Here is a 70,310-nt window from a genome sequence, read left to right as displayed (position 1 = left end):
ATTGCTATCTTTTAATTGCCACTGATTGTAATTATATTGATTGACTTTAATTTTAATTCGTTTTACATATTTTTTTATTTGCAACGATAATCTTACTTAAATCGAATCGGGGAAACCAGTGTACTGCTCACTTATCATCCTAGTTTTATTTTATCGAACATTATTATTTAAATATATTTGATTTAACTGAAACATATTAATAATAATTGTAATCTTTCTAAAATATGTGATTGTGTTATATAAATATTATAAAGTTTAGCTTCAAATAATTAGCGTTATAACTAAATAGAACATAATAATTATCATGTGTAATTTGAATAAAATTAAATTCGTTAAGTGTATAATATATTTCTTTATGTACGAATAGCTGTAATTTCATTTTATTTTTACAAACAAATACAAAAGTAAATGCTAATCAAACTACTGTTGCTAAGTCAATAGCAACGTAGTCAAAAATTTCGTCACTAGTATTTATCATCATGACGTTTAAGTATACCGCAGGTTTCGCAAGGTGGGCATGGTCGTGCGTAGAAACATACGCGTTTATCTGGATCTAGATCAGACTTTTGTGGCGAAAGGTCAATAAACCCACGTTGTGAAACACGAACTAACTGTGAAATTGATCGGGATAGCGTATCGAAAGTGCATTACAAAAGAACCAAGTACTTAAACCATTAGGTATTGCGATATATTATGCATTATCTAGATTTTATAAATATAAGTATGCCTTGAATGTTACTTTGGATAAGACTTATGTAAGATTTCTTGCGCATTAACGGTTGTTCCTTTATCAAAAGGGCGAAGTTGAAACAATTTATATGAAAGTAGATTGTCTTGACCAATGCGTAAAAGTTATACTTTTATTTGAAAGCCTCAATATAGTTTAATTCCTTAATTTAGTAGTTTGACATATTCCGGTTCTCTCCTTATTCCAAATGCTATTATCGTACGAACTCCTATCGTGATGCTTAAAGCTTACTCGGAGAAATTGAGACAGAAAAATAAATTTGCTAAATATTAAAATAATATACAGGACGATTTTTTATGATGTTGTATATTCAATTATGGCCTTTTAAATTAGATAATAACAATATATAATCATATTCTAATCGAATTTCTTTATTCGCACACGCTAATTTACGAACATTCTGTATAGTAACAACAATTTACAAACATGGGCTCAATTTTATATGTAAATAATACGAAAACGTGTCGGTTTCATTCACAGCCTCTATGCTATTAAGATGATTCAATCGCATCCGTGATGTAATATTATGCAGTTGTTCCAAGATGCGCGGGCGCAGACGCGCTGTCTTTAGTGCCTCAATGGTCATTGGCATTAGTATAGAGGTTCAAGGTTAAAGCTCATCTTTATTTTGTTAACGGTATTACTATGATTGATAAAAATGAATTTTATGGATGTGGTATTCTTACTAATAATATAAATATAAAAGTGTTATTGTTCCTCTTTCTTAGGCAATTATGAAAGCAACCGACTGGCCGGATTTTTGTCATAAAGATATTTCATGAGCTTTATTATCATGCATGGTTTTCGAGATTAATAACTAGCACCAGATTCTTTGGTCATTTTTCAAAATTATTACTCATCATTTTGGTTTTTCATTAATATATAACAGCTTCCAGAGGGTTACGAGGGAGAGTATCAAGCAACACTACACCTCATAAATTAAATATGTATATCAGCTTAAATTTAATCGTTGCCTCTCCGTTTCTCTTTCAGGTCATTTACATAATTGCTGAAAAGGTCCGGTGATGTCAATACGCCCTGACTTGAACCACATTCTAACCTATATTCGTTTGGAAGTATGTCACCCCATTTCACATTGCTAATTTGTCTATCGTGCCATTATAATGCCAGTCGGTAATTTATATTTATTGCTTTTTGACTATAGTAAATTATAATTTAGTGTACCAAATGCTTAGGTAAGTAAAACCAGGTTTAATTTATAAAAGCATCAATACAATAAATACCCAATGGTATCCTATATTTATTTAATTTATATTTAATTCTTATCAATTCAATCACATCAAATTTCATAAAGTATTTAGCTTTCTTGTTGGTTATGGAAAACATTTGTCTTTAAAAGTACCAAAGTATTTTCTTGTAAATATTTTTACATATTATATCAAATCCTTCTGAACGATTTTAGCCGGATGGCCAATGTTTACGAAGACTTGCCAACTACCCAGAAGAAAATATATAAAATATGAGTGCAAACACAGGTACTGGCAATTGAAAGTTCGACACAATCGAATTTTCGGAGCATGTTAACGCAAAGCTGGATTTCAATGTCCTGTAACTTCTCCTTCATCGATCATGCTGGCGAAGACACGCCTGTGAGATCCCGTCCCATAATGTGTCGGTAACTTTAAAGACATGTCCGGATTAATTGCTGATTGAAAAACTGGTACCTTGAACTTTCTAATGTATTTTTTGTTGTTGAACAATTATAAATAAAATGTAACTAACGTAATCGTCAAGAAGACGCGTGATATCATTTGTTATTTTCATACAAATTGCCATATCAATTTTAAAATAATATATTCATAGATGAATGTTTTACGTTGAGTTTAATATCCATTATTTATTTACACGACTGTGTCTATCACGATACTTACGGTTCAAGGTGAATTTTACTCATGATTTTAATTTCATTTGAATATATTAAGCGGTCACTGACGTGGGTTGAGTTTTTTTACTTTTGCAAAGGATGAACAAAAGTGAGTATACAGATAATATTTATACAAAGTAATTTGAACCTCTTTATAAATAGCACTGAAAATATTTTCTTTTATTTTTAACCGTTGTATTAGAAGTATTCATATATTCCAAAGCGTACGTGGAAGATGTAATTATTTTATTTATTTCTTATTTCAATATATTTTAATTTTATTATTTTTTTTGTCGTTTCACTATCAATTTTTTTTCAAGTTAATATGAGGCTTTAGACTTTAACCTATTTACTTACTTGTATATAAATATCGGTTTACACATTTACATTCGCTTATAAACAACATGACATAGCTTAATTCATCACCATCCATCTTAATGTAAATCTATCGGACTGTCAAGTATATGAAAAGCTTAAAGTGTACCTACATTTACCGTTCGCAGGTAGATCGTTACGCAATTACCACAAAAGCGAAGCCTTGAAATAGTTGCGTGTGCATTGAATGATTACCAAAAACGCGTTTATTTCTCGTACAATAGATTCATTGAACACGTTTGTAAACCATCTATGTAAAACAAGCGTATAAGACATTGTGTTGCCCTTGTAAGAATAGTTTTCACACGATAAATATATTTATATGAAGATAAAAAAAAAGAAAAAACGGTTGCAATATAATTCACAGGAATATTACTCACATTGAAGTATAAAATGTATACTTATTATATCTTATATCGAGTGCATTTGATGGAGGAAAACACAAGTGACAAAGTACTTGTTCGATTTCTTTTAGCTGCCAGCTGTAGCATTGTGTCAAATTATATTTTTTGCGGTATTACAAAACTCAACACACCATCGCGAATAAGTGTGCACTCTTTATCAAAGGTCCAAGTGTTTCGATCCAATATTTGCGCCACTTTTTCGTTTCAGCAGTTTCTCTGTATTTTATTGAATTGACATCTCAAGTTATAATAATTTTAATTTTGTTTTTAAATTTCAGATGAAAGTTATAAAGTCTAAATAGAACAGGATCCAGTGAATCTCCTTGCTGTACGCCTACATTCGAAGTGATTATATAATTATCTAATTTTTATCATAGTTTATATGAGTCTTCTAACGGAAGACTGTGAAAACTAGGAAAATGATTTTTTAGGCCTTTTAACCCGCCTTCCATTGGCAAATTGAGGACAAGTTAAGACGTCCGTCCGGTATAACTATGTTGTAATTGTTTTAATTATGAATACATATATAACTTACATAATTATAATCCTTGTAAAGAACTAATAGTAAAACGAACATAGTCATGTTTAGTGTGTCACACTAAGGTAATATCCTTTTTACTCTCGTATAAATATTAATATTCTTTCCTTGTTTCCTTTTAAGTAATGCATGTATAAATAAAACTTAGACATATCGATAGTTAATTTATTTTAAAACAAGTACTTTATCAGTATTTTATCAGTTGCAGAATCTTTTTGTAGAAATACGTTATAATAAATGAGAATGTATTGAATTTGAATGATAAAATTAGCGAAAAAAAATACTCGCAAAATAACTATAATTATGGCTATTCTAAAGCGAAAAACCAGCCAAGTGCGCGACGGACTTACTCACTGAAGATTCCGTACCACTCCTAAGTATGTATTCTTTATTGTTACTTATATTTTACATTATATGTATAAAGTAAAAAAATAATAACGATTATGGTTATAAATTTGACTTTTTTGTCGCTGAAAAATACTTATAGGCATATTGACAGACATATCGACGGATGCGTAACCCTATAGACACGGAACCCCAAATAAAACGTCAAGAATTTAGCAAGAAGTAATGATAGAGAATTCAGATTACAATTAACTTTGAATACGTTGTAAAATATATAATTAATTTGAAAATTCTGTGCCAAGGTGACTCAAGTATAATCACGTTGTCTTTATAAAAAAGATGAATATATTTTATAAAAATCATTGCTACAATATAGCATTTGTTTTAAGACTACAATTATCATTTTGGTCAGTTTCTTTCTATTATAATATTTTTTATTGTGTCAGGAGTTTAGTTATATGCTTTGCTTGGTGGTAAGATTTTATGCAACCGTGTCTGGGTAGGTAGTACCCACTCATCTCATTGATATTTTGTACTGTTGTGTTCCGATCTTTTAGAAAGTGGAGATGTTAGGATTACATTTTTTTTACGGCGACAATATTTATGGGCGGTGGTGACCACTTACCATCAGGTGGCCTATTTTCATGTCCTACCTATGTCACAATTTTGTTTTTACTATATAATTGTTTCAAGAAATTAAGTTACATAAATACTAAATTTTATCTCTTTCGTCCTTAGTAGTATGTTTTAGTCAAATTAGTATGAATATTTAAAAAAAATAGATAAAAAAATTGTTAAGTATTTAGTGTAGATATAAGCGACTTGATGTAATTATTGTAATTTTTCAAATAAAGATTATTTTTATTAAAAACAAAGAAAAAATGTTGTCACTATATACAATTTATTTCAATTTTCTATGAACAGACAGACGCTTACATTTAGCGGGAAATACAACAAACAAATTAGGCTAATATTATACCTACAGGCAAAAGTAAGAGCTAGTCTGGGAGGTGGATAAGTACTAAAGACATTTACTGGAAAAAAAAATTATCTCGAAAAGAGATGAAAAGTGGATATATACATATAAGGTGTATGAATATTGGAATCAATTTCGTTGTTTTTTTTCATCTCATAGGTGGCAAACGAGCAGGAGGCTTACCTGAAAGTGACTACCATGGTCATCTGCAACACCGGGGGGCTTACAGGTGCGTTGCCGGCCTTAAGGATGTTAAACCAAACAATGATTTCTAAATAAATAGATGACGACGAACGATTACAATCAGAAAACTTATAAACAATTTGGTTCATTATATCTATCATCACGCTGTACCAAGGGTACGTTTATCTACGTTCATCTTGTTCCATAGACATGATCATATTAAATTATATCTATAATGACAATAGCCGGTGTTAATCCGTAGTCACCATGTTGCAACGCTTTCGTGCTTAAGGCCGCGCTGAAATGTTAACTGGTCAAGTTTGCTTGATGGATCATTACCAACTTGTGTAATACACAGATTATAGTATTCAACATTAAGTACCTAGATTTCCTCTTAATTGGAGCTCTGAGAACGGATTTTATAACGATTTGCAATTTCATTCTCTCGATAACGTAGTGCCGACCCTGTTCGTAATAAATTGTCCGAACACCGGAAACGAACAAAGAAATATATTTATTGCGTAATGAAAATTTCCTATAAAAACATCGATTTATTAAACATTTCAAATACATATTAAATTTATCTATTTTTTGTTTGAGATTTAAATATCTCAATAAGTGAAATTAATTTAAGGATCACTTATATGTACATTTTATTATAAATTTACTTCTCGAATCTAAATAATTAATATATCAAAGAAATTAACGGACTATAACACTCAAAATACTAATAAAATATTATTTAATGTAATATTTATAAAATTACACTATTTTTTTTTAAATAAATATTCTTTTGTTTAATAGAAATTCGCATAAGATCGCCCTTCTATCTGATTACCGGCTTTATCCCGAACGGGTCAGTAAATCGGTATCTTATTGAGGTAATGGGTGGAGCAAGAGACAGTTCGTTACAGCAAATATTTAAGAGCCCAGTTTCTAAATGTCACAAACCAACAGCGAAGTTATTATGAAATCATGGATACAGATTGTATATATATCTTTATGTAATTGAGACGTTGATATTTAAAATTTATTTCAAGAACATGTTAGCTATTTATAGATAAAAAACGTTAATTTAAATATTCTGAAATACTTAAATAATTTATGAACGTTGAGTTACTTTTTTCAGATTTTTTATGCGATATATTCGCTGATCCTGATCTGATTATTAAGTATATCTCAGTGACATATTTTATATTGTTCTACCCCTGATGGTGCAAAAGGGTGGAAAATTGTCCTTGCAAATTGTGTGATATACACACTTGATAGCGTGGCTGAATTTGTTCGTTCTATTTTTTAATCTCGACATAATTTATTTTTATTAAATTTGTCATGGTGGTTTTAAAATCAACCCTGCGATAACATGACAAAAAGATTGAGAAATGACATAATATGTAAGCACCGAATAAAAAAAAGTGACCTAAAATAATTAGAACACCTCAGAACTTTACTAAATCCAGTCTAAAAAGAGTCATTAGTATCGCTTCATAAAGAAAATATATTTATGGAAGTAGAAAAGTAGTTAAGGAACTCTTCCATTATTTATTAAGTTATTAAGTCAGTTAGAAAAAAATACATTAGAGATTGCTTTACCGATGATATATGTTACAAAACTAATGGTGAGATATTCAAATGACGTTTAATCAACGGATTTGGCTCAATGCCAATACTTAAATGTCAAAAGTTGGCGAGGCAGGTTTTTACGGTTTCCGTTTCCGTTAACAGAATCCTTGTTTTGATAGTAACAGGTAGGGCGCCATAAAATATTATATTTACCCATTTTATTTAGGTCGCCGATTCCTATAAGTTTTATGCCCTTTATTTATTGTTATACGAAATCCATGGCTATTTGTAGCATGTTGAATTGGTTGTTTTTCTATCGGGAAAGCAACCGTGAAACCTGAATCGTGCGCTGTGCAAATGTGTTACAAAAGATATACTGAGAGAGCTGGAATAAATAATATTAAATGAAGAGGAATAATATTTAATGGAATCGTGAATTATAGTGACTAAATAAAGTTTGGTAAATGAATTGCAAGTATTTATGTGTGTGTTAAAACAAAATGGCTTTGAATCTTGATATAAGAAATTAATATTTTTACAGACATTTATAAATTAAATTATTAATTGATTTTATGTGATACATAACTATTAGTAATAATATACTTCCGCCGTAAATATTAATATAAGTACATACATAATATTTATAATATTATGTGAAGGCTGATTCATTTTAATTATAAAAATTCTGTTGCGAATAATAATTTATTTCTTTACTTAAATGTAGAAAATATCTACTATATATTGACCAAGACGATATTATCTAAAACTACAAACGGAAATAGAAAAACCGTTGCAATTCAATTTTAACACCAAGAGTGTAATTATGTATATTTATATTAAATTCGCAAGAATAAATAGTTTAATAATACAGGAAAAATATCACCATGTATAATAAAATAATTGTCATCGATATCCAACAATGTAGACCCAAAATGTAGCCAGTTAAAAAAAAAGTCATTTCAGTAAAAACTCCTTCGTACATTATAAAAAAAAAGATTAATGATTGAATAACTAGATAATAAAACAAATGAATTAGAACACAAACTCGCTTAATACATGACGTAAATACGAAAACAGATATCTATAAACCTCACTAATTAACTGTATGGTTAGTACAAATATTTGTCATGACGGAATTTCAAACCGCGTCTCTATACCAGAACGCAGTCTCGTCACCGCACCGATATCAAAATGTATACAACATGGTATATATGATTTATGTTTGTACAAATGACTAAATATTTATATGTCCATATTTTAAACTGTGTCTAAGCAAGTTATGATATTTTGACCATAAGGCTAAGGCATTGTAGGTCACACGTGTTGTTAATATGCAACTGCATTGCCACTGGATATACCACGGACACCCACTCACTTACAGCGATTATATGCATAGTTTATACGAAAACTTTCCACGATATATATATTTAAATAGTTTTATTGATTATAATGAATCTTGTTAATATCGCTTGATATTTTGTTTAATTTTAATAAACGAACTGTTTTTAACTGATTTGTTTTTGTAAATCTATGTATATATTTATTATAATAAATAAAAATAATTATAATAAAGTCACCAGTAAATCTTCCGGCGCCTGCAAGTTGGAAGTATGTTTACTCCCTTGCGTCGCAAAGCACATAAAGCTATTTACCTGTGCCTGAACTCTTTCAGGTCCTGGGGGGTTTACCGTCCCATCGGATTTTGACAATAAGAGACAAGAGAGTGCACTTTTATTTGCGCACATAATTATAAACGACTGTCCGTCCGTCCGCGTCCGTCTGTTCTAAAGTATATGATAGGTCGCCGTAACCGAAATCGGTCAGGACGACATCATGACTTAAATTAATTTGTGTGGTATATGACTATACAAATTTATATAATATTTTTTTTACATATTCGCATATTATATTCTCATATAGTAGGAAGTGGTAACAGTAAATTAAAAGACTTTAAATTAATTTTATTATTGTTATTATTCAAGGTAAGAAAAAATTTTGAAGAATTAAATTTTATTTCATTCTTAAAACAAATGCTTATGTACGAGTATAGTAAGTTAACATAAAAATAAATTATTCGAGTAACAATTACGTTATAAAAAAATAACAAAATAAGTTAAGTAAATTAAAATCCTTAAAGAGCAAGAACATCATACGTGTACCTTTTTAAACGTACGCTTGGTCGGGCCACTTGGACACGCTATACCCGAAATCTTATACTTGTTGGTAGGAGTTTAGAAGTGTTGAGGTAAGGAGACGTATATCAGACATGACTTTACCCGTAAAAACTGTCTACTGATATATAGGATATATCGATTATTACATAGAGTGTTTATACAATTCCCGAAACGAATAAAAAGCGTATATACATTGGAGTTTATAAATTTGATAATGGCACCTTTGGAAAGCGGATGTCTAACTAATTCTCATTAATTCCCTTTTACTCTACCAAGTATAGCGTTCCTTCAATATTTCAATATCTGGCTCCACCACATTTTATACATAAAGGTACATCCCCTTATTATAGAATTATATTATTTGATTCCATGAGTAAAAAAATAAGAATCACAATAATTATTAATTACTTATTTTACTAATTGCTATTTCTAAAATAACATTATAGAAACATTTCAATGATACAAACCTTATTGTTTATTTGCTTTTGCAATTTAAACAGTAGCAAAATTCGTAAAGTACACCAAATAAAACATAACATTAGTTAATTAAATTATTAGATACACAATATTTGTACAATTAGGTAAATAGCAAATTTGTTTAGCGAATTAATACAACCGCCTAATGAAATAGCTTTAAATAAATTTTTGACATTGTGAATATTTAATTAAATATTATTGTGAAGCGGTCCTGTACTAACATCTGTACTTGTAAAGCCAAGAAAAAACATCAACATACGTGTTATGAGTGCTTATTAAAATGAAATCTTAAAGCTTTAAAAAATAAATCAATATTTTTTTTATATTATTTGGATAAAATATCTTGAATAGCACAAAGATTTCGTTAATAATAATAATCTTTAGGATACACTTTTGTGCTGGAAGGTAACATTCGATTCACGTCAACGCCTTTATTAAAATCCAAATCTGATCCACTTTCCATATTAGTAAATGTATAATCACCAACTGTCGTTTGTAGGTGGCGGTGGAGGTCTGGAAAATGAATTACTTAATGTTACACTACTTCTATGTAATATACGATAATTATATCATATATAGGGCACATTTGTCTCGTTGATCGTGCGGTTAGATAAAACGACTACATATCTTGAGGTCCAAAGTACAAACCTCGGCTTAAAAGCGCATTGGGATTTACGGCAAGAAAATTTTCAGTAGTATCCAGAAGATTTGGATGTTGGCTGAGTGGATACTCCAATCATGTTTTTCGAAGCATATTTATCTTTTACACAGATTCAAAGTAAATTAAAAAAACATTTTTGTTAACAAGTTACATTCTTAATAAGTTAGATGAAACTTTATAACGATATAGATTTATATATGTATATTTATGGGGTAATACAAACAAAATTAAAAATGGCAACGCAAAAGTGTGTGAAGATATAATTATATATAGTGAAATATAATATATATTTTAAGTGATCAATCAATGTTGAATAAAATTGTAATTGTGTTGAAAAAAAGTTAATTATTCAAGTAATGTTAAGGCAGAATCTTATTGAATAACCCAACGGTTTACCGCATGACACATATACGACATAATTTCTGACCGATGTGAATTTCCGACTTATTATGTAGTTGAGAAAAACGAATATATCACGGAGTCTACTACGTTTCACAGATCATATACGTAATAACTTACTGAATGGGTGGTGTATGATCTGTGGAAACATCCTTAACTATCTTATTCACCGTTTGAATTTTGATAAAATATCCCTGATAACATTCCGGCGCTAAACACCAGGAACCGCGAATATCATTTAAACCAGATTTAACCAGTTTTTTTTTTTACTTTTGCATTTGCACACATTAGTATTAATTGATTTATATATAACACATTAAATTGAATTGCAATCAGTACGATACTTGGAGAATAAGGGTAACTATTGACTTTATTGCCGTTCTTCTCGGTAGAATCTACATTCTTAACGGGTTATGACTTTCCATTCGATTTAATCCTATAACGTGACGATTCAAACGCTTATACAATCCTACTTGAATAAAGTATATAAAATGAATCTAGGTACTTAAAAATCATGCTCGTAAAATTTTAAGCATGTCTTTAAAATTTACTTTGTGGCAGGGCTTTTGAAAACCCGCCTGGGTAGCACGGATTCTACCACCGACCAATAATATTTAGTAATTGTTGTGATCCAGTTTGAAGGTCTAGTGTAACAAGCACAAGGGACATATTAAATATCTCAGTTCTCAAGGTTGGTGGCGCATTCCGATGTCATAAAAAATATCAAATTTTAGTTTTTTATATTTGTTTATATATATTTCATGAAACAAAAGTATCAAATAACGACTATGTAATCGTCGTAGTTGTCATATTGTCCAAACTAATAGGAAGTTATTTCAAAGTCAGATTTGGTATTACTTATTTATTATTGAAAATTATTATAAATCAATAAAATTTCATGTTTACTAGAAGTTTACTTAAATATTGAATCGTGGAAGGAAGGTTAATATTTGACTAACCCTGGGGTGGTCCAATTGGCGTCGTCACATGGTGCAGTTGCAGGTGTTCCAGGCTCCTGTCTGTTTCAATTTAATAAGTCGTATCAAAAACAAAATAATAAAGCATACATAAGTATTAACGTAATCAATTTAATTGCTTTCAGAGCAGTATCTCTGTTCTCGGTGAATAGAAAATCTCAACCGCAGATTACAGGACACCGGATAAGCATCACTGAGCTTTCATGTGCTTTTAGTTTTTATAATTACATCCCATGCTTGGTGTTGGATAAAATCCTACGGCATATTTATGTATCAATTTGTTTTGAAGCAGAATGGCAGAGTAAACACACACCACCCTTTCTTAAAAATAAGAAGGGAACTTAACACAGCTGTGGATCATTTACAGGTACTTTTACTTTCCTTAGCACCATATGAAATGTTTGAAGTGTAATATGTTGTTTCAAAAGTAGGTTTTTGTACAAGAGATAAAAAATGTCTAACAAACTGATAAAACTGAAATAGGTATTTCAGTTTAATTAATTTGTTATACATTTTTGTGGCTAAAATAGCTTAGCAATATCTTCTCTATGCTCATTATTTCATACGTCATTCGTGTAGGCGTTGTTTGATATGATACATTCAGAGGGATATGTACAAATATATCAGCTATGGACTCTAGGAAATAGTCGCCTATATTAAAGCTATTTTAAAACTAAAATATAAAGTTACCTACATTAAATATATTTTTATAATATAATATATAATTAATAAAAATATTTTAAGTATTGTAAGGAGTAAGCGATGTCCAATTTGTTATTTAATTATTAATATGTTTTTAAGCTGAAGCGGATATAATTTTTAATAAAAACCTAATATCAAATACCACACATACCCTAAACTTGCCAGTGACAATGTTTCCAGTGTATTCAGCTTCTTGCTGTACGCTCTCCATAGTTTCACACATAATGGAGTGAAAACTGTGCACCAGACTAACCCTAGAAGAAATCCACAGAGCCACCAGCCGTTCTGAAACAATCAACCACAAAAATAATTATTTAATTAGTTTATTATTTAACATTACTAGAATAATGAAGCTTGGTCTTAAATCTTTACACATATTAAAAGTGAAAAAATAGATACTTATGATTGAACTAAGCATATATTTTGTTGTTTTGCATTAAATTGTCTTTAAGACAACAATATATTTTAGACAACAATCCGTTTTATTCCGTGATAGGATAATATTTTCTTGATAAGCGCTCTTTTCCTTTTCTTTTTTAATAAATTACAACCTTGCGAAGCCGGGGCGGGTCGCTATTATTAGATAAACAAAAATGCTTATTATGTTTGAAAACTATTCCTCTAAACAGCGCAACATGGAAATTTATTAAAAAAAAATATAACGTCTTAGTTTCAGTTAACTTAATATTATCGATGATTATTAATGTTCATAAAGGTATTTGAAAATTAAAACTAGGAATGTTACTAAAGATGAATATTGTATTTCTTTATCTTCTAATGTTTCACAAAAGTAGAATGAATAGTCTGTTAGCAATTATTTACATGTTGGCTATATGTATTTTCTATTTTATTTTAAATTACACTTGGTGGTAAGACTTTGTGCAAGCCCGTCTGGATAGGTACCACCTACTCATCATCATCATATTCTACCGCTAAATAACAGTACTCTGTATTGTTGTGTTCCGGTTAGAAGGGTGAGTGAGCCAGTGTAATCACAGGCACAAGGGACATAACATCTTAGTTCCCAAGGTTGGTGGCGCGTAGGTGATGTAAGAAATGGTTAATATTTCTTACAGCGCCTTTGTCTATGGGCGGTGGTGACCACTTATTATCAAGTGACCCATAAGCTCGTCCGCCAACCAATACCATAAAAAAAAACTATATTCCAGCTACGCTGATTTCATTATTATGAATGCCAACAATGCCATTATATGTAGACCATAATTGTAAAGCAAGGTTTTTTAAACAATACAAGTTTTGTAATACGAGAATAAATGGAAGACGATTGATACGCTATAACAAAGGTACCAAATCATCCATTTCGAATTGCGTTAAATAATTATTACGTTTACATTTCACACATGTTATGAAATATTAGTATTATTTAACTGGCTACAGGCGATTCAAATGATTAGAATTAAAAAAAAATACTTTTGAATATTTCCATACAAATAAATACGTTATGAAGGCTACACCAAAGTGTATTAATAAGAATTATTTTTTACCCCGTATTTTGTGAGACTTGAATAATTGTCACATAATATTAACTTCATTCATTTATTAAAATTGATAATATGTTAAAAATTAAAGAAGGTTTACAAAGTTTAATTCAATTAATCATTGGTAAGCAAATGTCACACAGTCATTATTGTAAACTGTGCTCTTTAAATATAAAAAATACACAACATTCAAAAAGTAATTATCATTTATGTTTTTTTTAATTTATGCTACTTTATAAGAACTGATAAATCTAAATTATATTAAAAAATCATAATTAACCAAAATAATATTTCAAAAGTAAGCCTACTATGACAAAAAAACGTACAATTATCAGTACGTTGTCGCAGATAAATCATTACTTAGGCTTTGTGCAAGCCCGGGTGCATACCCCACTCGTCGCATATTCTACTGCCAAGCAGAAAAAGGAGCGTGAGCCAGTGAAACACCTCAGTTCCGTAGACTAGTGGCACTGGTTATGTAAGAAAAGATTACAATTTCTGCACTGAATTACCAAATATATATTTTTTTATATTTACATCGTTAGTGATTTCATTTCTGTTAGTATCTTATCATAAGTATTTATTTATTCTGATTATATAAACTATGCAGTCAGATCTTCATTTCAAAGACTAATTGGATATTTTGTATTTCTTTAAATTTAATCTAACTGTCCTCATTCGATCATAATATATTGCATCCTGTACCGGTGCTAGAGCTTTGTTCTAACTCCTTTGGGTAAATACTGTTATAATATTTACAATAGGATTCTACATTCTAATTTAAAAGAATTGTCAAGGGATGTTATTATATTTAGTGATTCCATAGATTACATGAAAATTAACCGATCGTTATTTTTTTATGACAGAAGTAGGCAGTCACCACCGCCCATTCATACGCCACCAACCAGAACTGAGATGTTATGACCCGTGGTCGGCAGTTATACTGGCTTACTCACCTTTCAAACCGGAATACAATAATACTAAGTACTGCAGTTTTGGGGGTAGAATATCTGATGAGTGTGTGGTACCTACCCATATGGGCTTGCACAAAGCCCTTCACCATACAATTCGTTGGCTTGCTTTTTGAATATTGCAAATCATAAGTATATAAATTAAAAATGAAATTGCCACATCAAAATCACCTTACCAAAGCTGAAACGTATTTGGTGCATAATAAAGTCCTGATGGCCGCAAACACGGCAAACAAAGGGCCACAGCGCGCCGCGTGCTCATTTACAGCGTCGATGGCATGCGTGCGCCAGCCAGCTGTGTGCGCTATTAGTCGTGACACGAAGATGGACAGCTTCTGTAATATACATATGAAATATTATTATTCTCTGCAAAATAAATGGGCCAAACGTGAAGATCGAGAAGGTCGAAGTACAATAGGAGGTGGCCTAGAAAAACAAGGAAACCAGAGGTCAAACTCGACGGACAAATAATATAAAAAAATATCCGGCGTTTAATGGAGACGCTTAGCACAACTCGATGTTACTTCTCGCACGAGAGCGAATATACATATTATAGTTTTATAACGAAGATTCGCTGTATAAATTCTGCATATTCTTATAAATAATTCTCAAGTTGAAAAGAAAGCAGTGGTTCCAGGCGCGTGCCAAGAAAAAGAAACCTTTGTATGAAAGATTTGTATATCCCCGAAATGTCACGCAATAAATCCGTTCAGCGTTCAATCCTTTACTATGAAACTATCAAGATCATTCATTTTATGTAAAAATAGGCAAAAAAGTTTACCTAAATATATTTTAATGTTTTTCCGTCAATAAAAACTATAATTTAGACGTCAGAGGTAACGTCCAGCTATGTGGATGGTAAAATATAACATATTGTGGATGGTAAGATCACGGATAGTTCTACCTTACTTACCACTAACCCTAGACATTGGTAATGTAAGAAATATAAGCATTCCTGATATCACCAATGCGCCATCAATAGATATGTATCTCGTGCCTGTAGTTACTTTTACTTACTCTCCCTTCACACCGGAACACAACAATACCAATCAATAATTGTTATTTGGCGGTAGAGTATATGATGAGTGGATGGTACCTATCCTAACTGGCTGGCACAAAGCCCTGATGGCACATTAGCGATGTAAGAGATTTAACCTTTTGTTATTAACAACTTATCATTATAGGTGGCTCATTAGCCAGTATCAATTATAAAACAAAATTCTTTCAACGTGAAAATGTAAGTAAAATATTATTATAATACAATTTTATTAATTTACGTGTCGAAGCTTAAACTACACTGTTAAATAAATTTTAAAATGTTAAACGTTACTTCATTAGTATATTTAATTTAATCGTGAAAATTAAAAAAAATATAAACTTATTATAATTATATACAATATGAACCTGAAGGCAATTAATAAATTCGCTTAATTAATAAAGTTATACCTAAATTAAATATTTTTCTTGACAAAATATTTAAAAAGAAAAAACTGTGAAAAACAAAATTTAATGAAGGGCTTTACACGTGTAATAAAAAGCTTCCTGTAGTACTAGTAGCTTGGTAGTTCTACCCGTGTGAATACTGGTAGTACCGCAGCCAACAAACGGTATGTTTTACCTCACAGCTAATAATATATTATTTAGAATAACTAAAAAATAAAGCTTAAATCAACCAAATCTGTCTTGCCGGCCGTCTAAAATATGTCTTAAAAACCCTCACCCTTGTTTCATTAGAGTTTAATGGCATAATTTAATCAATTTTAAGTACAACTGATTTGAAATTTGAATTTCATCAACCATGTGAACTTAGTTATTTATTCTTTCCTTTTTTTTAACTCATTCTTTAGATATTATATGTATATTATTAAATTATATACTGTGCAATCTATTGGGTTTTCTATTCTCATTATTCACAAATGTTTAAAATCTATGGAAATATAAATGTCAAACTGTAGAAGTCCCACAAATGACAATGCAGTAGTTCTTACCGGGGTTTGTTGACCCCACAATATTCGGTTAAGAGTGATGTGTTTACCAGTAGGTTATCTTGGTACATTTCATATTAAGGGTAGAGAAATTAAGACTCATAGCAATGTTTATTAATGAGTTGCACGTAGCAGCTTCATTGTTTTGTATGTTATCTGTTTATTTGTGGTTCGGACGTGACGGAAGTAAGTGCCAAAAGTTTAAGTACACTATACAATATATATATTATTTTTCCATAGACGTGCTGGATGGAAAGCAAGGCAGGAAAATAATATATAGTCTATGGAAAATGTTGTTATATCATATTATTATTAACAATTGTCACACTTTGCATAAAAAAAGTAAAAACACAAAAAAAAACATAACGCATAAACAGCATATCGATAATTTTTTTAGTTATTTATATGATTTTAAATCGTAATAAAAAGCTCTTGGTTAACCTTCTGAGCAATGACGTCTCCTTGGTTGTCGATATAGAACTGTGCCGTGTGAATGTGACTCAGAGAAATGTTCAGTTTTCGGCGAAATGGCATCATTTGCAGTTCAAGTTCCGTCAATTTGAAGACCAACTCAGTTCTCAGCTGCTCCAACGGCTTTATATTTGATAGATGAAGCCTTTGTGTTCTTGTCGCTAAAAATAAATATTCTCATTCAATTTTAATTCAAAATTGTAGTATATTAAAATTCACACAAAACTAACGAAAGACGCATTTGAAGTGACAATTAATATCGTAAGACCTCGTTAGATGTCGCTACATTCCAGTTTATATCGAAGCACTCGTCTCGTATAGATGTTACCTTATTTATACATATAATTAAATTGGAGTGTCTGTTTGTAATATTAAAATAACCGCGTTTTACTAAATGCATATGTATGTATACACGGTACATATACTTAAATAACATTTTTTACAATTTTTGTCGGTCTGTCTGTCTGTCTGTTTGTTCCGGCTAATCTCTGGAACGGCTGAACAGATTTTGACGGGACTTTCACTTTAGAATTATATGTAAAATAATAATAAAGTCACGCTTGTTTATTAAATTCAAACGCGCACGAAGTCGCGGGCGTAGCTAGTATGAAACATAGATAGATGGACCGACAACCTGATGGTAAGTTGGCATGACCACCCTTAGACATTGGCGCTGTAAAAAATATTAGATAACTATTACATCGCTGATATTTCACCAACGATGAGAACTTAGATATCATATTCCTTGTGTATTCAGTTATAGAGGCTCATTCACCCGTACAACCGGAACACGACAATTCTAAGTATCAAGTCAAATCAAATCAAATCAAAATATACTTTATTCAATTAGGATCTTGCGAGATCTTCTGATAGTCATTTCAAATGAGTAAATTAAATTTCAACTAATCAAAGTCTAAGTTCCTACTACTAGTTACTAAATCTAAGTTCCAACGAATCAAATTTCAACGAATACTAACTCCACACTTTTTTATCATCTATATTCTATATAATCCTTTATCGAGTAATACGATTTATCAATATTTTTTTATAATATATAATAGAGATTAATAATTAGTATAGTTATAAGTATTTGAGATTTTTTATTATAGAAGCGAATACCTTGCCTTTGTTAAATTGGTAATAGTGTTATAAATATATTGAACCGTAAGTATTTACCAATATCGTGAATAACATCCTCAAGCTTTGGCATTATAAATAACCCTAACGGCTCTTTTTGATCAATGAATATAGTTTCTACGTCAGCAGAATTACGCCAAAGTACTATATACTGTAGGTATATAGTACATACTAATAACTGAAACAGATAACTGCTGTAACGATTGGTGTTTGGTAGTAGAATATTTATTGAGTAGTACTTACCCAGGTTTATTAGCCATTGATTAATAATTTAATTGTATGTAAAATAAGTTACATAAAATTAAATTTCCTCTACCATACAAATAATTAAAAAGTAATTTCGTTATTCAACCTTAAATTAATGGAAAGTTTATGTCTCGTCTAATAAAACCAGGGTGGTTTTTATTAGGTCCATACAAGTAATTTATATCCAGAGAGGAGAATATAAGACGACCTCTAGTGAAGCTTTCGACTTAGATTGGGGTAAAAACGGGAAGTTCGTATAAAGATGGAGGCGTAACTTCAAGTTTACCCTTAAGAGAACGTAAGAGCCTCTTTATTGGATGAACCGACTATATATAAAGGAGTTTGTAGGCTAATTTAATTTTGTATAATTTAAAAAGACGAAACACTTTTGTTAGTGGTTAACATCCATTTAAAGCTGAAGGATTGGGAATTTTATGAATATCACAGACATATGTCCATCTATCGTAACTTATGAAACCGGTAATGTTATGCCTCAGCGTCTGATTTATACATATATCAAGTAAAATTTCTAAGCAATCAACCTCCGCAGACCATTAAATAAATTTAAATTATCTACTGATACTAGATTTAGATGATGGAAGTGCTTGGAGTTAATATTCGTTGATTTCATGTAGGAATCATAAATGTAATTGTATAATAATTATGATAAACACATGTTTTTTTTTTTATTGACGCACACTGATGTAAATAGGCACTGTAAGAAATATTAATCATCCCCGACATTGCCAATGTACTTGTACCCTAACCTTGGGAACTAAGATGCTATGTATATTGTGCTTGCAGTTAACTCTGGCTCGTTCACCCTTCAAAATGGAACACAGCCGTACTAAGAATATCTGATGAGTAGGAATATCATTTTTTTTTTATTTTGTTCATATACATACCTAAGGTCTCTAGCCTTCCCGCAGTGTTCAAATCGGATACTTGTACTGCAACATTTTCTAACTGGTCAACGAAGGATGGTAAATCCTTACCCACAACTGGTCCATTGAATTCCATTCTTAAACATTTAAAAAGATCTAATATTAAAAAAAGGATACGCAAGATTCGACATTCAAAAAACTCCGCATCGTCATCGATGTGCTCATGCACTTTATCTGTTTTGGTAATATCAAATATTTTACCGCAACTGAAGATAAATAATAATATCAATACTCTGTTGTTACTTGTAGTACTCTGTAACAATTCACTGTGTGTCTCTTTCGTGAAATGTTGAAAATCGACGACGATATGAGTGTTTAAATATCATTGTTTTATGGTCACATATAACTGACATTTCAGGATTGGTTTCAGCTGTGACTTTCGAATTTTTTCTTACAGTATAGCTCTACTGATGTGGTTGCTTTTTATCTTACCTATATTTTGTTAAATTGACATCCGAGACAAAGAGTATTCGATTAAGAAACTTATTGAAACTGTCCGATACTGTCTTCAGAAAACCAACATCGATAGTCGTCGATAATCTTTTTAAATCATCTTGAAGTTCATCCCATTCAAAGTAAGACGTTTCTTTGTTCACGTCTAATATTTTTTCTAATTGAAACACGCTGTACGCTGGCTGATTCTTTTCACATTCTCTGAACGATGAAACGAAATGTATTTGACATGAATTCACTTATAGGTATAAAACTTATTCCTTAAGATAGATTTTTATGATAAATTTTCACTTAGTAATGCAGCTATTAATAGGATGAAATAAAAAAGCACTTATCAGTTTTAGTTCATTAAACGTCTGCTTAGGTTTGTTGGCTTTAAAACAAAGAGCTTCTATATTAAATATGATCTTATATATTTTTATATCTTTGTTTATCGTTATATCTGATTTAAAAAAGAACATAATCCTAAGGTATATTTATATGGCATTAAGGACTCTGTTTATGTTCTTTACATAGATAACTTTGTTATGTCGGTTTCCGAATAACGTATGTTTAACCTATGTAAGGTTATTGGAAAACCGACTTCAAACAGTTCCGTAGCGAATATGAAATTTTCGGTTTTTGAAGTTGGATTGATGTTTTTTTAAGTTCCAAATAAATAAAATCATCTTAGTGTTAAATCTATATTTGAATTTCGAATTAATTACGTCTAATTGAAGAAAAGTAATATTCAAAGAAATTCTAAGAGTAAAGAGATTTAAAACAATTCTTATTAGCTTTCTTTTGTTTCGGATAATCGAAAAGAAGCACATTATACTTTTTACATAATATTTTTAAAAGCTTTTTGGTGTCCCAAAATTTCTTACGAACATAAACGTATTACTTAAAATAAAACGACACGTTACCTTAAGATATTTTTGACAGATACTTCGATGGTTACATTGTCTAAATCTTTGAATAAAACATCGAAAATGCCCTCGTTATCTGATAACAAAGGTGACGGCTTATCTAAAAGCAATGATAAAGTCTTGTACTGTTGTGTATCCCACAAAATTTGGCATGCATATAACTGAAACAATAGTTTATTTGATAAGCTGAAAATAGATTTATGAATTAATTAAGCCTATTATTTTGAACTTCGCTTTGTGCAAACTCATCTGCAATCCATCCTTTACATTGTTGCATTGATGTAACCTAAGGGATGTCCAATTTTTCTAGCAGCACCAATGTATGTATGGGCGGTGGTGACCACTTACCATCAGGTGGAACGTTTACCATTCTGCCAATCTATATAAAATAAATAAATATTAAGTACTTAATAACTTAAAATTAAAGTACAACACACCTCGTTGAGTAATATTGCTGTGAATATTAAAACTTAATAGCCTATTATAAAAGACTGAGCAAACAACATTAAATTGAAATTGCTAATAAACAACGTGCAGGCGTCGAGCAATATGTTAATGTGAGTTAAATTAAATCATTTCGAAATTAAAATTATATATATATATTTACAAAATATATCTACTTGTAAATGAAGATATAATGCATAATATTGTAACACTTAATGTTTATTAGTAACTTATAAGTTAATAATTCCTAATCATATAGATATAATTTTTTTTTTTATTAATAAGTAAGGCATTCTTTTTAATTATTAAAAAGTTGTAAAGAACTATTAAACCATTATACCTTAATAAAACTTAACAGGAAATTTAGAGCTTTAAGGAGAAGGTTCAAGTATATTATAAAAGGAAGGTTTGAGTATTTAGGTTTCCATGAAAACATTTGTAGACTTTATACGTCTTATTTTCTGCTAACAATTTAACAAAAACATAAATGTTTTAAATATAATACTCTACCTCAGCATGACCCGCGATGAGGAAGGTCGCACATATTAAACTCCATAATATTATAGAAATGATACAAATGCAGAATGAAGAGCTGAAACAAATCACTTAAATTATAAAAAAATATATTATAGTTTATTTTATTGATATTTACTAGAAATTGCAATACGTACGTTAAAATTACTATATTTTTAGCCTAACTAACAAACTAACAGAAAAATTAATTGTTAAATAAAATGTATACATTTCATCCATATATATATATATACTTAACTATAAGTAATAATGTTTGTTTTCTGTTTTTTTTTTGGATTGGATTATTCGAAAAAAAAAACTGATTGTTGTGTTTGTTCACAATAATCAGTAAAGGTATGTTAAGACAATATAGACTTCGCATACTGTATTACAATACTTTATCAAATTCATTGCAGTGAAAAATAGATGTCACGGAATGTTCCTATGACCTTGACCGCCGAATAACCCCTTGTGAGGTAAATACTGGCCAATGAGGTAAGTACTGGCCCATTTTTCGTTCACAGTGTTTGACGGTACAATGAGTGATAGTGAGGTGAGCCTGCTACAGGAACCAATATATTGGTAAAGATATTTTTTCCTAAATATAATACTCATTTTTATGTTCGGCAATTATTAGGTTGTATTTGCATCTCTGAAAAAGTGGTGAAATTGGAGTTATTAATACTCACACTTGTAATGTTCTTTTTGCGTGGATTTTTGCATTTCCACATCCACAAAACATCGCGAATAAAACGAGTATCATCACGAAACTGAGGGACGCGTTGCACGCTGTAAATATAAAAATATATAATATATTGAAGATTAAATTTAGTTAAAGTTAGTAGAAAGGTAAATCGAACGACGAGCGTCGAAATTTTTACTTTAAACCTCATTTCCCAAAAGTACCGTTTTCGTGTTTTCGCTATTCTTCCTTTACACTAACGAAATATATTTTGGCGGAAGCGTTGCTCATTTAACCCTTTAGGTACTAGATGACTGCCTCGTTAATCTAGTGGCTAGATAAAAGGCCCCAGGTCCAAAGGTCCTAAGTTCAATACCCAGGTTGAGCCGATAAAAGTTTATTGGTATTGTTTTTTTAGAGTCCAGAAGTTAAAAAATTGTATGTACATGCCTAAGTTCTATCTGGTCGTGCAGATTTGCCATCTTATCGGATTATGCGAGTCGAGAGGGAATTGAGAGAACATATATGTGCACACTCTTCCAGCGCAATGGGCTTTTATCCATCGAGAATGGCCGGCGTGACCGAAATCGGTCAAGAGGCATCATCTTCATCAATAATTGACGTCTTAGACGAATATAAATCATCACAATTGCTTATATTCAATTACTATAGGCTAGCAAGAAATAAAAGAAGAGACTCACTTAGCAATATTACCCATCTCCATAGATCATACTTGTGCACTCTGTCCAACCCGATGTCGAACTGCCTAGCGAGGCTATGCAAGGCTGATGTGAGATGGCGCACTATATCGCTCAGCACTCTTGCTGAATTGTGAACAGATTGTCTTCGGTTTTCTATATCTTGCAGTATATCTTTATGATGGAGATTTAATATAAATATAAATAATTCTTTTATCACCTCTACGCTGCCGTGAATCGGAATCACACTTTCGTAATTGTTTAGATGTTTAGATATTATAGAGATAAATAATTCAAAAAAAAACAATGTGATATATTATTAGGAAAAAACAAAATATTCAAGACTGTTGAATACCTCTTATACTAACTAGTAATAGCTCGATCGCTGCGAGTTTTAATCTCCGCGGAAATCTAATATTTTACCCAACTTTTTAATTGTATTGCATTTGTTCTCAACTCAATATATTTTAATAAGCTATCGTACTTTTTATACAAAGAAAGATATTGCATCGTTTTAAATTAATAAAAAATAAAATACTTTATAAAAAAATATATACAATATTTTATTTTAACCATTACCAATTTAAAGGGTCTATATGTACCTGCTCTGACAAGTTCCGTTTGCGAATATATAGCAGAAGGCAGGGTACGGAACTCTTTTCTAGCTGCGGATATGGCCTGAGTAAGGTTAATGACACCAAGATCTTTCAATTCAAGTAACTGGTGCTCTTGAAGTATCTGTAAAATAGTTCTTATTAATAAATGTTATGCTTAATATGTTTAGCGATATTTGGAAGTAAATCATTGATTTTTTCAAAAGAAAAAGAGGTTTCATTTTGGAATTAGAAGGTTTTAATCCAATTTGAATTTTTAATCCATTTTATTGACTCAAAAGATTCATTAGTGTAAGTGTTAGCCAAAGTGTTAAAATTTGATTGGTAATATCGGCACAAATTTAAATCAATTGAGTATTAACAATTTATTATTAATTAGATAAATAGTATAAACAAACACTCCTCTTTTATTTATAATAATATCGGCGTGTCAATTTTTGATTAAGATAAATTCATCGGTTGCCAAATGTATTCTGCAAAAAAATATTATACGCCTGAAAATACTTACTGAGTCAAATTTCATCGTAATATGCAATGAATTTGTGTTTAGTGTATCGCATAGAGGAGCATCCCTTTCGGCGCAGTTTCTCTTCAAACTATCTAGTTGCTGGGCTAAGTCTTTAATTTTATCAGAAGTTGCAATTGCTAAGAGACCAGCTTTGTGGCATATATCACGCAATGAGGACACTTTCATGGATAAATCCTCACTCTCTGTAATAAAAGACGAACTTTAATAAAAATAAGGCCAAGAATCAAAAGATTTTCTAAACAAAAGGCAATATAGCGGGAGTGACGAGTCACTGGTGGTGTATCTACATATATTATGTTGTGGGCGAATGAGTGTTGTAGGGTGCGCTAGTCTTGGAAACCACATTTACCGCTGATTAAGGACACTATCTTTAGCGTGATGAAAAGGTGCTTTTTAATAAAAGTACTTCATGTATTAAGAGCAGAAAACTAACTAAATGAATATTTGACCAAATTTTCAAGTATAGCTTCAATAATTATACGTTGATGTTTAGCTTTGAAGTTATACTTGACATCAGTTAAGTATTTGTTTTCGTATACCTGTTATTATGTCTGCCAATGAATCAAGAACTAGATCAATGCCACTCTCCGAAGCTATTGCCTGCTGTATCGGTTGCCCAAGAAGCGTCTCTGCCTCTAAAAACAAGTTGTAAATATTTTCTTAAATTTAAAAAAGAATCCTACGTCTTCATTTTTAAAATTCAGCAACGATTTATCATTTTCTAATATATACTGGTGAACTTATCAACTGGGCGAGGATGACCAAAACCAAACAGAATAGCAAAAATACGCAATAGCGTCTCGAGTTCGATTAAAAAAAAAATTTAAAAAAACGATAGACTCGTTGCGAGATACGAATATGAAAATTATTGGATTTTTGTTGTGGAATTTTCAGTAGATAGTTGACAGTATAGTTCCATTCCACATATAGCATGTAAACCCGTCGTTTCGTCTTTGCTGTCGCAGAATGTGGAAGGCTGGTAAAAAAGAATGCACTTGCGCTTGTGTACACGCTAGTGAACTATATTTAAGATCAACATAAGTACTAGTATTAAGGAAATGGAAATAAGCCATGTGATCCAAGCCTTTTTTTTATATAACCAACGACGAGCAATAATATTTGTAGGCCTCTATGAATATAAAGAATAAAATAAACTCGTCTTACGATATAATGTAACCTGTCACTAGAGGGTTCTTCCCGGAAACTGTAGGTTTGCCTTAGACATTACTTTACAAAATGTGCGATATTTTGCGTTACGATTTTGTGAGAAATATTTTTCTATTTTATTTTTTATTTTTTTTGTAATAATTTACACTTTATATTATTTCCGAGATTTAAATGTAAGACAAGAACCGTAATACGAAAATATAAGATAGTCATCTTTTAAATTGAGGTCTAAGACTGTCCAATAGCTAGAACGCATGATTGAACTGATTTTTCAATTGTCTAATTCATGTTTATTATTCATATCGTCTTCGATGATGCAGGAAAACATCGTAAGAAAATCTCAATGTGAATGAATATCAAAAAACGTGGAATAAACTTGAAAGCTTCTTCCTTCTAAGCAATATATGTACGTGTATGAGACATTTTAGAGAATTAATATTTTTCATCAAACATTTATGTTTAGTCTTTAGTTTTTATTACTCACCTCTTAAATCCTCTTTATAGGCGTAATATACCATATCTACAGGTGGAACAAGGCTGTGGTGTAATTCCTGCGCAGCGGTTGAAAGCCAAGATGCTATATCTGCGCATGCGCAACTAATGATATTACGACTCTCAGCTACAGCCATGCGTGACTGCTCATTACTTAAGACCATTCCTGTTATAAGAAAACTGAAAATAAAATTGAAACAGTATTTTTTTATTTTTTCTGAGTCGTTATATTCGCAAAGTCTAATTGAAATAAATATATTATTATATATTAAAGTTGTTAGAAGCTAATCCAGGATACAAGATAATGTATTTCATTTCAATCCATTTCGTTCAGCCGTTACGTAATAGATAAAGTAACAAACATCCATCGAATCATTCAAAGTTGTACATTAAGAATAACAAATTCTATTTGTATTTTGAAATAAACAACACGAAAGATATACGACCAATAACAATGAAAAATCGGAATGAATATATATACGACAATGTGCACATTATTAAATGTGCTTGTTTGACAAATCTAATGGCGGCTGTACACGCTCGTCAAGATACCACGAGACGATGTACACGATGCCTTCGGCGTGTCGCGTTACACGACCGTCGTTTGCTTTCGGAAGCGTGAATCTCGCGGTGCAAACGAGAGCGTACTTGTACACACTCGTAAAAAATATAATAACTTATAGCACGAAGGTCATATGCAGCAACAGGTCCATCGCAGTATGCGTATAAAATTGAATTGATACGAGTTTGTACATAGTGTTGTCTCGTGTAGAACTTTTAAGCGACGAGAGGCACGAAAAGCGATGTGACAAGCGTGTACAGCCGGTATAATATATTTTATTATTCCAAGACTCGTTTTTGTTAAAAATAGCTGATACGAGTTCTCGTAAATATCTAATAATAAATAAAACTGCTATATTTTGCTTCATGTAGTCATTTATATTTGGCGTGAATGCATAAACTTTACGTTATTTCAAGGTTAGCTCAAGCTATTCATTCATTAGTTTTTACTGTCGTTGAATTTAAGTTTTTAATAACGGGGATACTTTTTTCAATACATCTGCCCTCTAGTTGATAAGCAAGGAAATAAACATGAGTCTTGGTCTTCGTTCGTAATATTGATTATCTATATATAAATAGAGAGACAAAACAAAAAACAGTTTAGTACTTTTTTGTTCTCCGTCAACCGACTTTTTTGTTTGTTAAATATTGATCGATTTGTGCTTGCGCAAATGCTAAATACACAATTCCAGGATCAAAAGTAAACTATGTGCTAATCCAGACTATTATCAATTTCAGTGACGAATTTAATTTAGACCCGTTCAGCCGTTCTGGCGTGATCGAATATCAAATATCTATCCATCCAAAATTTCGCATTTATAATATTAGTAATATTAACTAAATGACATATTCATTTTTTTAGCAGTTGCTAATTGATATTACCAATGGAACCACTCATTTTCTGGATACGACTCACAAATCACACAGATCACGGTATAGTTTTTGACAGTTTTTTACAATTACTTAAGAACTATGATTAAACTCGGCTTAATCAATGTTTTGTAATAGTTTTAGATGTGTTCATTAACAAAAAAAATACGATCAAACATGTTAGGATCTGTATTAGAGTGCTTCTATTTTTATAGTAATATAATCCGCTATAATTTAATCCCAAAAATATTGTATGTCACAGTTTTATTAAAGGTATGTGTAATACTTTGCCATTGGTAAGCCATGAAGTGATATTTTACTGTCACTATTCTCACAAGGTAATGGTATCGTATCCATAACTGCGTTAAAACCTTTAGCCAGGACTTCGCACTTGGTAATGTCTGGGACCGTCATTAACGGTGTAATGCTTTGCGTTCCCGAGATTTCTACCTGCTTCCAATAGTCTTGAGAGCTCTTAATTGGATCGACGGCGGTTTCGGAACAGAAAGCCTAATGGTCTCTTATTTATTTCATGGACATTCTCCTTTATTTGTTTTGAAGTTCTGTCATTTTTATAACTAATTGTATAAATGGGTGTTGTCAATAGTTGGTTAATTTTAACCCGCTTTAAATTGCTTAATATTTTTAATAATCTACTTAAAATAAACTCGTAGTGATAATAAAAATAATGTATTTCATGTTGTAGCGGATATGTGAATGATAAAACTTTAAGTAAATTATGAAAATGAATGTGTTATTGTACTTACCAGCTAATAAGAAGGAACAGGAAAGTGAAGATAACGAGAATTTTGCTATGGCAATCTCCTCTCTCTGGCTCAAGAAATAGGGTTCCAGATTCGATTTCATCTGTGCATTTTGATTTTGAGAATAACGATATTAAACTCAATATGAAAAGATACAGAGGAATGATCAGAGCGAAAATTCCAAATATAATGATGAACACCAAAAATGAAGACTCCACCCTTATTGACTGTAACAAAGTGAGGCTTATTAAATACTCATTGTTAAAAGTAAAAGGCATATAATGTAGTTCTAAGTAAAATCAAAAATTGGCTTTGGTCCTCTCCATTACAATATAAAATAAAAGGAAATAAAGAAATATTGATTAAGATATTATTGTTATTAAATATTTAAACTATCCAATCGCAATGTCTTAAAATTGATCACAACGTCAAACAATTTCTATATTTAAGATATATATATACAGTTATTAAATGAAACTGTAAAAAAACAGTATAAATTAATCAGTATCCTCAAATGGCACTTGTCGTTGACATTAATATGAGTTCCCTAAATTGGATTCATATCGGTAGCTGGTTCGATTTGAATCAACAACTTCGATTAACGGGTAGGATATTTATATATATGTATATTTTACATATCAAGTCTGTCTTGGTTTCTGCCTCCCGAGGTGTTGAAAAGACTTTGTACATTCAAAATATAATCTGAGAAAACGAATACATACATTTCAAGATTTTGGAACAAACTTTGAGGTGATAAAATTAGATTCGTTAGAATAGACAAGTTACATAAAGTCATAAGTGATTCCTACTTCAGACGCCAAAATGAACTTAACCTGTGGCGGACCTATTTCAGCTTATGTTCAATCGCGCAGGTGTCAAAGGTGTCGATATAATGTATAAACATAAAACGGTTTATTAAAGGAACATAGGATCTAATTATTTATCAAATATATCATAAATAAAAAGTTTTAATTAATATATTAGTACGGCATTGATTACATTAACTATTTATGAGTTTATTTACTGAAAAGTTTATTTAATGTAATCTGTAAATATCTATCTGGCGTATCTGAGAATTATGACATACTTTTATTAAAAAGAGATGAAACAATTTTTACTGGATTTGTCAAATAATGAACTGAATGACATAATATAATAATTTTTTTAATAAGACCTGTTGTAATATATTATTTATGCCGTTTTGGAAAGCACTGACTAACTTATTGGGTGGTAGATCCTTTCAAACTCCGGTTGGGCAAATATAAGTTACGGAGTTTTCTGTTGAAAAATTCTCATTAGCAGTTCGAAGTTTGAACTATTAAGCCGGTCAATGCGGTCATTGTTTACTCAACCGTACTTTAGAAAGAACGTACAGACGTTTCTCCCTCACTTGATTTTATTTTTAGGCCAATTATTCAGACAGGCCAGTTAGGATATGGCTAAAAAGATGATTCCAAATTGCTTGAATAAAGATTATTGGTAAGTGCTCACCATAGCCGAAATACACAGCATTGTCAGAACCATTAAACATATCTTACAACGCGAGGCTACAAACCTTGTGACATTATGTCCTTTGTGCACAATCATCCTCAAACTGAAACACAACAATATTAAGTATGTTGTATTTTTCATAATGAATGAAAATATTATAATCTAGAATGAATGATGAGCGTGTGGTAGGTACAACAAACACGCACAAAGACCTGAGACCAAGTAGGACTTTAGGTGTAGGATTGCAGGAAAAGAGATTGCTCTATTTGCATACCCTATAACATCTAAACAATTCCACATGATCGGTTGCACAATAATATACTTATAGCATTAACATGTATTAGTAACAATCTAGGATGTGAACAAAATTATTGTTAGAAAAATATTGATATAACATGGTTCTATTACAATTTTATTATACGGTAAGATAACTGAGTTCTTAAAAATATAATAAATAAATAAATATTGGACAACATCACATACATTACTCTGATCCCAATGTAAGTAGCTAAAGCACTTGTGTTATGGAAATCAGAAGTAACGACGGTACCACAAACACCCAGACCCAAGACAACATAGAAAACTAATGAATTCTTAAATGTTTGTTTTGATGTATTTGCATAATTAAATACAGTCAAGAAATCAGTTTATACGTAATTTTTTCATCCAGATATAAATATACTTAATTCTATAATAAGCTCTTCGGATATTCGGTTTCGGATTGCATTGTATCGAGAAAAACTGGTAAACAAATCTGTTCGTGTTTTTCTATGTCTATTATCCTTTCGATGTTTGTCTTTCAATATAAACGTTTTATGGAGAACCTTATTTTATCCGCACGAGGCCAGAAGGCGTAGCGTTTTCCATGTAAATATCAACGAATATAAAATTATATGTAAAAGTTTAATATATTATATTTGGCTTCGGATTATTTATCCATGATTGATTCTGTCCACATAAACTGTTAAAGCAGGGAACGCGTCGTCGTTAGTTATTAAAAAAATGGCCGAATTTTGGCCATTAAATACACGCACACTAGTAAAGTAGTATGACGATTGGCGAGTGTCAAGAATAGGTATCACGCACACCAAGATAATAAAGTCGCTTCATCAACGATCAATTAAATTAAATTATATGTAAAAGTATAATATATTATAATGGGTACAACATTAAATATCTTATTCATAATTTGTACACAACATATATAGTTAAGGCCTTAATGTTAATTTATTTCATTTTCTTAATATTAAATTAAATGTAAATAAACAAAGTGTATTTTTTTATGTTTTTAAACACGAACTTTGAATTTATTAATTGTACAATGATCTACGGGTTTTTTCTGGAATCAAATACCGTGCCCCGGAAAGGTGTATTTGTGTTAGCCAAACTTGACGTCACAAGTTTATATCCACTTATCTTGTTTAATAAAATCTTGGTCAACGACAATTATATTAATTTTAATTTTTAAGTTATTTTTGAAAGATCAATGGGAAGTGTAATAATAGGTAGAAGGGTTAAATTAAATCCTTAGATCTTCATCGGTAGACATGTACAGCCAGTGTCTAAGAGTAAAGACATATTAGAACTACTATTCATTAATCTGCTTTTTGTTTTTTATGTATTTATGACATTCTCTTTTATAGTCTTTTCAAATCGGAAATGGAATAAATATAAACAATTCAGGTATGCCACGCGTATTGCTAATAGCTCAGCTATATTGTGCACTGCTAACAGTTCTTGACTAATGTGTCTGTATAATATACATCACTATTCCACTAAACTTCTTAATTACATTTAAATTTTACTTCCAAAGATCCGATAACAGTTTCATCAACGTTTAAAATGCAATTTTTTTGCAAATCCATAATGAATATCATAAATTTTATTCAAGCTCTCGACCAATGATATCGCGTCAATTTGATGTTAAATGTTGTTTATTTGTAAATGTTGTTAATCGGAATAGACTATTCGATTCGATTTCGATTTCATGGATAAAAAAACATTAATGTGATATAATACATAATCACAATATTAGTAGAATCAGAAATCATCTGCCTGACAAATGAAATGTTAGCGCATAAACATTAATCCAAGACAAACAATTACACCCCTCGTAATCTTAATAGATTGTTACATCAGAAACAGACATTGGTCATAAAGTGAAGTATATCATATCAACGATGACCAAATCTTGCTAGATGAGCGATAAGCTCATTTGTTAATGAGATACAATCTCATTACCCTAAGTATTTGCTCTGATAACATTTCGTATCTGTGTAAAAAATGCGGCACTTGGGATCTAATGGATTAAGTTCGGTATATCTATATCCGGTGTGTATATCTGCATATTTTCTTTTCCTTTTAGATTTATTTTTGCTTAATTTTAGTTTTGTACAATTTTATAATAAACTTTTTTATTTTATTTATTTGTGACTTTTGTACACTATTTAATGTTTCATAATTTATCTCATACATTCGGATGTCTTTATGCGATTACATTTGTATTTGTTGTTCTGACTAGAATATGCCACAGCATAATTTAATGTACGAATTGGTAGTTTTGGTAAATTATTGATATTTTGTACTTAAACAGATATAGATATACAAACTGTCCGAGTTTCTTTGGTCAATTTTTTAGGGAGTACGGGAGTTCTTTCTTTTTATCTAATCTGTTTTTTGTGTCAACATGTGTGTGTGTGTGACATGTCGATCTCAATGCTTCCTCCAAAAAATTATATTCATTTTTGATTAGAATATTAATGATTTTATATAAAAAATTGTCATATACAATAAATCCATTTCGTATATACCGAAACGAGTTCACGCAAAAAAACAAAACATTAAACTGACAAGTAGGTATGAGACAAAGGCGATATTATAATTACAAAAAGTTAATTCGAAGGCCAGGTACAATCTCCATTAAATGTAGTTCGCAGTTTATAGTCGTATTATTATAGGACTTCTTAGCGACATTAACCTCCATTAGTGCAAGAAATATTTTGGCGCTATCGACTTACAGGAAGCGATCCTTTTAAAATGTCAATGTCATCGTATGGATCTCTTTTGTTAAATCTATGTACAATTTTGTAACATAAGCATATTACTGAAAGCCATTAAGCAAAAGAAATTCAAAGTTAGTTGAAAATGGATTCACATTATTCCTTAATGTTTTTAATAAATTGTACTATGTTTCAGGTCACGCTACTGTATATACATACCTATGTTTCATAATGTACCGCAAATAAAGCAATACTTAGTGTTGTTGTGTTCCAGTTTGAAGTGTAAGTGAGCCAGCCATCTTAGTTCCCAAGGTTGGTGACGTATTAGTGATATGAGGAATGATTAATATTTGTTGAAATACCAATGTCTGTGAGCAGTGGTTACCACTTACTATCTGATGAACCATTCGTCTTAGTCTACCGTAGGTATATATAATATATATATATATAATATAAGTAGTTATATTGCATAACAGAGGGAATCCTATAGATTCCATGGAAATTAAATAATATTTAAAAAAAATATCTTATATATCTATATCAATAAAAGAAAGAGATGGAAACTTATGGCGAAAAGCATATAAAATGTCTTGGCGATTTAAAAAACATTAAACTCGAATAAAATTCATTAATATTTTTTTGTAACAAAAATAATTAAACAAGTAGAACTTCTTTCATATACTCGAATTACAAAAAAAAAAACATACTAACCACAATTTAAAAAAAGACATGTTTACATAACTCTAGACTCTACGAACCATAAACAACTTTCAAAACTTCTTGAAATTCTATTTATAATGTTATTAAACGATTATATTTGGCTTCGGTTTATATATCCATCTTTGATTCTGTCCAGATAAACTGTTAATGCAGAGAACGTGTCGTCGTTAGTTATTAAAAAAATAGCCAAATGCTGGCCACTAAATACACGCACACTAGTAAAGTAGTATGACGTTTGGCGAGTGTCAGGAATAGGTATCACGCACACCAAGATAATAAATTCGGTTCGTTTGTTTAAGTTCTTTTGAAATGCGACATATATCAAAATAGAGATCGCAAATTGTACTTGTATTTATTTTGTATTATCTTTGTAAAAGACAACAACACACACATTGTGTCACAGTGACATTGACACACATTTTGACACAAATTAACTTTATTCTTAAACCTAATAAACCATCATATTGTATAGCTAATTTTATTATTATATTATTAAATATATAGCTATATTTTATTGTATATGGGTTCATTTTCTAATTTGTTAAACACTATAAAAGTTTTTCAACTTTTTAAAACTAGAAACAGAAGTGATCCCAGTTATTAGAGGCCTATTTCCAATATGCAAATCTTGAAGTAAATTATTTCAACTTCTCGTCCATTTCGGTACAAATGATTAATTATTCATAGCAAACAAAACGGTTTCGTTAAATGTAGCAGGTATAGCACTTCTTAAACATATTTACACTACATGCCAAAACTAACAGATCATATATCATGAAATAAAGCCTTATTTATAAATCTGTTTTAAAAATAGGTGTTCTACAAGAATCGATTTTAGATATTTTCTTATTTTAGTGTTTTCTGTTTTTCAAGTTGACGGGTAAAAGAACTATTATGACAATATAAGCAGTGCATTGAAAACAGTGGAATCCTCACGGAAAAGCTCAGCTCCACATACACGCTTATAAATGTGAAACAATTAACTGATATTTATATGGGTCGATTTGTTTATTTTTTTAATTTTCATAGTATTATGTCTTTTAAGATATTATTTTGGGCCAACGTTATTGAATTGATATTGAATCTGTTTTCATTTCATAAAAAAGGGCTGTCCAACTATTTATGGTCATGGAGCTCGAGACGCCTTAAGGGAGTTTTTTAACAAAGTAGGAATAGAGCTTAGCATTACATAGTATAAATAAAGTCGCTTACCGCTGTCTGTCTGCACCTGTGTATGCTTAGATCTTTAAAATTACACAACGTATTTTGATGCGGCTTTTTATAGATAGAGTGATTCAAGAAGAAGGTTTATATGTATATAGTAAATGTACAATATAGGAGAGAAACACTGATAATTTTGGAGGTTTATAATGTGATGTCGTAAATAAAAATATTTTTTTGCGCTTATATTGTAAACGCTGGCTGAACCCTACAAGACAGATCAAAATAATGTACCAATTTTGTACACCTTAAAAAGGTCTACAAAAAAATCCGTGATAATATAGGTCTAACTCTCAGGGATAACCCACAATAATAATTTTTATCCTTTACTTTTTGCGAGAAATAATGGTATATTTTCGAAGCGACTTTAAACAATACAGAATTATTCTTTATCCAAATAAGTACCTTAAATACATTGTGCATTTAATATAGATCAATATGGGTCTTCACAGCTTATAATTTAAATAAATATTTTCGAAAATTATATTACAGATTTAAAACGCAGGGACAAACGGTTTGTATTGTCTGATGACTGAAAAACTGTGAACGTGTATGTGTCTACATACTGTAGTATATCTAGTATCAGCATTGGACAGTATCAGCATTCGCACACGAAGCCGGGGAGGGTCGCTAGTTATGTATATTCGCAATAATACTGATCGTTATAATCATTGTATAAACAAGAGAAGTAAGAATAAGCTTTAGAGCCAAGTTCCTAAGTCCGCAAAGTTAATAAATCCTTCTTGGGCCAAGTATTTTAACTTTACCAATTCATAAATTTAAATTGTTTGTTAAAAACACTAATAACTAAGGCGTATTACCCAGCACAAGATTATATAGATATAAAAAAGCGTAGACTTAATGCTTATTGACTCTCATGGTGTATTAAACATTTTAACTACAAATTGTATTTAAGATGTTGAAAGAGAATATGGTAACTCAATAGTTTCTTGTATGTCATTCTTTGTAGAATCTATATTCCCAACTTGTGGTAGCTTTACATAATTCTGGAAGCTGACGATTAAAAATTTCTTGTAAAAGCCTATATAGTATATTTTTATTTCCATTTTGTATGAGTCGAATAAGGTTTTTTTTTTTATTAATCGCAGTCAAACCATTTGGAGTAACTTCATATTATACTGTAGTAGACTTAGCCCAGCTAGACCAGTCTGACAACCATTTTTTCTGATCAAGTTTCTGCAGTGGTAGGTCACCTAACTAACCCATTATTTTATGATTGATTAAATCACTTTATTAGTTGGTATTGATCTTCTCTTTATAAAATTGAGCAATAAAATATCTCTTGCACACTCTCTTAGTTGGTCAGGAACAGACGAAAAAAAAAATACTATCCTATAGATTTATTTTTTATCTACAAAATTTTTGTGCTAATGAAAATTTGCTTGCCATAATTTATCAGGCGAAGAATATTTTGGCCAAATATTTCTTTTAAGAATAAGCTGACAAACATATATTTTTATATAATAGTTTATAATTCTAAGCTGTCGATCAATTTGGGTAATATTTATACAATATAATGTTTACCTATGTGATGCCGAAGTTATTATGTATGCCAGATAGCTAAGATCGATTTTGAGATTCTATAGAATTGAGACCCATTGCAGTTGTAGTTCAGTTATTAATATATCTATTTACAAATAAACATCTATTTACGTAACCGGTTTAAATAGTTTATTAATAAAGTATTAAGTATGTATTTTAAATTTCGATTTTTATAGTATGTAAAATATTTTAAATGAGCATAACATCCGATTTTATAATTATGGTATTTTCCATTTTGCCCAAAAAAAATATAAAACATATTTCGATGTCTAATATTATTTATATACAGTGTAAACTCTGTTTTACAACACTCAAGGGACTGTATGTATTTGGACGTTATAGAGAGTTGTCGTTAAATGGAGATAAGAAAAATCTGTATTATAAAAAGTTCATTTCAGACTAGTTAGTAATTATATAAAACAATTCTTATTTGAATGCTTCGGCGTATAGTCTGTTATAATTTTCGTCTGACGTATTTCGCTGCAGTAATTTTGTTGTAACGGTGCAATATTGAGGCATCTTGGTAATAAAAAAGTACTTTTTTAATAATTTTGCTGCTTCCAGAGCTTCTTTATGGATGCAAGCAATCACAATTTGTAAACTAAAGAACGGATTTATTAGAAAGTTCGGTATGTATTATGCCGACGGCTAAGATAATAAAGCGACAAAAGATCCTACACATCTGCGCAGTTTTTAATAATTTTGGCTACTAAAAAATAACTTTTTATTATTTATTGTTTCGTTATTGAGAGTGGATGTAAAACTATATAGAAAGTATCATTGTATGGAAGACAAGCGGAACCAACCAAAGTCGAGTGATTTCTACGCTTTAGGGAGTTTGTCGTTAAATTCAGTAACGTTACAAGGAGTTTACGCTGTATTTATTTGCAAATATTAAATTTAGAAAAACAGCTTAAAAAATAATAGCTCAGTATTACTATCGCGAATGTTTAAAATGCATATAATTATTTTATCTTTATTGAATTTAAGAAAATTAAAATTCTACTTAACTAAATTTTAAAATGACTGATTGAAACACACACACACACAAGCCGGTGTGTATAACATTTTGGATATTAATTCCTACTGGAACCTAATTGAGTAGTCAGAAAGGATTTTTGGCAATTCATATCCTAAAGGGGTAAAACTTAGGGTAAAGGTTTGTCAGTTAGAAATATGAAAATCTGTGTTTGGTGTTCCGATTATGAGTAAAATACATTTATTTCAGGGCTTAAGAGGGGATATGTCCATGGATAGAAGATATTAATAAAAATGCTTATCATGTAAACTATGTACTACATACAAATTTTTCAGGTTTGTTGGATTCGATGCTTCTTTGAATTTGACTTGTAGCTTGTTACTAACAGGAAAATACAAAGCCACTGGTCAGATATTATTATTCTCATTAAATGGGGATGGAGAAGCAAAAATTAAAACTCGTAAGTGTTTGACAAAAATTAATAATACACAGTGTACACCGGTTTTCATGGGTAAGCCACTCCGAGGTCCCGGATTCGATTCCCGGCTGAGTCGATGTAGAAAAAGTTCATTAGTTTTCTATATTGTCTTGTGTCTGGGTGTTTGTGGTGCCATCGTTACTTCTGATTTTCCATAACACAAGTGCTTTGTGCTACTTACATTAATACATAGGATTAGAGTAATGTATTTGATGGTGTTCAATATTTATATTTATAATAAGAAACAAGCCATATCCTAAAACCCATTATTTATTTGTAAATGCGTAAATGACTAAATCTATGTATCTCTTTTATTTACCTAACTTTATCTATTATTATTTTTTTAATGTGGTTTTCGTATTTTAGCCAGCATGTCGTTAAGTTTTAAAGCCAAATTTGAGGACAGAACTCACAACGGAGTTATATACCGCGAAATTAAACAACACCAAGTGGTTTATGTTTACAACGAAAAGGTCGACTTCGCTATTACTAATCTGTTTAAAGGCAATCCTGAAATTAGTAAGTTAACTAAAAAATTATTGTAGCTTAAAAATACATGTAAGTAAATATTGTTTCGTATGCTGTGGATATTTATTAAGAAAATATAATTAAAACCACATATTCTCGAAATTAGTTTTCTTTTTTGTCAATTCTCATAATTATCCATATCCATGGCACAGCATATTAAATATTATGTACGTTTATTACAAATATTACAGATTTTAATTTAATTTCATCTTCATAATAATTAACTATTTTTAATTTTATATATTTTTTTTTTCATTTCAGGTCAAGCAATATTGAAAGTAATGAATGATAACTGGCAACTGATGATAAATGAGTTCGGTAAACCACTCATTAACAAGTTCATACGTCTCGCTTTTGATACCGTCAAGCAATTCTTCCATTCCGTTCCAAGAGACGAGATAATTGTACCGTAATAAGGAGAATAAGGAGAAGGGCGATACTCAAAGCTAATCTTTAGTCACTTAAAACCTTACTCCACCATCCGTGAGTTATGGCTCTTTGTTTTTGTATTATTTTTATCTACAATGTCAAAATAATAGTGTCTTCTTAATCTATTGAACAACTAGTTACGACCAGCATAAATGTTCAAAAGCAATATGCGTGCTCTACAACGTTCTCGTTTTTACTCTGTGTATACATATAATTAAAATTAAAAATTGAACCATTTCCAAAGCCAAGTGTTTTACTAAATTTGATAACCTGGAGTCAAATTACTAAATTTAAAAGAAATTAAAAAAAAAAGAAAGAATTTTGTAAGAATAAATTCGATATTTGAACTCACGTATTAATTTGGTATTTAATTATTTTTTTCCATAAATATCTAGTTATTAACTATGAAAAAGTTTAAATGGCAACGCATTGACATATGATTTTAAATGTTTTGTTGAGTAAATTAGGTCAAGATCGACACCGAAACATGTATTGGGTCAAGTTGTTCACCAATACTTATAACGTAGAGAACTGTTTGTGGGTCAAACTACATGAAGTGTGAGTCTCGTAACGAAATAAAAAAGATGTTCAGGCGAGATGAGGTAGTAGATATAATATCGTAGGTTGAAAGGCTAGCACTACTGAGTTTTCAGATGCTGATTTGAGGTTATCATTCTCGGCGGCGAAAGGAAACATTGTGAGGTAACTTTTTTGAAGTTCAAATTCTGTCACATGCCAATGTTTATGCTTAGGAATAAGCTTCCAAATCAAACATTCCTTTTAAGCGACTAGGAGGGCTTTCGCTCCCAGTGTAAAATTCACAAACGTACTACTTTACAAAACAGTTACGTTTTAAATATACTGAAATTAGTAAAGTATAATGTAATGTTGAAGATTACATTACATTTTTTTTTAAGAAAAAGATTCAGAATATATTCTTTAGATTATATTGGTAAACTACAATATAACATTTCTGCAACACCGAGACAAAAACGATAGTTGTTTTTAGTTTCCATTATTTGTTGAGTACAATAGTATGGGCTCTGGGCAGTGTGCCCGCTTGCTAAAAGCATTTGAAGTTCAGTTTTCTTTTTGTTAAAAGTTAAAACTTAAAAATCTTAAGAAAATTCAACCGCAAGTGATCTTACAAATAGAAGTACGAGCTATATAGTCAAATAATTGTTAATATAAAATTAAGACGGTATAATGTCATAGCTGAGATTGTGGGTTCAAGTCGGGTCAAGTATCAATAAATTAATGTGCTTCTTTGTTGTTTATATATCAGCTCGTGCTCGTAAAGGAAAACATTTAGGAAACCTGTGTGTCGGATGAAAATCAGCTGGATTCATCTGATGGATTAAGTTTCGAACCATCTCTTCAAAGCGAAAAGATTCATTAGCCTACCAGTTTAATATTTATAGGCTGTTACCGTGTCTTAGGCGCCATAATTTAATTATAATAAGCGCCAAGACAAAGGAATATAGTATCAGATATTTTATACTAACATTAATATGAGCAAATTAAACATAATATACCTTTAAAAATGAATATGGGAACGTCGCTTTGCCATTTACAATCTCCTTGACAAGACCTGAGAATTAATGAAATTTCGTGAGTTTTATTTTAATATTTTATTGTAATAAAGTATTCTGCAATAATAAAATTTATAAAAACTTACCGATTGGATAGTCGAATAGATATATCACTGAAAAGAACTTGGACATAAATGTAAAAGGATAAAATCCCTCTTCTAATTTAAATTTTGGAATTAAATAAGTTTGTTTTTGAGGTAAACTACTGAATTTAATATTGCTTCTGTCTTTTGTTATTTCTACATAAAAATCATCTCTTTTGGTGCCTTTTATGTAATTAATAGTATTTTCTGTCACAACATCGAGCGTTATGTTAAGTGGTCCTGTAAATTCTCTTAATATGTCCTTTGTAATCGGTATAAACGGAATTGTGTTTTGTGTACTAGACGATGTTGACAATTCTAATGTCGTTGGCGATAATAAAATATCTTTGGTTGGAATATCAGGCTCTTCATTGCTCGCAGTTCTGAATATATTGAATTTTTCCAGCCACGAATTTAAAGCGGATGTACCGCTTACATTTAAAGAATTTCTCTTATTTAAAATATTTCTATAACTTTTAATGTTTTCAGTTTCTATATTTCTAGGTGTTTCTATATCTGTATATGATTTTGCGTTAATGTTCGTTGTATCCGTATTATCTCTATAAACGTTCTCAAAACAATTGTCCCAAACAAGATTCAAAGAATCTTTTGAATTATAAACTTTATCACCTTCCAATTCACTTTTCTTGCCATCTTGAAAATTTCTGTTAGATAAAAGTGATTCACTGTTTCCTCCGTCTCGATCATTTCTCATTTTTTCACCGACGTTCGTTTCCTCAATCGGATGGAGAGTTGAAATTGCTCGGAAATTTTCTTCTTGTACATCGAGAGAGTTACTTGGTACATTTGTATCGAAGACATTCAGATTGCTTCCGGTAGAGACCACAGGCGTCTCTTCCGACGTCGAACGGATTTGTTGGATTTGCAAGGCAAAAACCGAAGCAAAACCACTCGGCTCTAACGTCTTTACTTCAGTCGGTAAGTCACAGTTCGTTCGTGATATAACAAGATTTGTTTCTAAGATTATTAAAACAAGTGCAAGCACTGACTTTTTATTCATTATAGAGTAATATATTTCTATATTTTTCTGTTCACGTCGTATAATTGATAATATCGACGAGGTACTGCGGTGCGGGGCATTGAACAGAGGATTTGTAGCACTTAGCAGTCTGCCGTACTCCACTTACGGGATTATGAGAAGTGTAATCAAATACAAAATATTACGTTAAAATAAAATATTGTTCTAATATATTGAAAACATGTTACTGGCTGAGGATATTTTCATGTTATTTTTTTTCTTTTTTTAATATAATGGCAGTTATATACCATTTATTCTGTAAATCAGCAGAACCTGTAATATTTTTTTAAGTTCGAATGATATCAAATCTACAAGCTTAAGACGAATCTTAAAGCTTTCACGACTTTGTCATTAATTTTAGTATTCATGAGTTTTCAGCATTTATCTCTCAATATTATATGGATAATACTTAAGTACATTTAACGTGTTAATTTTTATGAATGAAGATATCGTTATAAATATTTTTTTTTTTTATTGGAGAACATACAGCCGTTGATAAACAAAAATAACAAATACTTAATAACTATTAGGCCAATAACAGTTTTCACATATAACATTATATACATATTTGTAATGAAATCGACACATTGAACATTGTCCATTCCAGATTAATATCATATCTATTTAATAAACAATTGTAATACGAATGGCGCCACGACAGGTGTACCTACTCGTAACTCTATCAAAACATCGGGCATATCATACTTGCGGTTAAATCACGAATAACATACAAAATCAATTTATGACTTTAAAACGTTAAATTTTATTTATAAATAAATGTAACATAGTTGATATTATGTTTTTATTATATTATTGTGAATGTTTTAATTAAAGTAATAGGTTTAATAACTTGTAAATCTACTTCTCTTTTTGGAATGACGAAACGTCGACCCTCACAGATTCTGCGGAAACTTTTTAGTGTTTAATCTGACATTTGACCAACAAATCACCTAAGGTTTTAGAAACTTAAGAGCTCTGTAACCAATTAAGTTTATACTCCTTTGAAAATCATTATGAGATAGTTCAGTGGCTAGAATGGAGTCCAAATTCCGGTAATCACAACGAAACTTTCGTATGCTTTATTTGATTAGACAATTCTTCTTGTACTTGGCCGTAAATAAAATAACCGTGAGGAAACCTATAAAATTATGGTAAATATCTACCGACCAGTTGTGGAAAATCCGCCAAATACTATCTTCATAAGGAGATTAGACGTCGTCTCTTTATCAGAGGGACATTGACTGAATTTTATCATTCTACATATAAAAGTTGTATTATATATGTTTTACATTTAAATATATTGTGTCTTTAGTTTTTATTACATTATATATTATAACGTATATATAATATCTATAGGTGGAAACGGAATATAATGAAATCCCTTTTTAGCGGTCAACAGCCAAATTAATGTTATTGTCATATAATCTATTCACTATCATATTTTAATACACAAATTTTGTTAGTAAGAAATTTTACAGGCAGCACATTCAAAGTTTTTTTGACTTTTCTGCCCAATACGTATCGAGTTCTCTATCTTACACGTACGTTACGCCTTTGAATAATTCATTGCACTATACAGACGTGATGTCGTATTGAAATTTATTCCTACAAAACGCTACATTTCGTCAATTTACATTTCAATGTTACGTTCGTTTTGCTCAAAGTATATGAAAACTTTAAAATACTTTGAGAAAATATAAAAACTTAAAGTGCATCATCTGATATCATCAGATATCATGACGGAATATTTATTAATTTATCTACTTTATGCGTATTCTGCCCGTGTAACAGCAATTTAAATATCGTAAACATAGCGCTTTAGGTCATCATTTCTAAGCATTTTCAATCTAAAAAAATAGAAATAGCATAAGAATCTTCTAACTGTTCAAAGAAATACCAACCCTAAATTCAAAGGTATAAATAGGTTGAATGGTTCCTTTCCTGTGGCAACGGAATGAGGGCACGTGACCGTTAAGGCATGTATGTGTGTTATGTCAACATACTGCTTTTCTTTTGGCGAGATTTTCTGAGATTTTTTAAGCTAAATTGACTAGTCGCAGGTGGTTGAAGAGAAACAGGTCAGCGGGTCTCGGCGGCATGTCATGTTCATGTGTCACCAGGGTCGTATACAAGAGGTTTTTTACAAGAAACAAAGTCAAATACGTACTTGTGTGTTTATTCATGTTACTCAAATTTTTTTAATTTATTCGAAATTTGTTCAGAAATTTATAATGATATAATTTTTTTACAATATAAATATATTTTAAAACACATGACAAAATAGATGCTAAGAAATTGTAAATAATAAAAAGAAAAATTCATGTTTTTTATATTACGTTATTTAAAAATCCCGCCCTGGTACATATTTCTATTAATTACCGTGACAACTAGGGCGTGGCGCCTATCTCACGCTAGCCGAAGTCTGCCTATTGCACGCTTGACACGTAATGAACAAGAATTGATTAAAATTTATAAAAAATAGTAATAATCTTGAAACTTGAAAAAAAAAATTACAACAAATTTTAATTTAAATTTAGAAATGGTTCTTCTTATTCATAATATTAATAACATTAATGATAAAATTTGCCCTTTCAATGAAATAAATGAAAATATTATTGTAACTCAAATAAATATATATATATAAATCGTCTAAATTCGTTATATAAACGCCATAGCAATTTCAGAGATTCGTTAGTAACTAACGAGATCTATGATTAAAATTTATAAAAAATAGTAATAATCTTGAAACTTGAAAAAAAAAATTACAACAAATTTTAATTTAAATTTAGAAATGGTTCTTCTTATTCATAATATTAATAACATTAATGATAAAATTTGCCCTTTCAATGAAATAAATGAAAATATTATTGTAACTCAAATAAATATATATATATATATATATAAATCGTCTAAATTCGTTATATAAACGCCATAGCAATTTCAGAGATTCGTTAGTAACTAACGAGATCTAACATAAACCTAAGGGCTACCATATGAAAAGTTTGAGCTCTTTTTTAAGATAAAAATACAATCTAACATCATAACATTTAACCAAGTTAATGTTACTTGTAGTCTAAATTATACAGAATACTCGTAACAAAGACCTCTAAAGTGATGCCTGCTTGGAACATAAGTGCTAAGCCTGACGGCAGCCCTACATTGGATGCGCTTAGAAATGACCGAAGATTTATAGGCAATTTCCTTTAATATCTCAGCTTTAACTTAGTTTCTAAGATTTAATTTTGAGTGTCGCGTAACTCTATCAATTTCAAGATGGACCTTTTGATTAAATGTCTGCGATCGTTAAAATTACTTTTAATATAATGATTTCATGAAGTAAAAATATTTTACAAAAATTACAACAAAATAAATTGTCATTATCTGGTGAGTGTAAATATATCGAATATATAATTCGATATATTTACAAATTCATTTCACAATTATCTGTTCCTAATTATTAGTTTAAAAAAAAAATACCATTGAAACTTTCTATAAATATCGCTCAAATGAATTTCTAGAAGCATGGGAACTTATTTGAAAAACTTTTTCTAAACGCGTCTGTTGGGAAAACTACTGGCATTTGGCTGCATTGAAAGTTTTTGCTGGATATAAAAAAAAAACATTCGTTTGATTTTTGATTTTAATTGGATTTATTCATGGTGGACTTTTGAGACAGGTCAATGTACGATGTGTAATAATGATCAAAATTAATAATAAATATACCTTATTCGAGCACTATCCGAAACGACAGTTTACAAAATTGATTCGAATATTAAACTACAAGCGGTTTAAAATATTGATTCTATCGAGAAGAATCGGCTAGCAAGATAGTACTAACTATTGTTCAATGAAAAAAAAGAAATAATCATATAAAATTTTATGTTTAGGTTTATTGTATGAACATCAACTAATATTAACCCCGAGCTCTTCTATCATTTATATTTTTTTAGCATTAGCATTAGCAGCCCGTAAATGTCCCACTGCTGGGATAAAGGCTTCCTCTCCCTTTGAGGAGAAGGTTTGGAGCATATTCCACCACGCTGCTCCAATGCAGGTTGGCGGAATACACATGTGGCAGAATTTCGTTGAAATTAGACACATGCAGGTTTCCTCACGATGTTTTGGTTCACCGCCGAGCACGAGATGAATTATAAAAACAAATTAAGCACATGAAATTTCAGTGGTGCCTGCCTGGGTTTGAATCCGAAATCATCGGTTAAGATGCACGCGTTCTAACCACTGGGCTGATCATTTATATAATTCTTTACAATTTAATAATACCTATTTGTTAAATTTTACAAGCTTAAAATATTTGCTGCAACCTTCCTATTAAAACTTTGGAAAACCAACTTGGCAATTTGAGCACAGTGACGATGAGAGCGTATCATTAAAAAATGTAGATTAATAATAATAATAATATATATATTAAATAGTTTAATATTTATTATAATATTGTATATTATATTAAACATAAGCTTCATAAAATGTGTGATCAATGCTTATATGTAATATAATTCGTAGAAATAATGAATAAGATTTTAAACGGATCTAGCCTTTTCGAAGTTGTAGTTATACTCAATACCGTGAAAATATACGGTCTGTGGTGATTTTGAAAATTATTACGTCAATTTTAAATAGAATCGTAAATATCTTACACAAGGCACTCTTCGAAAAAGTACTTTAAAATAAAAGTTGTGTGGTTCCCTTGGATCAGAGGGTGCTCCATACTACGCTACTGATTAAATTCTCTCATTTTTAAAATATTTTTTATCTGTGTTATATTATTGAAATAATACAAAAAAGTATTAGAATTATTTTTCATTCCATAACTCAATTATTTCAAAATTCTTCAATAAAACCCCGAAGCTATTGATAGCAGTATTACTCGAAATGCACACGAAATACAATTAGGAAGTCAAACACTAAGGCTGCTAGTGGTACAAACTAGATTTAATTACAGTTTCACAGCACTTAAGGGTTTCATCGGAAGTGCTCTTGCTGGATATTGGCGCTTCCACGTCCTAATCTTAAATTTATTAATTTATTTCAATATAAAAATATATATGTAGGTAAATATTGTAACGTATATATTTTATTGCTTATAATTATAGTATAAAGATTTTTTCTAGATTTATTTCCTACTGTATTTTATTTTTTATATTTTAACATATTCGTATTTTTATCACTTATATTATGTAGCTTAAAGTTACATAGTATTTTTTTTTTGCCACAGATATAATAAAAATTCGAGTGATTTACCCGTATATAACATTTGTAATGCTTCTGATTTTTTTTTTAATTTTAATGTTATTTCCGCCTAAAAAGCGATTCATAACACGTTTCAGTATTTAAATAATTCAATAATGTATTTATAAGTGACATACATAATTTCATATTTAAGTAATATTTCAGTGAAAAGCACTATAAATTTTTCTTTTTATGTTAAATAAAAATAAAATGTAGAACGTCTACGTTAAACTAATTACTTTATCATAATAAATTTAACCCTTCAAAATTCCAAAATATAATATGCTAAATAAATCCATTATTCTTATCTTATTGCTAAATTGTTTTAATATTAATAATAGAATGTAACATAAATCATACCTAAGGCAGTAAATAACAGCAGCTTCGAGTCATCTTGTCAAAAGTATTAAAGGTTTTGAACATACAAAACTTACACCATAAATAACATATCGATGATATATAACTTTTAAATTAATTTGTTTTTGTTTTAAAGTGATATTGTTTAGAAGGACTATGAAATGATGAATTGTAAATTGTTTTACAATTATTATATTGTGTTGTTGGTTTTTTAAAACATGGAAAGAAAGTTATAAAAAGAAGATTAATATGATTGTTTTTTTTTGCATTCAAGCAAAAATCATTTACGCGATTGACCGCGATGGATTTACAACACACAAGAGACTAGAGCGGCAAATTTTCAGGGATGGCAAAATTAGTTGATTGAAAAAAACGCGCTATAGAAAATGTTTTTTTTTTTCTAAATTATGAATGAATGAAAAAAGATGTGAAATAATTTTGTTTTTAATCAAAATTTTATCCTTTTGATACAAAAAAAAGATGCGACAATTTTAGTGATCAGGGCGCTACTGTCATGGAAATTCCATATTAATTTTTACTTGTATAAACCAGTTGTAAAAACTAAAAGTCACCGCTGTAAATAATGTCAGAAAGTAATATGCGACATTGACTATGAGAATTGTAGCATTTAAATGACATTCGTTTCAAAACAATTTATTGTCGTAAGTAGCTTTTCGTCATTAAACGAGTTAAATAGGAAATGACTTCTGACAAACTAGTTCTGACAAAATAGGAAATGACTACTGACAAAATAATTGCTGTATGAATCATGACAGTATGACATATGTACACACATTGTTAGGAGGAATCAAAGACTGGATTCCATACCTTCCGGATTGTCGTCCAAGCATTTTTTGTCTTTCTTTTCGTTGATGAACATTTCGTTGACGTTTGTCGTACTTTTTAACCGAATTCAAAAAGAGCAGATAATTTAATTTGTATTTTCACTGTGTTTTCGTATAAGAACCTCCAATCTATAATAGACATACTATAATATATTAGAAAAAAATTATTTGATTTTATCAAATAGGAGCAGCGTAAATGATTGGAAACTATATTTTTATAAATATAGTGAGTGCAATGCTGATACAACAGAATGTCTTACAACGTTCACAGTTTTTCAGTCGTTAGACAATACTAACCGCTATGTTCCTGCTATTTAAATCTGTAATATCTTCGAAAATATTCATTTAAATGACATGCTGTAAAGGTTCATATTGATCTATATTAAATGCACAATGTATTTAATTAATTGAATAAGGATGAACGCTGTATTGCTTAAAATTGCGTCGTAAATAAGCCATTATTTCTCGTAAAAAGTAAATGATAATAATGGTTATTATGGGTTATCCCTAAGAGATAGATATATACTATCGCGAATTTTTTTGTAGGCATTTTTAAGGTGTACAATACTTTAGTACATTATTTTGATCGATCTTGTCAGCCAGCGTTTGCAATGTAAGCGTTGCAAATGTTGCCATTGTAAGCCTCTCGAATCACTACCTATTAAAAACCGCATCAAAATCTGTTGGGTAATTTTAAAGATCTAAGCATATACATGGACAGACAGACAGCGGTAAGCGACTTTGTTTTATACTATGTAATTATTTACAAAAAAAAAATGTAAATATTAAAAGTTCGATTAGGCTCATCATAAGTTATCAGATTTTATCACCTATTTCATAATAAAACTATAAAGATTATGTTAACCCTTGATGTTGACCCTTGGATTGGAACTTCTTAGTTACCAAGATTGGGGTCGCATCGGCAAAGTTCCATACGTTAAATATTTCTTAGAGTGCTTTTATTGAATAAATAAATAAAATACATGTCCGACTTTTACCGTAATAAAAAATAAATAATATGAGTAAATCAAACATAAAAGTACACGTAAAATACTTTTAAATTACATTTATAAATATCAATGAAGGATCAGAAGAAATATAATTATAACGATGTGACGAATTCAGATGAAAATATCATCATTATCTATAAAAGCATTTTGCCGCTGAAAGAGAGAAAGATTGGTTCACGTATACGTCATTAAGAGACGACGTTGACAGAATGCGAATATCCCATGTCCTCGGCAACGATATCTGTTCTTGTCTATATTTTATGAATCGCGGACACTATTTCATTGACAGGGCACACCGTTCCAAAATTGAATCGCACGAGAATCTCTTTTTTTTATTTATAATTCCTCACTAGTTTTAAAATTCTGGCAATAAAGTAGGAGCTATCCTGGTAAAAAAAAAATAGATGCTTGAGAGTATTTTGAAAATGTTGCATTAGCATTAGCATTAGCAGCCTGTAAATTTTCCCACTGCTGGACTAAAGACGTCCTCTCCCTTTGAGGAGAAGGTTTGGAGCATACTCCACCACGCTGCTCCAATGCGGGTTGGCGGAATAAACATGTGGCAGAATCTCGTTGAAATTAGACACATGCAGGTTTCCTCACGATGTTTTCCTTCACCGCCGCGCACGAGATGAATTATAAACACAAATTAAGCACATGAAAATTCAGTGGTGCCTGTCTGGGTTTGAACCCGAAATCATCGGTTAAGATGCACGCGTTCTAACTACTGGGCCATCTCGGCTCTTATTATAAAAAAAAAAAAAAAATTATCTACCTCGGGTCTTATTTGTTAATTTCTGATATTTATTTAGCTCAAGTATGTATTTAGTTTTAAATATGTAAATTATACTTTGTGTTGTATAAGTGCGGACTAAAAAATACGGTCCACGACCAGTCCACGAGTTTTTCACCAGCGGTTTTTTTTAAAATCATGTACTAAGATGTTTTTTTCGTATTATTGTACTAAATTAAAATTATCAAAATATTATTGTGTATACGTAAAAGGCAATATCCTAACTGACTATTTAGCAGATATTACAGAAAGACAATTAAAATTTAAATAATATTTTTAATTTACTCCTCGGTCGGAAATGGCTATAGGTAAAGTTTCATGCAGGTAAAGCCGAAGCTTCAGCTAGTGTTCTATAACTATACGCGAGTGATGTCACGTTGGCCAGTACTATTTAAAAAAAAAAAAAAAGATTTTTAATGTTGGCAGTTCTGTAACTAGTTCAATTTCTAATCCCCTATAATATCTTGTGTATGACACACGTGTATGAAGCCTATGTAATGAAGTGTTTTTCGTAAAGTTTATGTTTACAGGCTTCATGAAACTAATGACAACCAAAATCGTTTTAGTATTCATCACTTCCAAAATTTAAAATACTGCCTTATACTGCCTTATCATTGTAATTAAAAAAAATAGACTTAAGGTATACCAATAATGCTGCTAGAATTCTTGCCACCATTCCACGCGGTCAAGATTTATACAGTAACTATTTTTAATTCATATTTGTATATATTTAAGCACTTAATGGTATCATTTCTTATGATAGTAAATTTATTTATAACGCCTAAAATTATTGTCTTAGCAATTAAATGTTATGGTGTTTTGTAGTACATTTGTTCATATTTTTCGTTGCAACTTTACCGGAATGAGAGTAACATAATTTGGTTTATTTTTATGAGTGTACTGATTGATGATATGATCATATTACTGATATAACATTAAGCAAAGTGTGAAAAGTCCAATGTCTTTTATCGCAGAATCGCTTTTAGGTCAGTTTGTTTTTAAGGACCATTCAATAAAATAAGATAACAATAAAGTTAGTTAAAACTTTAACATAAAATACATATTTTTGTATATTATATAAGTAATATGTAAGCATCACAGCCCTATGTGTAGACTATTTAAGGTTAATGATAATAATTTGAATAGCCCGATCCGGCATTCGAATCATTCCAAATATGAATATACATACGAAAATAGTTACTCAATCAATTTATAAATACGAGTATTGTCACAGCTCAAAATTTTCTATACGAATTAATTGAAAGAACTTTTTTTTTTAATAACAGTACATTATAAGAACTTTAATGATCCAAAACCTTCTTGGATCATTATAGTATTTTTTTTAAATGTATATAATAATATCCATTCGTTTATTTCTGTAGCAACCATCTAGCGTGACTGTTAATTCTAAGATTTATCCAAGACTTGTTTTCCCTAGACACAGCAATCATTGCTCAACTGTAATCAGGTGATTAGTTTTAGTAATCCCAGTTACGCTTTGGTCATTAGGCACCGTCAGTGGTCATATTTAAAGATGTGACTATTTCGGTATATATTTGTAGAAATGACTTCATAACTTTATTTAAATTAACCCATGTTTGAGAGAGATTCGATTTGACTCATTGTGTGTTTTAAAATCACTTAATTAGGATGCTATTACTAGGCACCACAATATGGAAAAATCAAAACCGACATACCTACTTTATTTAGGTTCGTACAGCCACTATTGAATCGTAATTATACAAAATTAACTAAAATTTAAAATTACCACCGGTTCAAAATATTGATTCTACCGAGAAGTATTTGCTTTAATCCACCAATTAAGTGGATTACATAGACACGTACTAATGAACATTGACCAAATAAATAAGTACGTATATAATACTTTCAATGAACGAAATGTAACTCTACGCTTTTTATCATCTCACAAAAATACTGCTAAAGCTAATAAATTAATATTTATATATACTTATGTATAAGTTTGCGTCGAATTATATACAAAATCGATTAACACAAAATTCATCAAAATAAACATTGTTCCTCACAAGACATTTTCCGTCAATGGAAAATACTAAATGAAATACAAACCTACCTTTATTATCTGACAAAAATGTTGTTATGCACATAATTTTAAATACCTATCCACCTGGTTAATGATCATTGAACTATCATTAAAATTGATAATCTTAAGTTCAGTTCTAAATTATATGTAATATTACAAAGTAACATGACTTGAACCTAGCTGACTCCAGTTTTGAGCCCAAGGTACTCCGCTAATGACGCTACGCGTCCGAGATCTTCGGTCTTTCACACGATGTAAGTTGCATTTTTCAAAGATAATTGTTTTTATATTATTATTTTATTTCTCATAGACTCGATAATAAATGTGCCGATAATAATACTACGATTACCTTGACTCAATTATTTCTGCCTGAAATGGGTATATTTATTTAAATTGCTGTAATAATTACAGGCTGAGTTGATGATTACCTTCGAACTGTTCAGCAATATATTTAGAATGATATTTAATATAGTAACAGAATAATACTTTTAGGATAAAATAGTGGATAAGTTTTAGTTTGATCAGTCATTATCACATCATTTTTTTTTAAATTATTGGTTTTGTATACATGCATTATATTTCTGGAAATGAAAAAATAAAAGAGAGTGTGATATAGACTTCCGTGTTATATGAATTGTACTATTTATTAAATTTATTGTATTTATGGGTTGTACTATAAAATTGCGAAAGAAATATAAGTGTACTATAATATCATGTGCTTCAAGACATGCTTAGAATACCCAAAGCTCCAAATAAAAAACATCTACCTACCATTCGGCGATCTGAAGGCAAGGAGTTATTTTTACTTGACTCCAAGTAAAAATAACTCCGTTTTTTAAATATAGCGTGTATGTTATTGGACATATAATAAAAAAAGTAACAGCTAAAGCAAAATTCAGGTAAAAGCATCCTCGTCTCTTGAGGTTTTCGGTAGTAGATTAAGGTTGCGGTTGAGATTAGTAGATACACTACACATGTGGCTGAAGTTCATTTTACACAAGATCCTCCCCATCGAACATGAAACGAAAAATAAACATACATTATTATACAATTGGAAACTATGCGCCGTCAGCACGGACTTGAACTAGCAATATTAGAACCAAAATTCATCTGTTCTAACTTATAGGATTTATCGCACGTCATAACAAATAGTCTATCAACGCATAGAAAGAGATCGTGTATCAAAAAATACAGTCTTTAATGAATTTACATTAAATTAATTTAACTTTCTTTCTATAATTAGATTCGATCTAATAAAGATTAAGTTTTTTAAAGACTTCACATTAAATATCACATTTATAAAGTGAGAAAAATAAAATTAATGTTATAATTTAATTTGATCGTGAATTAAATAAGAAGTGAAGCGATACGATTATAAGGGGTCTGCGCTTATATCTCGGTCAAGGCTCTCGAGCGAGAAATAAAATTTTAAATTCTAAAATTCTGAATAAGACAGGAAACACGATTTTGAATGAATTTATATTCATTTATATTACGATACATTTTACATAACATTAATTTTGTTACGCTATTAAGTGATATAATTTAACTTTTTATGTAAGTAAAATTGTTTTATATCAAATTAAAAGAGAAGACTCATTAAGTTACCAATGATCAATAAACTCTTATGTAATATAATGATGAAAAAGTACCAACACTGTAATAAACAATGTAACGATACTAATGTCATTAGAAGCAGAACATTTAGTTCAAGGTTCTAAATGTCAGAAGGCTTGTTTTGCTTAGTGATAACTAATCAAGTTAAAAGTTTCTGGTGTTGACGTGGGCGTTAATTTAATAATCGAATTTCCCACTCCAGCACTCCACAGTGTGATTTTTTTTCCATCGACCTACTTTCTTTAGACATCAAACTGATATTAAGATCTATTGAAGTTGATATTCCTTTGTATATAATTCAATAATATATTTTAATTTTATACAATTTTGCTTTAATATCGTAATAAACCTAACTGGTTACTATTAAAAATACTATGCCACTTTAGAAAAATAAGCTATTACTTACTGATCGCTATATTTTTATCTTAGTTATGGGTGATATTTTATTTATATATATCGGAGCGTGGTTACTTTGGAGTGATTTGGATAATTAATGAATCGAGTAGTTGGCATGCAATGGTTGCTTGCACACCCATTTGCTCCTAATCGAGATGAATTATTGTAACCTTTTGATATTATTGTGGTGTACGATTATTGAATCAATTAATACAGTGATTTGACGATATTAAATACGTTTTATTTTGTGAATATCTCCATTGCACGCCCACATAGTCTTCCAAATGTGGGATCAATCCCCGAACCCAACTGTTCGGCATTCTGCTCCTCCGACACATATAATATAAGCTAAAACCATTTTTATAATGTCCTATTACTAGAGCAATTAAATGTATTTTTTATTATTTCAATAAACTGTAACTTAAAAAAAATTAAGAATTATTAATACTAAGGGCTTAACTATATACAAATAAAATACTGGCATGGTCCGCGTGGTATGATAGCAGGAATGGTAGCAGCATTTATTTGTTGAATCACATATCAGATCTTCTGGGACAAAATGAACTAGCCCTCCTGACACCAGTACATGACTCTAGGCGAGGTGTTATACTTTTAATGAAGGTTTTGGTACAACTACTCCAAGGTCCAAGTGTTTCAACAGCTATTTGGACAAAGACATATTTTGCGATAAGACTATCATCAATTTTAGTTCATCTTGTGTATCACTAGATATATATATATATATATATATATATATACAATTATATTTAAATTATATTAAAGTGAGCATTACCAACTCTACACTAATACAATTTTCTGTATAAACACATTTCGTCGAAGTGTATTATGTAATAAGGATACTATCTCGCGTGATTTGCTCTAAAGAAGCCCGACAAGCGTCCATCGGTGCCTACACCACAATCATTATATAATAAAATTCGATCGCCATTCTCAGTAAAATTATCTTGAGTAATCGTATTTTCAATTCATTGCGTACATTTTAGTATTTGAAAAAATATTTAAATTGTAATATTATTTTATTCTTGTAAAATAATATTATTTTATTTATTATTACTTAAAATGTTCGTTTTGTTTGTGCAGTATCCAATATTGTTCGAACATACCAATCGTAATTGAAGGTCACGATTTAAAACCGCCAGCAACATAAGTTTATCATTAAAATCCTCATATTAAATAATTAAACGCCTTTTAACAGAGATCAGCTAGGTCAGCTTGTAGCATCATTCTTACATTCTGCTGCTCCCATAGCTAGTCAATTAAAGACAGTAGTATCATTAAATAAGATTACTTGTATTACTGGCAAAAGCCGAGATGGCGCAGTCGTTAGAACGCAAGCATCTTAAGTGATGATTGCTTAATTTGTGTTTATAATTCATCTCGTGCTCGGCGCTGAAGGAAACATCGCGAAGCAATCTGCATGTGTATAATTTTAATGAAGTTCTGTCACACGTGTTCCAACCAACCCATATTGGAACAACGTTATAGATTAAGCTGCCAACCTTCTCCTCAAAAGGGAGAGGAGGCCCAGCAATTGGCCATTTACCGGCTCTTACTTCACTTTTAATTATATTTATTTTGAATAAAGTTAAATAGAGTCACCACACCAAAATCCATGAGTGTTATAAGTGTCCATAAGGAAATTTTGTATCTGCTTAATTACTTAAATAAGACAAATTTTTGACCTATCCGCGCTAAACATTAATTGGTGGCAGACAGCTGTCCATAAAAGTCCGCTAAAATCCTAGCAAGTGTATTTAACACACTTCAAAAAGAGAAGGAAGAGAAGACGATCGATGATGATAAAGTGAATGAGAAATGTCTTTTATGTTAGATATTTTATAGTTGAGTTTTGATTACATTATTTATTTAAATAATACCTATATCATAATATAATATTATCATAAATTAAGAAATAACCGTCCGTAATAGACTATCGAAGACATATAAGATACCTCGTAAATTCAAGGAAATCCTTAAATTTTCATTCTCCGAGCCATTGGACAATAAGCTAGGGTTTGGTTAGTTGAACAAGTTCATTCAAGTTGTTACGGCCACAAGTCGCTGGTTTTCGAATGAGCTGAGTCTTGTTCGGAATCTAACTAGCTGTACAATTTAATCTAACAAGATTATATTATAATATACTGTATTTTTTATTTAATACCTAGAAAACTTTATTACTTTTATTGTAATTTTGGGATAAATTTTCGATTAACGATAGTGATTTATTTTTATTTCAATTTTTTTTATACGGAGTTCTATCAAATGCGTTACGTGTTGGTAAGTAGTCACCTCTGCTCTTAGACATTGGTACTATACGAAATATTAATAGTTCTTCATTCATCAATACGTAACCAGTTGCACGATAGGAGCCGAGATGGCCCAGGATCCGAGATGGCCCAGTGGCTAGAACGCGTGCATCTTAACCGATGATTTCGTGTTCAAACCCAGGCAGGCACCGCTGAATTTTCATGTGCTTATTTTGTGTTGATAATTCATCTCGTGCTCGGCGGTGAAGGAAAACATCGTGAGGAAACCTGCATGTGTATAATTTCAACGAAATTCTGCCATATGTGTATTTCACCAACTCGCATTGGAGCAGCGTGGTGGAATATGCTCCAAACCTTCTCCTCAAAGGGGGAAGAGGCCTTAGCCCAGCAGTGGGAAATTTACAGGCTGCTAATGTAAAAAAATAACCAATTGCTCTCGCAGGTCTCATTAAATTATTAAATTTTTTGAAAGAGTATTTTATGTCTTTATCTTAACTTATGCGGTGACGAATATTTATATACTTAAAATATTATAATTGAGGATATATGTAATTTTTTTTTTATGTGTTTGTTATTTATTTGGATCAATGCTGTGGAACAAGTAAATTGTACTAACAACAAATCACGCAATCTAAAGCTCTTCAAACCCATCTCTCTAATCATTCCTTATAAAAAGTTACAGAATATTGTCAGTTAAAAATTAGGTTACATTTAATGTAAAACCGTAAGTAGCTTTTTAGGATTACATTTATTGAATACTAATGGTAATTATTTATTGAATAAAATTAGTATGATCGGTCACGTTTGTATTATAATCCATAATTACTATTGTTATTTGCGGTTGAAGGGCCTAAAATAAACCATTTGAGTTGTTCCAGTCCGTATATAACAGGTCAACTTTTAACAAGGTCTACTTTCTTAACGCAAATAAAATGTTAAAATACACTCGCATAATATGCGATCTTTGAAATTAAATGATTTTGTATTTTTTTCTAAGATATTTTGTCTAAATAAAAAGGGAATTTCCTAGTCATTTTATAACTGCTTTCTAAACACAAAACAACCTCATGTTCAAAGTCCCTGAGGGTTCAGGTTTTAGTTTGCAATTTAATTTTAGTTATTCGTTGCTAGCTTCAGGACACGTTGAAACGTAATCCAAATGTTTCAGCGGATTTATTGGAATGTACTGAATATAATATGTAAAGAGGATATTTAAAAAAAAATTGCGTGATATAATCGCGTGATTAAAAATAATAGTAGCATGTCCTATTATAAGGAATTACTAATATTCCTATTTCTGATCAATCCTGCTACTTTTTACGTCGCTATATACCTATAAACCTCTATTAACGTTTAAATTTTAATATCTTATAACGCCAAGTAATATTGTGACTGGTTTTTGCTGCACTACATTATAGTTCAAATTTATTTAATCTGTATAATTCGGAATCGAAACAGCCGAGTAACTACAGTCAAAGCCTAACTTATCTACAGCATTACGAAAATAAACATCTCAGACCTGAGAAGAACCGGTGAAAAAATCAATATCTTTTTTCCAACAATTGTTATTCGGTCGAACTAAATGTACAACTGAGTATATTTGAGGCTTTATAACGTGTACTGAATAAAGCATAGTTTAATAAGCTTTTAACAGGTAAAAAGCGCTTAGCAACACCACTCGTCAAAAAATGAAAGTAAAAAGTTTGGGAGAACCTGAATAAACAAAACATCGGAAAAGCAGTATGTACAAAATTCACAGAATGAGAGTCAAAATTGTAAAGTCTGGGTTAATTGCGTAAAATTTCAAAACCTATGCAAGTATATATTTTTTGAAATATTTCATAAAATAAAATAGAAGGCATATTTCAAAATTTTTATGAAGTGGTTTGTACATCACTTATTTCGAACTCAAGTTTGCACGTTTGAGGCAAAATATTGGAATTTCGAAAGGGATATTCAAGCGAATATATTTTCAGAGATAATGATGTAGGCGACATTCGACTTGTGGTATATAGGACATATATTTTCGAATGTCGTGTGCACTCTCGTCTAAAAAATATAATGAAGACGTGAACGTCGAAAAAATATATGATATTTATTGGTACTTAAAACAAATATTTTATATTTGTTGAATTAATTTTAATATTTTATAATATGTACTAGAAAATTTGAGCACAGCTGATTTTATATCCTTAAAAGTGAAACTGGGTCTCGTATAAACGTTTCGTTATTAAACTAAACAAATCTACACAACATACAAAATGATGATCTATATATATGATATATTTCAGTCGCGGCGCTCATACTCAAGGAATCTACGCATGACATTTAAGTACACAAATGTATTCCAAAACATAAAAGCATTATCTAATCCCCTACTCTAATAACCTCAAACCCTGTATGACCAGAAATACTGTTTGACGGCCCAAGAAGTCTGCTAACTTCCAACCTCCGACTATTGAGTATTTTCAATAAATCCCCTTTTTTTATTAGGTTTGAAACCAGAACATTTCGGTCTGTGGTCTTATAATCTAGACAAACGAAAAACTCTTGGTCTCTTCAAATATTAATGTATATAAGTGTAATAATAACACTTAAGCGTAATAATAAATTATGTTGAAGTAAAAAGTCAACGCAATATGTCGAGTTTCTGTATAATAGGCAGCGACTCGGAAAAGGCGTGTCTAGATCTTGTCTTACTGTGACTGATGATTATTTGAACAAGACATATTGGTTAAATGGTTATGCGGTAGCACTGTTTTTGCCCAGGAATGAACTTACATTGCATTCATTTCTGATGACTAAACGTATTTTATTCTGAACAAAAAAGTCTTCAATATTCTACTCTCTGTAAGGATATAAATATGGTGTATAAAACTTTTTATCTTTATCGCTACAATAACTTATAATTATTTATGTAATTTGTGTGTAATATGAACGGTAATGTTCAAAGCCGAGGGCTGACATTCGGACGTGCCGTCTTCTGATATCTTGATGGACTTCTTATGCCTTCTTGATATGCCTTTAGACTCAGTACTCGTTGTTATCAATTATAAGGCCAAATAATAAATCCGAGCAAAACAATGTATGTATGTAATGTATTAACTCATACGAATTACAATAAACTATTACAAACTAAAATTGTTGCCGAAATGTTTATGCCTTCTTTTACGAGTAGTATACGATTTAACTAATGCATGAACTTGTTGGCCGCGACATCAGTAGCGAATTCCAATGTTGTCGACCCTAATCGAGTACTGGTAAATTATCGAATAGCTTAATATGTTGGCTACATATAAGCAACTTAAGAAAAAACACTCTTATATACTACATTTTTGGAAGTCTTCTAATAAAACCAAAATTGCCCACAATGAAATCGCTATCACTAAGTTACACTATCCACCTCTGTCTCCATCAGCTCGATCTCATCTCGGACAAGCACTTACGACGCCTAGTTGTCCAATGGTAGAAGGGCAAAGGACATATCTAGTCATACAACCTCTATGCTTTTTCTCCAAAGAGTAATGCGTAAAAAACGTTAAAAAATTTCAACGATATTTCAAAGTGTGTATTGAAGATTGAAGATGTTTTTTTTTTATATTTTTCGATAAAGCAACTCGCAATCAATATATCGTTCTAGTTTTTAATAAATATAATTTATTAACAGATTTATTTGTCTGAAAATATACATTTCTTTTACGTACTCAAGATGATTTAAATTGAAAAAATAAATTATATATAAAATAACATATTTAAAAAATATATATACAAATTCGAGACACGGTCACGAGAAATCTTAAATCAATTTAATCGCCCTACATTTACCTGTTTAGTGAATCAAGTGGCAGAGCTGCATCAAGGCTTCCAATGCAAAATAACAAACCTTTCCTTTTACGCTTATTAACTCGCAGACAGACTTATATCATCAAAATAATTTCTCAAAGTAAACCAAGAGCAGAGGAGACAAATCCTAATTTCGTTTATTAGTGCATATGTGTTAAATCTTCCAACGAATTATTAAATTGCTCGTAGTCCAACAAATTCAAGTGAAATTTCGGACACATTTACGGGACTGGGTATATGAAATCTAGCACACTATATCGAAGGCATAAATATATTCAAAATGAATGTTTTTTTTTTTAATTTTGGTAAATTACATTTTCGCTTAATATATTTTAATTAGTAGAAAAAATCTATCAAAAAACAGTGATAAAAAAAACTGCGAGTGATGGGTTTATGGTGTTCCTATTTATTGCACATTTTATTTGTTACAAAACCAAGTAGACTAAACTTATATTTTAGTTCTAAATTATATAAATATTTCTCATAGACTATATATTATAACAAAATAAGGTGTCTTAAATTATTTTGGTAAAGGCACGTTTATGAGTTCTTCGTACGGAACAACTAGGAAGAACTTTTCAATCGTACGTATCGCTAAATCAACAGAATAATCAACTATAGGCTTCCCGAATTCTTCTGCTACCGTCTTCCAATTTTCATTTAAGAACTTTAAAACTGTTTCACCTGAAAAAAGATAACATATTATTACTATTACTAAATTTATATAAATTAAAATTAGTATTTCATTGATTTAAGTCCACCGGTTAAGTAGGCTTCCCCGATGAGTGTATGTTTTTCAACGTTCTGACATGTTATTGGTCCATTTAATGTATTGCCACTTTCAATCATAGCTTGAAACATTTTTATTTTCTTAGCCTATTTTGTTCTGGATAGCAAAAAATAAATTTACTTGATATGACGCTTGACGATTTTAACTCGCATCAAAAAACTCGCTTATACCTAACAACCGATATGTTTGTCCAGGCAAGGAATAGGCAACCCAACGGCTGCACATTCTACACGTTTGATACGTCGAGTCAGTGTAAAAAAATCTTATTATCTCGATGTTGCAACATTTAATTAAAAATCATATTTTAAAAATAATAAATTAAAAATAGTCTGTCCAGAATTTTTTAGAAAACCCATTCTTGACATATTTTCTAATATACTAAATTTGTTATAAAATATGTTTCATTCTATTATTAGCTCGGTTAAGGTCGTTTTGAGTTCGGATCTTAGATTATAAGTAATCTACCTAGATTGCCTAATAAATTCAATAGAATTTATATAAAAGAGTTATTTGTATGCAATATAATAAAATATCAATGTTTAATTCAAAAATAAATGTATTATGATCACTTGTCATGTAATATCCTTGTATGTATAATATCTGAGGTCAATCAACGGTTGATACTATTGATTATGCAACGCATTCACGGTTATCCGTTATAAGCCGGTTTGAATATATATTTTTGCGCAATTTTCTAGACGAATATAGAACGTTTATTAAAATATTAATGAAGATATTCGACACAAAAGAGCCTTACTCTTTAAAAAATCTTTCCTCCAATTTTTCTCGAGATACAATAAAGGAACAAAATTCCTTCAGACATTGGATTTTGGTCGCACAAATTATGTAACAAAATATTCTTACGCCTCGTTGTCTTTAGTTTGATAAGGTCTTTTGTAAGAAATACGTGTCAATTAATTCATTTCCTTTATAAAATACTAGCAACTCGCCCCTTCGCCGGCTTCGCACGGGTGCAATGCTGATACTAAATATACAAAAGAATGTCTTTATATATAACGTTCACAGTTGCACTTTTTTGTCATTGCATTTTAAATCTGTAATATCTTCGAAAATGTTAATTTAAATTACATGCTGTAAAGGGCCATATTTATCTATATTAAATGCACAATGTAGTTAAGTTTAAGTTACTAAATTGGATCAAGATAAATGCTGTATTGCTTCAAATCACTTCGTAAATAAGCCATTGTTTCGCGTAAAAAGTAAAGGATAACAGTGGTTATTATGGGTTGTTCTTAAGAGATAGATATATACCAACGTAGACTTTTTTGTAGACCTTTTTATGGTGCACAATACTGTAGTACATGATTTTGATCTATCTCGTAGGGTTTAGCGAGCGTTTGCAATGTGAGCGCAAAAAATGTGTTTATTTACGACATCACATATAAAACCTCTTAAATAATCAGTGTTTCTCCAGTATATAATGCATGTATTGTGCATATAATCACCTTGAATTACACTACGTATTAAAAATTAATACAACTTAACGTAAACGCATTAAAATCCGTTTCGTAGTTTTAAAGACCTAAGCATTCATAAGGACAGAGAGACAGCGGGAAGTAAATTTGTTTTATACAATGTAGTGATATAAAATATATTTTAATACTTGAAATATCATAAGGTCTAGTTACCTATTAGACAAAAGATTGCTTAAGGTTATGTGTTTAAATCTCAGGTCGGGCTAAAAGTTTAGTTTTTCGGTCAAAGGATTCACTAAAACCCTGAATTGGGAAACTACCACTGATAAACTCGCGTGCCATGTAATGCCGTCCTTCTGGATTATGAGGGTAAACGAATCACAAAATTACACAATAATATTTCCGCACACGGTTAGCTTTTGAGGCCGTGGCCGAAAATCATTCAGGAGGATTATATTTTGCTATATTTTTTCTAAGCTTATAAACATGAAACATATTTGAAAAAGGTCTTAAATAATAGTATTATTTAAAAATGTATACTTACTTAATTCTTGACTTTCTTTAAAGAGATTTTTTAGGTCGAACATGACACGATCTCCGTAGTCAAATGAGTATTTGTAGTTTTTAAGGGCGAAGTGATTGACTCCTTGTTCATCTTTGATATACTTTGTGTTGATGTCAACTTTCATTCTGAGGTTTACTGGAATTAATTAAAATTGAAATAAAGTTAATTAAAAATATTATTTAGCCAATTTAATTCAAATTTCACTCCGTTGCGTAAAGTGATTGTTTTTTACTTTTTTTTTATGTTTTTTTTTTTATGGTATATATTTGTTTTTGATTTTGTTTGTTATTGTCAACTGATTTTGATGATACTTTGTTTATTAAGAGATACTTTAAGATTGGTTTCGTGTAAATTTCAATGAAGATGATCCTTCTGAAAGTAAAAGTGGAAAATTTTTGACTCCTGATACCCAATATAGTTTGTTTTTTTAATGTTTAAGATAAGAACAGATTTCAGATAAAATTGTTATTTGCTTCGAGTTTTCTAAATTTATTAAAAATATAAAATCTCACCTAATTTTACTTTAGCGTCACCTTCTCCGTTGATTGGGAAAAGTAAGATTTTTCCGACGGCATCATATTGTCCTTTGATGGTTAAGTTACAGTGGAACTCCAATACGAAATGTCTTTTCTCCAATTCTGATCTGAAAATTATATAAAATGTATATAATATAACATATAATAGTAACAGTCTGTAAATTTCCCACGGCTAAGCTGAGACCTCCTCTTCCATTGAAGAAAGGGTTAGAAGCGTATTCCACCAAGTTGCTCCAATGCGAGCTGGTGGATTTACATGTCGCTGAATTTTGTTAAAATTAGACATTTTTTCTTCACCGCGTAGCACGAGATGAATTATAAACATAAATTATGCGAAAAATCAGTGGTTCTTGCCTTGGTTTGTACCCGTAATCATAGGTTAACATGTACGCATTCTAAGCACTTGGCAATCTCGGCTCAAAAAAAGTTTACGTTACTTTTATTATAAATCACGAGTTATTTGATACCTAATTAAAATCTTTTATGAGAATCTTAAATGTCATACGTTGAAATTAAATGATCACGTTACTATCAAGGGTGAATAGCCAACTGCACAGGAAATATTATAGTGCTCATATTTGTGACTTTTCAATTTCCTCACTCACATAACATATTAGGTGTACCAAAGAATTACCAGAGATTTGAAAAGCTTTCGAAATTTAAGATAATTTGAATACAAATGGTACACAAAATATATATGTTTGCAATACATTTCCAAGAGTGGTACATTAAAGTTTATTCTGTATAAAAATATATGTATATATATCAACATTTTATATCAATTGTACGTTACTGCATAACTATGTAACCGTACTTGACCTTAGTGAGGTAATAAGCAATCATTCAAAATGTTGAGGACATTTTAAATTTTATAAGAAAATTATCTTTGGATTAATCTAGAAAAACAAATTAAAAAAAAAAAAAAACAAAACATTCAAATGAATATAAATCCAATCGAAACGATACAAACTTATATTTTTAAACTTGAGCCAAAACCAGTTTTCGCATAATAAAGCGTGATTGCTTATTACCTTACTAAGGTCAAGTACGGTTACATAGTTATGCAGTAACGTACAATTATTATAAAACGTGGTAGCTCTATAAATATGTAAACATATTTACTTACCTGCTCGAATTAATACGTAATTATGTTATTACAGGTATAAGTTCGAAGACAATGCTTTAATAGATCTGATCTTAGAAACTCATTAAATTATAATTATAATAAAACATAATTGAAATACTCATCAAATAACTATGTTATTGTATTTCAACTTATACACTTCATTTATTAATAAGATATTGTTAAAAATAGGCGTTAAAGTTTTAAATTATTTTTACATACTAATCTTTGTTTCAGTATCTTGCTTGCTTGTATAAAGCTGTGGATCCCGAGTTCGATTATTGCAATTCAATCGTAGCCTAAAGTTAGGACAATCGCAGCATGTTATAGAGCTCCGTAACGGTAACCGAAATAAAAATCTATCCGAAACCGTTACCGAATCCTATAAAGAAAATGTTTATGATATATTTATTGCTTATTTGTATATTTAAAAAGAGTAGCTAAATTTGTTTTTAAGGCTATTGTAATACCTAATACCAAAAAATTGTATACAAATAAAGTCAAACTGTTACCATTTTTTTTTCACAATTTTAAATAATAGAATATTCGTAATTAAAATAATCCGAAACAATGGGATTATCCGAAATAATTTTGTATCCGTAACCTTATCTGACGCAGTAAAAATATTATTCACATATCCGTAATCCATATTCAAATCCAAAATAACATATCCATAACGTCCTTGGTGTGCAGCTTTGCACATCCTCGGAAACTACGTACCTATATCCTCGATCTTATTCTGTCCAATCGTGTCATGGCATCATGAGAGAAGTACCTGTGCTTGCCCATGTAAAATTTGCCGCAGAGACAAGTCATCGCATCGAATAAGAATTTTAATAAGATCATAATTTATGCGATGGTTTAATCAATTTAAAATAATAAATTACAATAAAGAAATATCTATCGAGAATAGTAATATAATTGCGATAATAAATCACCAATCTAAACTCGATAATAATCTATTAAAATTGATTGATGACTTTTAATGTACATTAAAAACAAATTTAACAAATGTTGTTTATAACCTAATGAGCTACAGTAAATTATTTTATTTATGACCAGCTAATGGTCGGCATGCGTATATCTTTTTAAATATCTTTTTAAATTTGTTGTTAAACTATTATTGGAGACTTGCGCTAAAATAATCTTAGTGCTCAAATGTATTGCAACTGTCATGGCGTTTGCTTGAACCGAGGTTAAAACCTATAAAAGATGTGCCAAAGCGCCATCTAGTGGCGAGTTACAATAGAGTGGATAGTATAAATAAAACCATCTCTATAAAAAATACATATTTTTTTTATATACAATTTCATATTAGTGAAATGGTGTTAATGTCTATTAATATTAAACTGATATAGCAACAAGCATTTTTATATATAATTATTATTTTTTAAATATAAAAAACAAAATATATAAAAAATAAAGATATTTGCTTATGTAGATGAAATTTGTATTGAGATTTTGGTTATAATGACGATAGTATAAATTGTTTATCAAATGAAAACATTTTTGTTCTGGTTAAACGTATTCTATAGTTTTGAATAATAATAATGATAATGATAATAAAAAATCTGTATATGTATTCGTGACCACGTTTGACATTAATTTTGATATCACATTTGACATTTTAATTGTTACAACTAGAAATGACAACAAAATCATGTCAAATAAATAAAACAAAGGAATTCAAACAATATTTTTTTTGCTAGATCCGAGACAACGTATCTTTCGAACGATATATGTATGTAATCAATGAATCGAGAGTACTTTCGTAGTATACTGAATGAAAAGATAATTAAATCGCTAGTTTGATATTAAATATAAACAGCTTTTCTAGTTAGTCGAGAAATAAAGTGTAGTTCCAATTAACAGATCTATACATAATATATTAAAACCTGATCACAATTATATCTCGAAGCTTAAATAACGAAGTCTTGAATTCGAGTTGAGAGAGTTGTCCGATTTAATTACAGTATTCCTTTTCATTTTGTAGACAAATTCATCGTTAATAATTTATTGCGAATTGTTTAAATAAAAAATAAAAATTCCTTAAATACCAAAATACTATATGTTATATTATTATGTTAAAATAACATTCAGAGATAAAACCTTTTACAAAACAGAAGAATAAGTAAATAATAAGAAAGCGTGGAATTGAGTTTTCAATCATTTCCATTCATGACGTGTAAATTGAATCGTATTTAGTTGACAGTGTATTTTATTTGAGACGAATAGTTTGACAGTGATATCTGAAATGTCCGCATTTTTATGGTGCAATTTGTCACGTTCGATTAAGGCTGGTAATCAGCCAACGTGACCAACTGTGTCAATCCATCAAAATTTGACCGGCGACTGATTAACTTCAATCGGTAACTTGAAAGCGTATAAACATGCAGGGTAGGTATTCTATCTATGATTTTATGATTATGCTGAATTATACAACCGTAATTTAAAATGTAATTCTATTGTATTTGAATGTTTACAACATAACTTAAAAGGAGACGTGACTTCGTTGGTTTAATTGTTAGCTTATGGAATCTTATGCAATGCTTATGGCTGTAATTTTTTATGTCTTGGGTTCAAATCGTGGCTCGTTTCAGGAAGAAATTTTCATTAGCAGGCCTGGGCTGTGGATGTTGGCTATGTACCACCAAAAGCACGTCAAGCTATTGAAGAGCGTATTCTTTCTCAGATTATGATAGTGAGGAAATAGGATTAGACCTTCAGTGTATATTCTTGTTATGTTATGAAGCAAAAAAAAACTTACATAACATTGTCAACGATGCACTTCCTGAAGCCCGTAACTTTTCCTTGATAGAACGTCACTTTGAGACCGTTTAGAGGTATCGAAAGTTTCTCGATAACAAAGGGGTCTAAAGATGGAACGCCGAGATGTGGAATGCCCTTCACAAATTCAGGGATCGCATCTTGTGTTGATTTCACCAAACATTCTCTTGTGGTTGCGTTGCAGGGATGTATGAAGTCCGCTGCAATTAAAATATTTGTCGTATTAGAAATATAGGGTCAAAATTTACCGGAAAATATTTCTATTACAAACTATGGTAACAACTAAACATCGACTGATCATCTTGATGTGTTCACTAAGTATGAATGTACGTATTTTCGACTATTATGAGATAAAGATGAAATAAGAATAAAGAATGTGACTTAACTAGAAAAATGCGTTATCTAGTATTTGACGAGATAAAAATAAAACCATTTTATTTTATATTTCAAGGTAACAATAGTTATGCCTAAGAATTAAATTTTTTTATGATACTTTGCAAATATAGCAATGAACTTTGTAAACAGTACGATGACGGTACAAGGTATGTTTTATTTGAACTATAATGTTTGTTATGTTTTCGTCAGTTAAGTGTTAATTGCATTTTATTCGTTTGAATTGAAGAAACGGTTTCAATTAGTGCGTGTACATTTGATATGTAATGTCAATATTTTTTTAATTGATTTTTTTTTTAATTTCAAGATAAACTAATATTTTGAAAAAAATGTATTACGAAATAAGATAAAAAAGAGGTTTAATTTAATTTTGTAATTAATATTTATATTAATATTTTGTTTTTGTTGTCTATTCTACGTTAATTATAAAAAAATATAATGATTTCGTAAAGTTTTGGTAAGTAACTGATTCCCAACATACAACTAAGCTAGTTTGAGATTCAGGCCTAACATAAAATTGAAAATCCTATTATTTTATTTTAACAATACGTTACATTCCAATTGATAGACTACGAAGATTTTAATTTAGGTCTATTTCTAATTTGATCAAGTAATACTAAATATTCAAGTGCATAATTTGAATTTTTAATTAATCTTGTGTTCACCGTGAAAGAAAACATCGTAAGGAAGCCTAAAAGTAATGAAATTGTGCCACGTGTGTATCCAGTAATCCGCAGTGGATTAGCGTGATGGTATATGTTCCAATATATGTTTATAATTTAATATAAATATTCTGAGAGTAATTTAAAGGATGGTAATGATATACTAAATTAAATCTATATTAAAAGCACCAATTCTGGGCAAATACCTTTTCATCTTATACGGAAAATTATTCGGAGTTCAATTAACCGCGCTGCTCAACCACGTTTACATTAAAATATATTTCGATACGTGCAGATTTACTCACGATGTTTTCCAAACTATTTATACGATTCCTCTAGTACAAGCTGAGGTTGTTCTCTTCCAATAACTACCGTCTCGATGCCATTTTGATTCAGTAATGCAAGGCTGTCTTGATATGGTTCGATGCAAGGTTTCAAATTAAGCCATTTAAGGTTTTAATTGTGAGATAAGTTGATTATCATAAGTGGACTTTATTAAAAGCCTGTTAAACGGATTACAGTACAGAATATTAATTATAATATGCAATCTCGTGTAAGCCGCGCCATATATTGTTCATGATACGAGAAAATCTTCGGGTTTGTGGACGGCGCTTCGTGCAATTCCCTGTAATTGCATTTCAGATCCTCAGCAGAGTAAACAAAGATAATTAAATAGCTATCAAGCCAATATATGTCTTATTGTTATGTAAATAAAGACTAATTGATTGATAAACAAAGTTGATTTTGTTGTCTATCGATTGTTATGGTTAGAGTACCTAAACTTTGACTGATGATTGCGGGTTCAAACCTCGGCAAGCACCTCAGAAATTTCATTTGCTAATTTGCGTTTATCGTTCATTTCGTGTTTGGCGTTAAGAAAAACATCATGGTCAAAGTCTGCCACACGTATATCCGTCAACCGGTGTTTTAAAAGGAATAAGCTAGAAACTAGCATAGCATAGTTTTTATAACTTTTAATTTTAAAAACATTCTAACTTGCACTTACTGGCTGTTATATTTTTAAGTATAATATGGATTAGTATTTAATCACCGTATTTGATATTGACATTTATTAGCTGTACAACGAAGATAGACTAGTTAGAACATACAGATTTTAAGCAAAGAGCGTGGGTTCGAACCTGCAACAGTTTCATTGAAATTTCCTTTATTTGCTTTATTATTTCTGTACATTTAGTAATATACAATTTTAAGAACGAGAAAGAAACGAATTAAATAAGAATTAAGTAACAAAATTATCTGTATAAAAAGGTATATAATATTAGGTTAGATATTTTGTACGGACTCCCTTACGGGTAAAAAGCCTCCTCCAAGGTATATAATTTTTCTCTGTCTATGGCTGTGATTTTACCTGCCGTCTCAACTATTTCATCTGCCCATCTGGTACATAGTCGGCCTCTGCTCTTCGTGCATTATGTATATGTGTATAATATACTACAGGTTATTTTATACCTTTATGATATTTAATTACTATAAAATTATTACAAATATTGTTCATCACATACAGTTACTTGTGACCTTTTAAATACATAATCGTTTATATGTAGTCATTTGTTGTTTTTGTTGACAAAATTTATTGTTGACATTGTCCATTATGTGTGTAAATTAACACGTTACGTAATAAAATTCTACGACTCTAAACACGAATAGCATTAATTTAGTAAAATGTCAAGTTGTTCAGATCAATGTTTTAATCATAAATACTATTTATAAATGACCTAATTTAAGTCTTAGCAGAAGAGTTTATATATGATTTTTTTAGGCAGTAACAAAAAAAATGTCGTATATAAAACCAACCGAAACCGCGCGAAATGTTTATGTTTAAATGTTTAATTTCTACACCCTCAAGGAGTGAATTAAAAAAAGTAGCCTTCGTCAAACTATCACTATACCAAATATCATATAAATCGCTTCAGCGGATGAGGTGACAGACAGAGTTACTTTCGCATTTATAATAAGTATTGATGTAAAATCAAATAAAATATTTTCAAGTATCAAACATTAAACGAAGTATGAAAATTTAAATCTTAATCTTAAGTACTTATTCGTTTCATTTTAGCAGCTC

The 70,310-nt window shown here is 30.3% G+C and overlaps 2 protein-coding genes across 3 annotated transcripts in view; both read right to left on the bottom strand.

The window, feature by feature from the left end:
* Positions 1 to 9,907: 9,907 nt before the first annotated feature.
* Positions 9,908 to 41,509, bottom strand: LOC125066787 (prominin-1-A). Of its 2 annotated transcripts, none has more exons than XM_047675058.1 (18): positions 40,442 to 41,509; positions 40,299 to 40,354; positions 28,359 to 28,582; positions 26,153 to 26,340; positions 25,041 to 25,136; positions 24,481 to 24,683; positions 23,961 to 24,096; positions 23,362 to 23,532; positions 22,668 to 22,767; positions 21,976 to 22,057; positions 21,019 to 21,182; positions 20,093 to 20,314; positions 19,622 to 19,737; positions 17,304 to 17,494; positions 15,054 to 15,212; positions 12,559 to 12,692; positions 11,688 to 11,743; positions 9,908 to 10,181 (listed from the first exon to the last, which is right to left on the bottom strand). In XM_047675058.1, the coding sequence occupies exons 1-18, from the start codon at positions 41,457 to 41,459 to the stop codon at positions 10,033 to 10,035; spliced, it is 3,465 nt and encodes a 1,154-aa protein (XP_047531014.1). In that variant the 5' UTR covers positions 41,460 to 41,509; the 3' UTR covers positions 9,908 to 10,032. The 2 variants fall into 2 exon arrangements, with proteins under 2 accessions (XP_047531014.1, XP_047531015.1); XM_047675059.1 differs by having other exon boundaries at positions 10,046 to 10,181; positions 11,688 to 11,747.
* Positions 41,510 to 60,360: 18,851 nt separating this feature from the next.
* LOC125066723 (circadian clock-controlled protein daywake-like) overlaps positions 60,361 to 70,310 on the bottom strand; it is a 17,860-nt gene continuing 7,910 nt past the window's right edge. The window contains exons 2-5 of the mRNA XM_047674958.1: positions 67,153 to 67,372; positions 63,239 to 63,369; positions 62,706 to 62,861; positions 60,361 to 60,619 (exon numbers count right to left, since the gene is read on the bottom strand). Of these exons, the coding sequence (XP_047530914.1) occupies positions 60,456 to 60,619; positions 62,706 to 62,861; positions 63,239 to 63,369; positions 67,153 to 67,372 (671 nt within the window). The 3' untranslated portion in view covers positions 60,361 to 60,455. The remainder of the gene's footprint in view (positions 60,620 to 62,705; positions 62,862 to 63,238; positions 63,370 to 67,152; positions 67,373 to 70,310) is intronic.

The sequence above is a fragment of the Vanessa atalanta genome, chromosome 10 (genome assembly GCF_905147765.1).
Source record: "Vanessa atalanta chromosome 10, ilVanAtal1.2, whole genome shotgun sequence".
NCBI lineage: Eukaryota > Metazoa > Arthropoda > Insecta > Lepidoptera > Nymphalidae > Vanessa > Vanessa atalanta.
This window is presented reverse-complemented; position numbering and strand designations above follow the sequence as displayed.

Coding starts and splice junctions, on each gene's coding strand:
- LOC125066787 (XM_047675058.1), bottom strand. CDS start 41,459: ATGAATAAAAAGTCAGTGCTTGCACTTGTTTTAATAATCTTAGAAACA. Junction 24,684..25,040: donor ATTGGCAGACATAATAACAG/GTATACGAAAAC, acceptor CTTTTATTACAG/AGAGTGAGGATTTATCCATG. Junction 21,183..21,975: donor TCATCGCGGGTCATGCTGAG/GTAGAGTATTAT, acceptor CTATTGTTTCAG/TTATATGCATGCCAAATTTT.